Below are 72,089 nucleotides of genomic sequence, written 5' to 3'. Positions count from 1 at the left end.
TTAACAAGTTGTCTCCCTTGCACTGTTCGTACTCAAATGCTGTTAATCTTGCAAAGTTGTTTGCACGATTTTAAATAGAAGCTTTGTTTCGTTTAATTGCAAGATTTTCTAAATATTTAAATATTGAAAATAATCAAATCTTTCCTTGTTTATTCAATCTGCATGATATTTATGTTTCTTCAGTTATTTTATTTCTTGCAGATTTGGGAAATTCCATGATAGCAGTTTTATGCAAAACAAAGTGCAAGAACACAGTGAACCGAATGAATTGATAGTTTGTTTAAAATTCTTCAATATCACGATTTTCCTCTACCGTTCCTGTTTCACCTATTGAACGAACATGCCAGAAGTCAAAATGATCAAACGGGGAACTGTGATCACGAACATCACTGGTGACAGTAAGAGACTTTGAAAAATAACCTTTTTGATCTGGACATTCTCGTGCAAATTGAACTAGATGGTTTGTACTCCAAAACGTGACACTGTTTGTACTCCAAAACGTGACACTGTGACACTGTTTGTACTCCAAAACGTGACACTGTTTGTCCTACAAAAATGACACTGTTTCTCCTACAAAATATGATACTGTTTGTCCTTCAAAATAGAACACTGTTTGTCCTACAAAATATTACACTGTTTTTCCTACAAAAATGACACTGTTTCTCCTACAAAATATGATACTGTTTGTCCTTCAAAATAGAACACTGTTTGTCCTACAAAATATTACACTGTTTTTCCTACAAAAATGACACTGTTTCTCCTACAAAATATGATACTGTTTGTCCTTTCAAAAATAGAACACTGTTTGTCCTCCAAAATATGGCACTGCTTATCCTCCAAAATACGACACTGTTTATCCTCCAAAATACGACAGTTTTTTTTTTGGAGATTTTCTTTGTATGCGTTTTACAAAAATTTAGCTCTAATCAATTCGGCAACCATGAGGCGTGTGTTTTGTCACATGACTTGTTGTATTTCCACGCATATATACATCTTAATCTTTGTGCAGTCCTGAAACACTATCTTATGGATTATAAAAAATAGTTTTGTTTATCCCCTCTTCCACATTGGACATAAGCAACCCTTTTACTCCGCCTTGAGTAGACCTGTCATACAGGGATCCTTATCGTTCAAGCGGATGCCTTCTATACAATTTCTCTTTTTGGTCTTCATTTATTCACAGCTAGGCCTTTCTTATTAACTTCAATTTTCCAGACAATGTTTAAGTTCCTTATTCGTGTGCATGAATTCGCGTAATTCTGCTCTTGAGTTGCTAATCTTTCATGGATGTATGCGAATTTTACTTTACACAAAATCCAATATTGCCCTCTTGGTCAATATCGCGGAGTTCCTTTCTTTACCTTTACAACAGCTCTAAATTACCATTGTGCTTAGTTGATTTGCCTCGTATATTGCTGTAAAATGCAATATTTTTATTTATTGTTTCAATTTGTATTACCTACTGCTTTATCTTACAGCATATATTGCACTTTTTGTCTGTGCAGTTTGACCAATATCTTGCTTTTATTTAAGTTTTGAAGGATTCGAGCCTGTTCTCTTTGGTATTTGTGTCGTAATTTCCTTTATGACCTGTGTTTTTATGATAGAGCTACATGCTTCTTGTAGGATGTTTTGCTGTTATCTTATAATCTAGTGCAAGCATCAGCAGCAATTTAGAACTGCAATGCCAAGTCCGCTCAAGTGTGGAGTGCTGCATGCCAAGTTAAATTCGTCCTTTAATTTAGTTATCATTTTAAGTACATACAATACAAAACAGTAACTCGTACTGTGTGCCTTTCCAAAGAGTCTGGATGGCACCGTTGGCACGCATGCCGTAAGTTTCCGACACCTGCTCTGGTGCCAGATGTTATTACTAATAAGCTTGCATATCAAAAGTTGTTCTTTATTCTTTGCTCTTAATTCTTCATTTAGTCCACGAAAGTCTACCACGGTTGATTTCTAGTTTGCTTTTGTCCCTCTATTCATTTCCATCTTACAAATTCTAGGGCTTTAACTATATGGGTGTCGGGTATTTTGAGCTGTTAGACGTATTCTGATGCAACATCTTGGTTGACTTTTACTGTCTGAATTTCTGAGAATCATTTGTATTTGGAAATGCAACTCATTTGGTCCGCATACCACTTTTAATTCGATGGTGGCATACTCTTTTCTTCCAATAAGAGTTGCACTTGACTTCTATAGCTACCTTTATTCAGACTCTTTGTCATTGTCTTCATTATCTTCTGCTGATAATAATGCTGCTGCTACTGTTGTTTATTATCTCCTTCAGAATTTGTGGTTGAACCATCATCATTCATCATTAACATCATATTCATCACCACCACTTCTTTAGCCGTAAAGATGTGGAAAAGGAATCATCAGATGTTTCCGTTGCAGAATGCGCTTGATAAATATGCATAGTGCAGTGGTGATTACTTATTACTTTGCGACTCTAAAACCATAGCGAGACTCAAGGTCAATCGAAGAAGGTTTTACAAAATCGTTTTACCTCTGGATGTTTTGTTCAGAATTCCTGTTTAGATGAATAGCGTTGGATGATTCCAGTGGTTTAGTGCTAAAAAAGAAGTGAGAGAACGCAATAAAGAAGTGAAGAAACGCATGTTACTCAGGGGACAATGACAGCGCAAAAAACGTAAGGAAACGCGCAAACAAAAGAACACGGTTCCCATAGCACTACACCCATCGCATGATTCAGTAAAATGATCACATATCGGACGAATTCAAGTACCTATTAGGTGCTGTCAAGCGTATAAGGGACATAATACGTTCGTTGTTACGTAATCTACAGCGTTTAATTTAGTGAAGGGATCACTTTTGAAAGTCCTTTGAAACTGGCAGTAATAATTTTTTTTTTTTATCAGACACCGAAGAAGATAAACAAGGCATTTCCCAGAATAAGCATCATCCTGGCCACACGAATCAGGTCAGTTATGTCAAAAGTGTTACAAATCAGAACCGAAACAGGGATTTTCCAAGGAAGAACTTGATGTCAATGAGAATGTTCAAAGAAAGATTTGGAAAGTGAAAAAAGACTCCAGATCAACAGAAAACGTTATCCTGGAGCAAATGAATTGTTACACCCCGTGTGTAAAAAAGACCAGAGTTCAAGACTAAAATGCTTTTTATAAATAATAAAGGTGAGATAGAACATGCTTTTCAATATCGCATAGTGACTTTACATAAAAACAGTGTCCGTCACAACACTGTCAACTTTTGATAATATAGATCAGACTTAATTGTCTAAATGCCAAAAGGCAACGTTATAATACACCATATTATGGTGAAATTAATTATATTATTAAATTACTGTGTATAATAACAGCTAAATTTATTTGACTGTAATGCACTCATTCTGACATAGTAGCTTGATTTCAATATAAAAAAAATTAGTACTAGTGTATTTGAGCAGTGTGGTGGGAGATAGCTGCGGCTTTATAAAGAATTATATAATAATTATAAAGCATTTAAATTCAACAGCAATCATGTAACAAATCTATTGAAAATTTCCAATAACAATTTGATTCAGTTTTTTTATATTCTGAAGTGCCAAAGTTAATATCGGTTATGTACAAATATATAAGTGATGGTTTTAGAATACATAGCCGAAATTCGTTTCTACTTAGATGTTCATAGTTTGCCGCTCTTACAGCTGTCTGCCACTGCTCTGTCTACACTCATATTTATAGACTTCTGTTCACGTAACATGACCTTTGTTTGCAAATCAGTGTTTGTCCTTCTCAGGTTAGCAATGGCGGCATGCAAGTCAACTGTTCAAGCTGCATGGAAAAATCCATTTGAACACAAAATTTAGACAGAATTAAGTTGTCCTGTCAATGTCAGTTGTGTGAATTTTTCTTTTAATCTTATTTATATTTTCTTACCTATGATTAAGTAGAACTGAACGAAACGAACATGTGAATTTTGATACGAATCAATCGAGAGTACAATGTACAGATGATGCAATGAGTTGTAAAACGTTTAGAAATAGACCCTAGCAAATGCATACTATTTTGCACATTAAAGTAAAATAACTTCTACGTAACTATGAACTTATAATAATAAACAGTAACATTAGATCGAACTTATTGTTCAACAAAATTCTGATAAGAGAAATGTGATTTTTCGGCCGGGCACATTGATTCCATGACTATCATGCATCTCCGCTGTTTCGGTAACAAACCTCCACCGGATGGTTGAAGTCACTAATTTATGGACTAACATCATATTTCTGGCTTTGCTATTCCAAAATCATAGAAGGTAATATAATTCATTTCCTAAACTATTCATGAGAAATTAAAGCACGACACACGCATGGTCCAACATGCAAACGAATATGGCACAATAACTGCTAACATGCGAACTTCTTTCCACTTCATGTTGATGTCCCAGGGCTTGTAGAACTGTTGATGGTTTAAATGAATTCCTTGACGAATTCATGAATACTCATGACATTACGAGAACAAGAGCAGGGTTTTATACTCACATATAGTATAAAACACTGAGTACACATTTATAAGAGATGTAGATGGTGAGGTAAACAATGGTGGGTGGGTGGCATACGTTCAAGAATGGAAGAAGTAATTCACACGTGGTAGATGTTTTCAGTGACAGATAAAAATGACATGATCAAATATGCCAAAGTCTCGTCGGTCAAAAATCATCTAACATCTCAACGTTTAACATAAAAAACTCTTCACACATTAAATAGACAATGTTTGTGCATGCAAAACTCCATTCACAAAGCGATTAAGGTATTACAACATAGTGAGATGCCTCATGTTTTTCTGACTTTGTTTCATGTTTTTACATTATAATTATTAGTATTATTATTGGAAAATAATAATAATAATAATAATAATAATAATGATAATAATGATAATAATAATGATGACTTTGTTTAGCGCCAAATGTTAAGAAGCTCTAAGCCCTTTACAACATTAGACAACACCTGTAAGATAAAAATCATATAATGATATGATTACAAATACAAACACCACGAAATTAGAAAACAGAAAAAATATGCTGACGATATTTGAAGTAGGAAACATTATTAGGTCTTTAAGTTTGTTCTTGCAGTCGAAATAAGTGAGTTTTGAGAGCCCTCTTGAAAGGGATCACTGTGTCTTTGTGTCTAAGTTCAGTGAGCAATTCAGTCCACGTTGCTGGGCTCTGGTATGCAAAAGAACGATGTCCACATGACTTTGTTTTCATAGTGGGAATAATGAGTATACGATTGTCAGAAGAGGAGCGTAAGTATCTTGCTGGTGTGTACACATGGGTGAGGTCGGATGGGTATGTTGGACTAGAGACCGATAGTGAAACGTAGCACAGAGAACAAATTTTGTGTTTGATTCTGGATCGAATGGACAGCCAGTGTAGGGTACAGAGCAGCGGGGAGGTATTTTGAACTTTTTGAAGTTTCTGGAGCAGATAATGAGATGAACCAGACATAACTGAGTTACAATAGTCCAGTCTTGAAAGTACTAATGATCGCACAAGTGTTTTAGTGGCATCAGCTGAAAGATATTTGCAAACTGAGCTGATGCGTCTCAGCTCAAGATATGCAGCCTTCCATATGTTCATGACATGTTGGTGCAATGTGAGAGTACTGTCTAGAGTAACACCTAGGATTCGTACTGATTGTATGAATTCAATGTTGGTGTTGCTGATATTTAATGTTTGAGGTAAAGGATGTGAATGAGAAAGTCTTTGTGTTGTGATCAGAATGGCCTCAGTTTTATCATCATTTATCTGCAGCTTGTTACATGTCATCTATGATTTCACATCAGAAATGCACCTCTCTACAGCTTGGATGGTAGCATCAACTTCAGTTGGGTGGCTAGATTTGTATATTTGGATGTCATCAGCGTACCATTGGTGTGACATTGGATGATGATCTATGACACTTGAGAGCGACTGAGTGTATAGAATGAAGAGAACAGGTCCAAAAACAGACCCCTGTGGGACACCACAACATAGATCAACTGGGCTGGAGTGTATTCCATTTACAGATACAATTTGTGTCCTGTTGACCAAGTAGGACTTGAATTACACAGTAAGGCTGTATCATAAATGCCAAATACATGCTGGATATGGTGAAGTAATATAGCATGGTTTATTGTGTCAAAAGCTGCAGACAAATCAAGGAGGGTGAGGACTGTAATCATTCCGCTATCCAACGCATAGAGAATGTCATTAACTACTTTTAGAAGAGTAGTTTCAGTACTGTGGCAAGGGCGATATGCAGATTGTACATTGCTAAAAAGACTATTTGAATTCAGATGAGATGCAAGCTGGGATAGAGCAACCTTTTCTAAGATTTTTGACATGAATGGGAGATTAGAAACTGGGCGGTAGTTCTTTAAATCGTTATGGTCTAGTGTTAGTTTCTCCTACAGAGGCTTTACAATGGCAGTTTTGAAAAATGATGGGAATTCCCCGGATGAGAGAGAGGTATTAATAACATTAGTTAGTGAAGGCAATACTGAAGCAAAGCACTCAAGTAGCATTGATATTGGAATTGGATCACGTTCACATGTCTTTGGTGCACTCTTCATCAGGATTGTACGTACGAAATCCATAGAGACAGCTTCAAATGCTGCTAATGGTTGCCGCTCAAATTCTGTATCCCAACTGTATGGTGACGACGAGTCAGTTGAAATTGTCGTGTCAAGCTTATCTTTAATGGTTTGTACTTTGTCACGGAAGAAATTAACAAACATGTCCGAAAGGTCGACTGGAGAGAAGGTAGTTGAAAGTGGTGTAGATAGTTCCTAATAGGGCTTAGTATTTTGGTTTGTTGAGTTAGATATTACAGAATTAACTGCTAGCCGAATTGTTTGTCACTATTAGAAAAGCTGAAGGTTTGGAGTAAAAACCAATAACTTTTAAGTCGTTAATACACCGTAAAGACAGTTTTATCAAAGACACATGTTATTAAGGACTTTCGGTACTAATGATATGGTTAAATGATAACCAGCCAAGAAATGGGAGTATGGGTTTTGCTGGCCAGGATTACTTGATAAGATTTTAGTAAAAATAATCTTTTAAGAGCATGCAGTAGTTGTAATGACCGCCTAAGAGGATAGAGCGTCCGCCTCGAATGCGAGAGGTGGCGGGTACGAACCCCGGCCGAGTCATACCAAAGGCTTATAAAATTGGTACTAGCAGTTGCCTCGCTTTGTGCTAAACATTAAGAGGTTAGTGATATGACTAAACATTTTTTAATGCTACATTAACAATACAAATCTCTCTCTCTCGCATACACACACATATGTAATAAAACACACATTGTTTTATTGATATAATTTAAGTCCCTTTGTAGACTTGAGTTAGGAAGACAGTTATTGAAATCAGCACCTATCTCGTTGGTGCTGTATTGAAAACACATGGTTCAAATACATGATATTCCCTACACAGAAGCTGTCATCAAGGATTTGTCTATACTGATAAACCTAAGTTTGATCATGAGCATTCAGAAATTTAAAGTTATTTAATTTTTGATATCGAGGTGTCTGCATAGGTTTATTATGGAACTGAATTAGTACATCTTTCAGGTATAGAAAGTAATATAAAATGAACCTGGCACTTCTAAAATAATGGAAAATTTGTATGGTATAGGAAGGTAAAGACGCTCATCAAGACGTGTTGAATTTGAAGACCACCATATACTGTTAACAGAACCATGCAGTTTAAACATCATTACTACTTCAGCATAATCTTCGGGTTTAAAAGCAAATATAAGATCAGGAAATTGAAATTTGGAAACATAGCACTGTGAGAGACTGCTATAGGCGAAACACACCTTCCGTATCAACAACGTAAATATAAAAGCTGGGATGGTTCACGCATTTCAGAGAAACTAAGCAGAGATTATTTACACCAACTGGTGTACAGAGAACAGAAACCCAATTCTTACTTATTTAGAATACTGTAAACATCGTCCCATGCAAGTGAAGAGCAACTAATCTGTCTTCTTTCGAACTCCAGTTTTCAAATAGAGGTTTAATCCGTATATGCAGGTCTGGTATTATTCACCGACAGCATTTGAGAAAACACTGCCTAAGAACTCACGGTACTAATAGTATGGAAAAGTGGGAACCTTTCTGAAAATGTGCGAAGATAAAATAAAGTATATATTGGTTCGGCTGGCCAGGATTGGTTGATGATGAAAATTAGATTTAGATTTTGAAACACTCATGACTAAAATTAGCACCTGACTCTTTGGTAAGGAACTGAAAACACATGTTTCAAACATACGTATATCTAGAAAATGGCGCGGCTCATATGGATTTCTCTGCACAGTTGTCATCCAGGAGGCATCTTTACTGATACATATAGGTTTGATCACGAGCACTCAGAAATGCAAAGTTATTTAATGTTTAATATCATGGTGTTTACATAGGTTTACTATCGGAACTCCAATTAGTACAACGACTCCTTAAACGTGCTGCGGACAAACCACGTATGGATTGTCAAATAAATCACTCTTTGTGGAAAACGACTTAGTACCCCAGTTAAACATAGTGTACCTTTCCATAACATTTAGTAAGATAATGGTCATAAGAATGCCGCCTAAATTATCCTCTATAATGGAAGAGAGCAACCTCGGTCATATACTCTGTTCCTTCAGATAAATATACTCTTTTCCTTCAGATAAATATACTCTATTTCTTCAGATAAATATGCTCTGTTCCTTCAGATAAATATGCTCTGTTCCTTCAGATAAACATAATCTGTTCCTTCAGATAAATATCCTCTGTTCCTTCAGATAAACATAATCTGTTCCTTCAGATAAAATACTCTGTTCCTTCAGATAAACATACTCTATTCCTTCCGATAAATATACTCTATTCCTTCAGATAATTATACTCTGTTCTTTCAGATAAATATACTCTATTCCTTCAGATAAACATAATCTGTTCCTTCAGATAAATATGCTCCGTTCCTTCAGATAAATATACTCTATTCCTTCAGATAAACATAATCTGTTCCTTCAGATAAAATACTATGTTCCTTCAGATAAATATGCTCTATTCCTTCAGATAAATATACTCTGGTCCTTCAGATAAATATGCTCTGTTCCTTCAGATAAACATACTCTGTTCCTTCAGATAAATATGCTCTGTTCCTTCAGATAAATCTACTCTATTCCTTCAGATAAATATGCTCTGTTCCTTCAGATAAATATACTATATTCCTTCAGATAAATATGCTCTGTTCCTTCAGATAAATATACTCTATTCCTTCAGATAAATATGCTCTGTTCTTTCAGATAAATATACTCTATTCCGTCAGATAAACATAATCTGTTCCTTCAGATAAATATGCTCCGTTCCTTCAGATAAATATACTCTATTCCTTCAGATAAACATAATCTGTTCCTTCAGATAAAATACTATGTTCCTTCAGATAAATATGCTCTATTCCTTCAGATAAATATACTCTGGTCCTTCAGATAAATATGCTCTGTCCCTTCAGATAAACATACTCTGTTCCTTCAGATAAATATGCTGTGTTCCTTCAGATAAATCTACTCTATTCCTTCAGATAAATATGCTCTGTTCCTTCAGATAAATATACTCTATTCCTTCAGATAAATATGCTCTGTTCCTTCAGATAAATTTACTCTATTCCTTCAGATAAATATGCTCTGTTCCTTCAGATAAATATACTCTATTCCTTCAGATAAATATGCTCTGTTCCTTCAGATAAATATACTCTATTCCTTCAGATACATATACTCTATTCCTTCAGATAAACATACTCTATTCCTTCAGATAAACATAATCTGTTCCTTCAGATAAATATGCTCTGTTCCTTCAGATAAATATACTCTATTCCTTCAGATAAATATGCTCTGTTCCTTCAGATAAATATACTCTATTCCTTCAGATAAATATGCTCTGTTCCTTCAGATAAATATACTCTATTCCTTCAGATAAATATGCTCTGTTCCTTCAGATAAATATACTCTATTCCTTCAGATAAACATAATCTGTTCCTTCAGATAAATATGCTCTGTTCCTTCAGACACATATGCTCTGTTCCCTCAGATAAACATACTCTGTTCCTTCAGATAAATATGCTCTGTTCCTTCAGATAAATATACTCTATTCCTTCAGATAAATATGCTCTGTTCCTTCAGATAAATTTACTCTATTCCTTCAGATAAATATGCTCTGTTCCTTCAGATAAATATACTCTATTCCTTCAGATAAATATGCTCTGTTCCTTCAGATAAATATACTCTATTCCTTCAGATAAACATAATCTGTTCCTTCAGATAAATATGCTCTGTTCCTTCAGATAAATATACTCTATTCCTTCAGATAAACATAATCTGTTCCTTCAGATAAAATACTCTGTTCCTTCAGATAAATATACTCTATTCCTTCAGATAAATATACTCTATTCCTTCAGATAAATATACTCTATTCCTTCAGATACATATACTCTATTCCTTCAGATGAATATGCTCTATTCCTTCAGATAAACATAATCTGTTCCTTCAGATAAATATACTCTATTCCTTCAGATAAACATAATCTGTTCCTTCAGATAAATATGCTCTGTTCCTTCAGACATATATGCTCTGTTCCCTCAGATAAACATACTCTGTTCCTTCAGATAAATATGCTCTGTTCCTTCAGATAAATATACTCAATTCCTTCAGATAAATATGCTCTGTTCCTTCAGATAAATTTACTCTATTCCTTCAGATAAATATGCTCTGTTCCTTCAGATAAATATACTCTATTCCTTCAGATAAACATAATCTGTTCCTTGAGATAAATATGCTCTGTTCCTTCAGACAAATATGCTCTGTTCCCTCAGATAAACATACTCTGTTCCTTCAGATAAACATAATCTGTTCCTTCAGATAAATATACTCTGTTCCTTCAGATAAATATACTCTATTCCTTCAGATAAACATACTCTATTCCTTCAGATAAATATGCTCTATTCCTTCAGATAAATATGCTCTATTCCTTCAGATAAATATACTCTATTCCTTCAGATAAATATACTCTATTCCTTCAGATAAACATACTCTATTCCTTCAGATAAATATGCTCTATTCCTTCAGATAAACATAATCTGTTCCTTCAGATAAATATACTCTATTCCTTCAGATAAACATACTCTGTTCGTTCAGATAAATTTACTCTATTCCTTCAGATAAATATGCTCTGTTCCTTAAGATAAATATACTCTATTCCTTCACATAAACATAATCTGTTCCTTTAGATAAAATACTCTGTTCCTTCAGAAAAATATGCTCTGTTTCTTCAGATAAATATACTCTGTTCCTTCAGATAAACATACTCTATTCCTTCAGATAAATATACTCTGTTCGTTCAGATAAATATACTCTATTCCTTCAGATAAACATACTCTATTCCTTCAGATAAATATACTCTGTTCCTTCAGATAAATATACTCTGTTCTTTCAGATAAACATACTCTATTCCTTCAGATAAATATACTCTGTTCCTTCAGATAAACATACTCTGTTCCTTCAGATAAATATACTCTGTTCCTTCAGATAAATATACTCTGTTCTTTCAGATAAACATACTCTATTCCTTCAGATAAATATACTCTGTTCCTTCAGATAAACATGCTCTTTTCCTTCAGATAATAATGCTCTATTCCTTCAGATAAACATACTCTGTTTCTTTAAATAAATATACTCTATTCCTTCAGATAAATATGCTATGTTCCTTAAGATAAATATGCTCTATTCCTTCAGATAAACATAATCTGTTCATTCAGATAAAATACTCTGTTCCTTCAGATAAATATACTCTGTTCCTTCGGATGAACACATTTCTGCACTTGTACATTAGATGAGAGTGACGTTTCAATTAACTAAATAAATAATAAACAATACAAATGATACAACCAGGATTGTGTCCTGCACCTATATCGGAGATACTATTTTAGACACGTAGTCAGTGGTACTGTTATATATATATATATATATATATATATATATATATATATATATATATATATATACGCTATTTACAGTTAAAACTTGTTTCAACTTAATGAAATCTTTATGAAAAATAACCTGATCATAATGCGTCAAATTCGTTCACTCCACTATGATTCAGACTCTTTGTTGTTTTCAATATATGTACGGTCAGAGTGATAAATAATTATTACCTTGCTTGATCGAATTACTTTCTGAATATATTCACAGAGGAATATTCTGATTTACGACTCATTTGATAATTTAGCAGACGAAAATACAATAAATAGAGCTGTGTACCAATATAACTAATCAGTTTATTCTTATAGCAATGGTGACATCTAACGTTTTAGATTTTTGTCTGCAAAATGATCTAGTCGATAATTCACATACATTTACATTAGCAAGCAAGTTCAAACATTCATCTGAAGTCATCCTTATTTTTATCCTGATTGCAAAATTAAAACAAAACGCACAAAAATCTAAATCATAGTGAGTTGACCAAAACACTTAACTCAGAAAATGGCGAATAGTCCTTGAAGTGTTAAAACATACAATGCTGCAACTAAGAATTCACTGGAAATTTGGAGATTAAATATCTCCCAAACAATTAGTGATAATTACATGAAACTTTGAGCAGCTCTGTCGATTGTGCTCTTCTGAAATATATTCCTGCGCATTTTTATTTTTATTTTGTTTTGAAAGCAACTACGTTTATAACGCTTTAGTATCGTTCAATGTTTTTATCTTTTGCTTTAAATGGTTTTCAAATTCCAGGACTAAAATCTGATTCGAAACATAACTAGGTTAACGGTTCTTTCTTACACTTCTCAAAATTTGATGAAATCTTTCTGCATACATTCTTTGTAAGTTTCTTAGGCAGTTACGTGTCATAGTATTAAATGCTCTGGCCATAATTTATCTTAGCATTATCAACATAGTTTTTTTTTTTTTGAGGCAGGAAGGAATTGATCACTCGATTTCTCACGAGAATAGAGTGACCATCAGCTAGTGCACAGCAGAAATTCAAAACATCGCTGAACACCCTAATTACCCGGCTTGGATTATACGTATCATTTTAGTTGCAGATGTTGCGTTGGTCATGTGGTCTGTCAAGACCCACTTTTTAACTATGCGGGATTAACCATATAACATACATTTTCCGATCTTTTTGATGTTAACGTCTTCTCCAACTTTTATGAAATTTTCATTACGTACTTAAATGCCCTTTGCAAATCACTGAGATTCTTTTCAAGGATACAAACTCCGATTTAAAAAAAATGGCATTGTTAATTAGCAAACGGAGGATTCTCTTCTTATCCTAGAGGTCAGCATGCACCTTATTCTTTCAACTTACGTGGCATCGGTTCAACCGACCTTATGGAATATGGTACTTTAATTAGGAGGGAAAGGAACACTTGTATCGTTATCTGACGTCGATTCCATTAATTTTAAGATTTTGTCGGCTGCTTTCTTCTTTATTTCTCTTCTGTTAATTAGCATAGCGTGTTTGCATAATTCATCATTTCTTTGATATTTGTGTTCGATAATTACTGCAAAGATTGAAAATTAGTAGGTAACTTATAGAAGACAAAGATATAAACGTATACTCGGTGGTGAACATATGGCAGCGGTGAATTGCTGATTTCTTATTTAAAGGAAAACATGGATGATTGTCCAGTTATAAAGACGCTTAAACTAATAACAATTATGATAATAAAAGTTGCACATAACATGTCTACGCGTAAAACGAACTTATTAATAGTTCCTTTATATGTAGATTACAGCTGATGTCCTTATCCCTTTAGACATTTCTATCCGGATTGTAGTATTTTTGTTCGTCTATCGTTGTCTTAGTTATGTCTAAACCCAAAGCTTCCCAAGTCTTATATTGTGTATACCAGACGACATACTTCTGCTCATTGCATTAGTTCTAATTTTGTTCGTCTGATCAGAAGTTATCAGCATAAGAAAGTTAAATCTTCTTTGTTAAAGATGTCCCAGAATGTGGGTTTTGGATATACACATATACGGTGCATTTAAATTGAGTCGAATAGTGAAAGCTTGATAAAGCTACGACAGTACAAAGAAATGACAATTACATAAGTTCACTTTAATCACAACCTGGTGATCATGATTCATTGTATGCTAGACCGACATAAGGATATGAGACGGAGTCCTTTCTGTTCATACAGATTCAAAAAAGTTAAAGACGTGAACCTGGTTTCCTTCCTAATTGCTTCATATGTTGGTTCACACTTAGATCCCTCGACAGCTTCGAAAGAAAAACCTAACCCTCGCTTGAACATTTCACTTATGTTACCGCAATTTATTCAAATATGTGGCATTTATAAGAGTATCACTTGTCATGCACATCCGCTTAGGCGCCCATCAGTCTATTTGTATGAGAGGGATATTATTTACATTTCTTCTAGGCATGGCGGCAAATGTTTGTAAAAGGACCATTGGATGTTTTCAGCTTAGGCTGCATCACGTGTTCGCTATAACAATGTTTACATTGATTGGTCACCAACTGTAGGGCAACCGTTTGTGCATTCTGCAACAGCACGCTTAATCGTTCAACTTTTTGTCCCACTTTGGCAGATAATAACAAACTTTCTGGTTCTCTTAGAATACCATATCCAATCAAGAATTCTACCACAGATGTCCTTGCTAGAACTAGAGTGAGACATAAAAGGCAGGGGAATGTGCAACATTTCAACACCCGAAAGGATGTCATTTGGTACAGTGCGTCAACATACATGTTTGCTTAACTTTTAAAGGTGGGCACCCTGCAAGCACACGCAAGCCCTAAAAATCTTCCAGGATCACACCCACATTGTCCAGTGCGGTAGATTTGGAGACGGTGTCTCACTTGATCAGCAATTTGTTAAGTGGCTGTTGTTGGGATTTGGCAAAGGTTTTGACCCAGGTCTGAGGAGTTTGCCTACTCGAATGAACAAACTTGAAATCCGCTCTGAGGCAGTCAGGTGTAACCTCAAAGCTACTTCAATATGAAATAGAAGCTGGATATGTTATTAGACCTTTGACCAAAACCCATGCTAGTGATCTATATTGGTCGCGCTTTTGTGTTCAACTTGATTTCTCTGTCAGCTAATGTTGCAGCTATATACCACAATGTTCATTTCACTGCGGAATGCAAACCAGACTTGAAAATATAGTCGCTATTTCTGTTCCAACGCGATGCTATTTCATTCTTTTTAAATGGTACAGTGACCAATCTAAATACATGCAGTTGTATACGGACGTTAAACCAGCTGGTTTATTTCTTTTATAAATGGGAAATGGTTTCAAGGAACTTTACCCCAAATATTATTCCACACGGAAATTATGTATCAATGGGTTTATTCGAACTGTATCTAATCGTAGCTGTATTATAGAAGAAAAAAAAAATACACATGTGGATTAGGAAAAGAAACATTGAGAACGGTGACAATTGTGGTAACAGTGAAAATCATTAACAAACGTAGATCCAAAATACCTCTTATAAGAAATTCGTTGAATACTAATTTGGTGCGCTGCCAAAGATCAGCTCATTATTCAGGCTCAATATATGCATGGTAATGCTAACCTTATAGCAGACGCTCTTACTCGACTTCAGAAAGAAAAAATCCGGCCATAAGCAGACCAATCTCAAGCACTGTGTTACTTGGCTTCCCACTTAATGCTATTTTGAAACACGTATGCAATATATGTAGTCTTATCCGTGTCCAATAATGATAGGTCCGTGTACAGACCTGGCATTGGGTGTTTGTAGACGTTTTGGACGGTTACTAGTATCTTTGCTCGTCCTGATTCTTTGCCTGTGCTTTCAGGGGATCTTCTGATTTATTTTGTCAGGTACTGTCACACCGCACTGCAACTTTGAAGCTCCATTACTGAGCCCTACATTAGATTCTGGTCATATCACACATTCTATTTAAGCTGAAACCAGCCCAGAATAAGTTATACAACTTGGATCAGCCTAATGCAGTCTACTTGAGCTGGGATCTGCCCAGAATACACTCCAATGCTGGGATCAGCATAACACAGACTCTACTTGAGCTGGGATCAGCCTAGATTTCGTTATATGGATGGGATTAGCCTAGTACAGTCTACTTAAGCTGGGATCAGATTAAAGTACACATTAATTCTGCCTCTGCTTGAATGTTCCCATCGTTTTCGTCATGTTTTGTCTAATTTTTGAATTTTCTCATAGTATTCGTCATGTATTATCTCTTCTTTGTATTTTCCCATCCTATTCTTCAAGTATCATCTCAGCTTCTTTTGCCTGTTCATTATACGTATACTTGCCGTTATTGTTTGCAGCTCTATTTCCTCTGGTACATCTATTACTTGTCTGACGTTAACTGTTGGTTTAAATCGATATTTAGGTTTCATCTCCTGCTCCATAAGTAAAAGCGATTTATCTCCTTGTTTCCCCCCCCCCCCACCCACCCACCCCGGAAAATTAATATTTTTTTTCTAAAAAAACTTATGATTAATGTTGTCATCCCAGGAAAACAATAATACTTGTCAAAAATTAAAATATATTGGCATCCTTTTTTTCATCTTTATTAAATAAAACTGAGTATTACTCCAAGTCATAGCATTGTACAAGGCAAAGTGAGGAATGGATGCGAACAAGTTTATAAATTTGAATGCGAATTACTGTCTTTGAGCAAATGAGATATAAATTTAATTAGTTATAAAAATCAGTTAGATACATGTTTATTGTCAGCAAAAGTACGCATAGAAGTTATTTTTCGAGAGATATCGAGAACTAATAGAGCACTCTTACAACTAAACCGCCATTTTAAAATCACTTTAACGAGACTCAAGGTGGCTAAAAAGACATAGAAGTGTTTTTAAAAAACCACAATTGAAATCTGCTTAAAATAGGTCTCACATTCAACCCCCACCCCCCACAAAAATAACAACAGGTAATCTTAAACTGAGACCTTTGACTTAGAAATAGTTTTTCTTTAGTTTGACCCATTGTCAACATTCTTTAATATGCTATTCCGTTTAAAAAATATACAACTACTAAATAGTCTTGAAAAAGTACGTCTTGAAAATGTTTTAAATACGGGGGAAGCATGGGATAAACCATTTGTTCTTATGTATGAAGATTTAATCTTGACCGAACAAACTGAACGGGGGCCCCGAGTGGTCAAGTGGTCTAAAGCGCTCTCCGTTAAGGATCACTGCCATCTCACCTCTGTCTGCATGGGTTCGAGTCTCGGATTCGGCTAATGTGGGTATGTGAGAAAGCTTGCCAGTAGTTTCTCGAGGGTCGGTGGTTTTTTCCGGGGTTTTCCCGGGTTCTTCCTCCACCATTAATACTGGCCGCCATGTATAGCCTATCGTGTGCTGAAAAATGGCGTTAAACCCAACAATTACAACAACAACAACAACAACAACAAACTGAACTATGACATGTTTTCTGTGAACTCTTAACAAAAGAACGAGAAGCATCTGTACAAACACGTGTTTCTGATGGAAAATTAAAAAATACAACTTCGAAGTTATTCCTGGGTTAAAAACAAATAATTGTGTGTCTTGTAAAACAGCATGACTAGAACCACATCACTTCCAGCGGAGGCCTCTTTTATTAGATTTGTATTAGACACATTAAGAGATGTAATGCTTCAAGAACCCTTGGCATAATTGAGTCAAGTACCTATTTGCTTGCCAGAGTATTTCTAATCAAGATAATCCGAAACGGTGCAGTGTGGATTATTTTTCTTAAATGGGGCCTCGTGTTTTCGCCAGTCTGTTTGGTGGCAATTCCGCTATGTGAGGAGAGGGTACTAGCCTTGCACCAGTTCCACTTTTCAGTATAATCCCCCACACCAAGCATATGTTTACCAGTTTCTGTGTTCTAGTACTCTCTTAACTGCCAGTTCAGAGTTGTTTCTATCTGTTATTGAAGACGCAGTTTTGGTATAGTGGGAATGCGCGTTAAACCTGATAGAAAATGGGACGGGGATACGCAATTTTTTTAAAATGGAGCTTGGTTCAAGACTAAGAAGAAAAGAGTTTACTTTGGAAACTAAGTTGTCCTCGGAAAATCAAATTTTTCTAGAATTAGCCAGAGAGTAGTATTTTTTTGTTTGTTTATGAACACAGTGTAGCCAATGTAGAACTTGAGTTGAATTGATGGATTTATAAAAAAAAATTGACCGGCCCAGTAGTCACTATTTTAAACCGAGTTTCACCTTGTTCGTGACGAAGCTGAGGCACATAATCTGCAAATAACTAGTAATGCATTGGACCGCAAAAACCGAGCTAGTTCCAGAAACCATTCACTTTTTCCATAACATGAAAAGAGTTTAGTATGCAAATGGACAGTTTTAAAGACTGTATATTTTTTCATAGTTTATTACTAATTGATAGTTTTACATACTTTTATAAATAAAAAAGAAGAAAAAAATGGAAACAGACTTGTATTGCCACACGAAAACTTTCTCTTATTTCTAAGTTCTTATAAAACGCCAAATTAAACTTTGATCCCATGTGATAAATACTGTTAGAGAAATAACCGTATCGTTCATGAAGTGGTAATGGTTTCGCTGTGGTTAATACTGTTTCAGAAACATTCGAGTCAGTCTTGACGTGGTAATGGCTGAACTATTGTAAACACGTCTCTTTACAAGAGTTGTTGAGTTTATGGGATAAAGTATTCGGTCTTTAAAACAATGTATTTTAGGCCATGATTATTCTTTGTGGGTACTCACCATTAATGAGTGGGAAGGTACATATGGAAAGATGTATGTTTGATTCTATAATGTATTAGAGTCAAGGTCCATCTCCCCCCCCCCCTCTCACACACACACACACACACACAAACACACCATCCGTATTAGACGACCTTCCCATGCAAGAGATACTCGAGTTATAAATGTTTTATGGCGCATGCTTACAAAGTATCTCCAAGTTATCAATCCCAAATTTCTAGCAATTTGCCAACTTGTAAAATCGCTGAAGACGTAATTAGACATAGCGCGTCCCTTATCATACATATCTAAGAGGCGAATGAGTCCTGAAAGCATTAATAAGCCTCATCTATAGATGAGTAAAATATAAAATTTCTAACGTATTTTTTCTGTTACACTGTGGATATTGCTCAGTTAGCAGAAGGCTTGTCGGTTGGTTTTTAACTACACTTTTGAAACATAATTGTCTGTTTCATGCAGACGACATGGAAGTGCTGTGTGCATTCCCCAGGACACACTGAGCCAGCAGACCCCGACTGGATTGGGTGGATACTGAACGCGACCATTGAAGTATAAGCCTGATGCTTTCCCTCGCAAAACGATTCGTGAAAGGTTTTGTAAAGTCCTTGCATGATTTTGATTTCTTTTTCAGTAATCTCTGCATTGTTTTCGTGCCTCAAAGGGAGATTGAGGTCATTGTTAATAAAAAGGCTTGAGTAACTTTGAAAATTTAGTCTGGTTTCTTTAATCGTGCGAGATATGCTTCAATCTGTTGCAGACAATACTGAACAAATTTCGGTTAAAAGTTGAATGAAATTAAATAGGAAAAAGGAATAATCTTCTGATTGGGAAAACAAGTCTATACACGAACATTAGTACCAAAATGAGAACTTCCATAAGAATTTTGTAAGATTGACGTAAAGTAATACATTTCATTCTTAAGAGTTTTTGCAGTAAATAGTTACATAAATCATACTAAAATAATCTGATGTCTTATGTTTGTTTCTATTAAACGCATCTTTATTACCATTTTTCGAAAATAATTTATTTTGAGAATATTTATCATGTGGGAATTATGGTTTGCTACAGTGAAACGTTTGCCAGAGCCAAAGTAAAATATCAAGTTCCTGCGGATTCAAGCTATTGACCACTGCACCAGCAGATAGTTAAATTTAGCAAACCCTGTAAGATTTTTTTTTTGTTGTTGTAAAAGATCATAAATATAATGTCCGAAGCTGAGGTTTCTAATAAGCCTCTTTGACAAATGCATTACGGTTTTCGTCTAATTATTGTTTTAAAATCAGAAAATTGAGATATGGTGGACTATACTTCATATAAGGAGGTGAGTTGTTGAAACTGGTATCGCTCAGTATAAAAGGAAATTTCTTGCCATTAAGTGTACATATATTTCTGGGGTCTCGAAGTATATACTTTTTATTATGAATTGTTGTTGTAAAGAAAGGGGAGATTTTATGATGAAGTCCATTGGATACGAAGTACATCCTATTTTCTACTATTGCTTAGATTCAATCACTTGGTTATTACAAAGGAGACACTTGCTTTAACATATTCATTAAGAAAGCAGTTTCATTGTTTCTTATGAAGTACTTAAGTTACCTTCTTAAAACACATTGACAATTCTTTATTTCTTTAAATCTGGTCTTAACTCGTCATGCGACATGAAAGAAACTTTTCCTCTAATTTAGTGACGGGGCCCATGACATATGGTATATCAACTATTGGTTTGTTTTTCTTCATATCTGACGGTTAGATAAAGATGATGTTTCGGGTCTACTTTGGTTTAAAATGGTCTAGAGTTTTTTTAATTTAATTATTAGATACTGTAAAAATTATAATTATCATTTCGTTCCATTTAGCAAAGTTCATATGTTGGTTGAACCACTTTAAACGATTCAGCTTTAAGCAATCGAAAAGTACCGATTTTGAGGTCTTGAAAATATGATGGTGACTGCACAAGTAAATGCAGAACAAAGAACCTTAAGCAACAAAGGGTATATGTGTGTGTGTGTTAGACACTTCAATATTTCGGCGGACATTTTGGGGGAAAACCTCATCAAGGCCTCGTTTTGAAAAGTGGGCGCTAAGAAAATGCTGTTTTAGCCAAGCGGTGTTGACTCATTAAGCTATCCAAAGGCCAATCCAAGGCTTGGTTGAAAGTGTGTGTGTATGTATGTATGGGGGCGATCAATTTGTTTTATCAGACTATAAAAAAAGCAAAAGGAATTGCCCGCGACCAGGTTGAATGACGCTGGATATCTGTTTAATATTGGGTAATTGCTCTATTTTTCTTTTTCCATTACAATTGTTGAATCGCTAAGTGCGAAAGAGGGTTTTTGGTTTGTTAATTTGTAATCAATACACAAACCCCAAGTGAACCCAGGGTGCTTTAGAATTAACACCAGTTTTGAGGCCCTGGGTGGGCACAGGCAAGTTGCCCCTGGGTTAGTTTTATAAGTTTACAATTACCCATTTAACGATATTTCTTATTTTTTCATAGCATCTCGGGTACCCCTCTCCCCACACACTATAATATCATCTATCGCAGATGTTGACAATACGTCTATTGCATGTTTTGGACTCAAATTCATGAAGTAGTTTTCACTGGTCGATCGAAAGTTTGTACGCTTTAACCACTTCAGCCACCGTCTCAGTTAATAATATACGATGAACTAATTTATATTAGCATACGCGCTTACTGAACAGACAGACATTAAACGTGCATACGTATTCATATCGTATAATTTATTTATCAAGTATTTATATTTAATGTAACAGGTAGATTTCTTTACAGAGTGTGCAATAATCAATTGTTACCTTGTAAAAGCCCAGCGAGTTATAGAGCATAGTTATTTAGCGTATTGAACCCTGTGACTGTTTTGTGGGAAACCCTGTGTGTTATTAATAGCGCATAGGCATTTAAGCGCAAACATGTGACCAGGGCAATGTCTAAATTGTGAGTATAATCGAGATTCCGGCAATTTGCTGTTGCTGTTACTGGATATACTGTAATTTTATTTCTTTTATTAAACAATTTTGAAATAAACATTGCCTTGCAAGGTAGTTCACAAATTATAAACTGTGTTTCAAAATTGTCTCAATAGCACAAGTCTGATAATCGTTCTGCTTTCAGTGACAAGGCTATCGAATTTCTCTTCATCATCGTTGTATTCATTGTCATCACTATCATATTCTGTAAGGCAACTTTTCATCAATGGTCTTCTTGTGCAGTTTGAGGACAGCTGTGATAATCTTCACACAATTTGGAGGAGGCTGGATGGGTAGGTTCCCTCCTGTTTTAAGAATACACCTATAAATACAAGAAAAAAAAGCTATAAATTCATATGAATAAAGATAAATAAAAAATTCACTTGACATTGTTCAGTCAAAATGAGTTACAGTTATACTTAAAAATAGTATAACCTGTAATTCGAATATGCTTGTAATATTTTGTCTCAGAAATAACAACATGTTTATTTACAACTTAGGTAGTTATTTTAAAATTAATCTCCTGACATAAATCTTTAGTAAGATGATTTAGTGGAGTTGTAGGACTCACGGTACTAATGATATGATAAAATGGAGATCAGTCTAGAAAGGGTGATAATAAAATAGAGTATATATGGGTTTGGCAGTCCAGGTTTGGTTTATAAGAAAAGTTAGAATGTAGTAACAGTGTATCCCTAGGGGTGAAATATTCAGAATCAATAGCCCCCTTGGTGTCAGAAATGGGGATAAGGCTGAGTAAAAACAAACTTTGGTATCAAAACCGGAGATCAAATTAAAAGTTGGAGGTTCCCCCGAATCATAATGAAGGTAAAGGGAAACACTGAGTAAATATAAACGTTTAGAGCTAATCATAGCATTAATAAAAAGAAAAAGAGAAAATTCAATGATGTAATTTTAGTGCTTTTACAGATCTGAGTTTTGAAAATGCATTCAGCACAAAATTGAAAGCACATGTTTCAAACACATGTAGATAATAAAATGCCGCAGCTCATATGTCATATGGTTTCCTCTACACAGCAGCTGTCATCAAGGATGTGTCTATACTGATAAATATAGGTTTGCTTATGAGTGCCAACATAATTAAGTTATTGAATTTTTAATATCATGGTGCTTGCATGACTTTAGTATGAGAACTGATTTAGTACTGTGAGTCCTATAGAGAAAATGAGCCTTACAGTGGTTCCACATATGTATGTACAATTAATATTACCATTAATGCACAATTATGGTTCTATTTGTGGATAACAACCAAGATGAATAATTTTTGTAGACTTCTGAGTTACTTCAGTGGGATATTAAAACTCACTTTCAGATATGACAACTGTTGCCATGAAAGGTATAAAGGTGAAGTGTACATTTAATTATGTTGTAATACACGCACATGTATATCCTATCGATATACTGTCAATCACTGAGAAAATGCGCCATAGGCACAATTTGAATCTTATTATTAGGATTATTATTACTAATCGTCAATACAAACACAAACATCTATTTATAAATCAGACGCAGTATTATGCTCAAATCTGGTCTGATGACAAGGATTAGTACAGAAAATGTGGGTGTTCTGAAGGATTTAATTCTGAGTGGAAAGAAGAGGAATTTTACTTACATTCCACACACAAATGCCAAGCTATGTAAATATATTAATTATTAGCCAGTGGTCGAGAATCCGACGTAAGATAGATTACGAGATAATGCCTCGTCCGGTTGATCAACGCTACCGCAAATGTCAACAACAAAAAAGCGGTTATCTTACAAATTACAGTACTCATGCTTGATGTCAACATAAGCGGATTATGATATAACAAGGCACTGTTAAGATGGTTTGTCAATATGGACAACGAAATTGTTTATAAGACAAGAGATAAATTTCAGTGCATTTCATATCAAGCTGGCGGCTTCCTTTCATGGGACCTCTGAATGTCTCCACTCCAAACCAATGGTTGTATATACAAGTTTAAAAAGCCAACGATTTCGCCAATAAAAAAAAATCGCTATATGGTATATTCTGCCGCCAATAAGGAAAATAAAATCGCAGTTTGAGTCATTGGCAAAGCCATAAGCAATTCAAGAATAAGAAATTTACACTTTATTTTTCGTACTTTTAAGAAGAAAAAACCCTTTTATTTCGTGTACGAGAAAAATACATATAACATTTCTGGAGCCACACCACGATCGTTTGGTATTATTCATGAGCAATCTATTCCCAAGATAATAAACTTTACTTTTCTTCGTACTTTTAAGAAAGAAATTTGTTTCTCGTTCGCGAGAAAACTAAATATATAAACAATTTCGGGAGTAAAGCCAATACCGTGTTATATCCGAATTCGTGCTATAATGGAGCGTGCTAAAGCTGGGTCACACTGTATATATATATATATATATATATATATATATATATATATATATATATATATATGTATATATATATAATGATTATATGTTATATACATCTTAATTTCTACTTGACCTTGCCCAAAGTCAAGTTCGTGGTGCACCTGACCAGCAAGATAATATATAACTAATATTTCTCTAAGAGTAATGGTTAAATATTCAGATCATTATATTTGGAGGCAAAAATGCTTGTTTGAATCCGAGTCTAGGACATGGTTTGTTCTGGATGCTGATGCCTCTTCTATTTCAGACGTTGGCTCTGGCAATACCCTACATGCATGCATACATACATACATACATACATACATACATACATACATACATACATGGCTTGCTCTGGATGCTGATGCCTCTTATATTTCAGACGTTGGTTCTGGCAATACCCTACATACATAAATACATGCATACATGCATTCATACATACATAATTTGATTTTGTTTTCATAAACAACATAGTCAAACACTATTAAGTGCTAAACATTATTTTAATTGGACCACCAATATTAGAACAAATTAACTCTTTTTCACAATGCATGTATACCGATGATGATTTATTCAAAGTTTGTTTAGAGCCCGTTAGAGTCCTTTTGTAAAAGTAGTTTAGTATTTCAACTTTTAATCCACCTGAATGTGCAACACACCTTTCCACACACAACATGTATGCACTTAAAGTCAAAGATGACAGATTTCTCTAGTAAGAATTATCAACATGCAAAATAATTTTCAGCGACCAGCGCCCTTTGCTATTTAATTCATCACAAACGTCACTAGTGTTGCAATTATCGCATAGCTTTCGGTGGAAGGAAACGTGAGACTATGCCATTCTACTGGCTGTCATCTAAACACTTTGCAAAGTTCTTGTATCGTCACAGAACTGCGAATCTAATACAGCAGGGTTCTCAAAAATCGTCAGAGGAAAAACTGAGAGAGTCTGTGCACGTATATTGTCTTTATTTTTAGCACGGCTGAAATGTTTTTTAACCATGAAATATTAAACAGGCAAATATGCTGACTAGATTCAGGTCACATTGGCCTGTTCCGCAGAAACTTAGCCAAGCTCTCAGCTTTTCGCAATATCTAAAGCATTTCTTTTCAAGAAACTGTTCAAAGTGTGGATGTCCTCGATCGCCATGTCTTTTCTGCAAGGTTTCTGAAAGACTGTTGAATCTGGAGTTTGGCCGCTATAGCGGGATTAGACATAAAGCTCGTAAGCTTTTCACGCTTTTTATACACTGTTCGGATCTCTTTGCACAATCCCACGAATGCATTTGCAACTTCTGTATAACTTTCACTAGCCGAGGTTTCGTAAAACATACAGTTATATTCTGCACACAGCTGTGAGGCGTCGGTGTCGGGCACCTGCTTACAATATATGAGATCCTCTTTGTTGGCTACTATTGCAATTATCGGTTTCCCTTCTGGTCTCATATTGACTATCCTATTACATAAGTCACGTACAAATTCAACACTCGTCTTGTCCGTTATAGAATACACAAGCAAAAACCCATCTGCCCAAAGAATCTGCTCGGGTCTGACATCCCCTACGTTCGTCTGAAGGAAAATAAAATAAAGATTGTTAAAAGTGTTACACATTAATTAAACTCTAGATGATTTAAAACGAGGCAAGAGAACCAAGGGTATTTAAAATAACAGGTGATCATCTTTGCGTATTCGGTGCCATGTTTAATGCTTTATTAATACATTATTGAAACCCCTGAGCACTGCCAGAGTATCATACAGAGTGGACTTTCTTTTCAAATATTCAAATATGCGTGAAGTATGAAGAATTAAATAGCTTCATAGCCAAACTAATATACGAAATTGAAGATCAATGGCTATGTATGCGAAAGAATGGACTATTTAAATTCTAAGAATAGCACCATTTTGTTTTATGCTCTTAGGTGTACCGTATATAAAATTAAGTTTGTCATGATCTGTTTAATAACCATACAATGTTATTTAACAAATTCTGACTTGTGTAACTCACAACATAGTCTGACTTGTGTAACTCACAAAATAGTCTAACTTGTGTAACTCATAACATAGTTTGACCTGAGTAACTCACAAAACAATCGTAATTGTGCAACTCATAACATACATTGATTTGTGTAACTCATAACATAGTCTGACTTGTGCAGCTCATAACATACATTGATTTGTGTAACCTGTAACATTGTATGACTTGTGTAACTCATAACATACATTGATTTGTGCAACTCATAACATAGTCTGACTTGTGCAGCTCATAACATACATTGATTTGTGTAACCTATAACATTGTATGACTTGTGTAACTCATAACATACATTGATTTGTGTAACTCATAACATAGTCTGACTTGTGCAGCTCATAACATAGTCTGACTTGTGTAACTCATAACATAGTCTGACTTGTGTAACTCATAACAAAGTCTGACTTGTGCAGCTCATAACATACATTGATTTGTGTAACTCATAACATACATTGATTTGTGTAACTCATAACATTGTCTGACTTGTGTAACTCATAACATAGTCTGACTTGTGCAGCTCATACCATTGTCTGACTTGTGCAGCTCATAACATACATTGATTTGTGTAACCTATAACATTGTCTGACTTGTGTAACTCATAACATGGCCTGTCTTGAGACTTACGTTGAATAACACTGGCGTTAATGTAACGTGCGTTCATGTTTGTTGCTCATTTCGTCGGATAATTTTCAATCAAAGCTTTAGAAAGTAAATTATGTTTAAATACTTACTATCACCTACCATACTATTACTTTGCTCGTCATGCAGCTGTTTCAGGAACTATGCTGTTTATCTAATAACGAAAGCTGTTTTGCACATTCAATTCATTATCCGATAAAAGGTTAAAGAATTTTGGGTTGGACGAAGTCATGTCATGTCATGCTGTTCTTGTGTTGATTTTCTTGCTCTCTAACATTGTATATTGATTAGGATTTGTCATTGCATCATATTTAAAAACATAGGAGCTTTGCCCTTACACATAATAAACAAGATAATTAATACAGCTATACCACCAGTAAGAAATAATAGGTTGTTGTTGTTGTTGTAGGGTTTAATGCCATTTTTCAGCACAGGATAGGCTATACATGGCGGCTAGTATTAATGGTGGAGGAAGAACCCGGGAAAACCCCAGAAAGAACCACCGACCCACGAGAAGTTACCGCAAATAATAGGTAAAAATGTTTGCACTTTGATAATTTCTTTCATGTAGTATGCCGTGCAGCGAAGTGTGATGTTTTAAGGGCATTTTGATCATTTGTCAAAGATTCATATTTGGCTTTTTAGAATTGATTGACGGTCAACCAAGTTAATCTCTCCATGAAATATGTTTGTAAAGTAACCCTATCAAGTAATTTGCACACATTGTTTTCATTTTACTTTGTTAATCTTTCATTTAAATTAACAAGAAAATTGGGACTGCTAAATACATATGGTTTAAATATATAAACTAAATTGGTAAGTCGACTTACTTTAAGCAGTGAAATAGAAAATTAAATCTTATTGCTTAAGTGAATGGGATGGATTTCACTATATTTTTAACGACATAATCAAGGTTTGCAAAACTTGCAACTATTGTCAACCTTGTAAACTATCACACTGCAGAAATCGGTCTAATAGAATAGAAACCATGAAAACAGGTATTGGTGCAATTAATACACGAATCAATTGGAAAAACAAAGATACTAAAATATATGACTTTTTTAGATTAATTCAAATACAATAAATAACACCTTTTCTTCATGAAAACAAAACAGTAGCTCAAATACAGGGTTGAACGGGTACCTACTTCTTCACTTGATTTCTAATGCAGATTCTTCAGTTATCAAACGTCCGATGGTGGTAGTAATTATGATAAAGAAAGATATCATTAAATCACGTGTGTATTTTTAAGTTACCAAAGTCAGATCACCAGGGCAAATTATTTAACTGGCTAGACACAACATGCATGATAATTCGTGAAAACAGGTCCGACTTTATTCAGGTGCCATCCAGAAAAGATTAACAGAGTACAAATAAAAACTTGAATCACTTAAGATGTCTAACTTCATGAATGAGTAGACTGTGCCAGACCTCATTAATGACAGAACTTTAAGTAATATTTCCCTGCAAGACTTTGTTCCATGGTAAGAAGCTGCTAATAAAACAAGAATATTATAACAAATTGTTTTATCCACAAATGTATCTACAACACAATAAGAAGTATACATTTAATTTGTAAGCATCTGTTCAATAATGTTTACTTCCTTGTGATGATAATCTCAACTTGAATGTAAAACCTTCAGTGAAACATCTGGTACTAGTTTATGCAATTTAATCATCTCTCAGTTCATTTCGTAAACTGTCTAATTGTCGAATGGATTAACACCGCTAATTAACCATGTAACAGTGGAGATTAAAATATCTGACAAAGAATTGCACACTTTATCAGACCTTTCATTTCACGTCTAACGATTTCTTTCTCATTCTTCTCTTCTAACAGTTAGTGTTTTATCAGTTACCTTTTTGTGTGTTAAATTTAAAATATCTATGTTCAATTCTCTTTGTACTCTTCCGTTTCTATAGAAATGGAGTTATTGCTATATTTGTCTTCGATAGAGCCCAGTTGTATTTCAAAATAGACTCTATCCATGTATCTAACGAATAAATAATACAAGTTTAAACATGTATCGTGGTCTTCACAATTTTGATTATATATATCTGAAGTTAATGCATGTAAAGACGATGTAAGAGATGTACAAAGTACAAATTGATGACACTGTAACTATTGCTAAAGCTTTTATTGATTTTGGTTTTTGTCAATTTGATGCTGCAAAACAATCTGTAATACGAAATTAAATGAAATTGAATTAGAGGAACCATTATGATACAATAAAGGTGAAATATACATCAAAGCCCTAGAAAGAGTCGATGGTGTAATTGAAAGGAAGACAACCCAAAAATGGTGTTACCACATTCTTAGAACACATTGCAGAAATAGAAAACCCAGAATATCTAGTTTAATTTTAAAAACAAAACAAACAAAAGGTAAAATTTAATTCTGAAGATTTGACATGACAGAAGATTTTCAAGATATGTTAAATATACGTCGTAATACTGGAAAAGCGACAGTGACACAGGCTAAAACCATCAAGAAAGTTACCTTGCACAAAGCCAGCCAGTAAACGTTCCTGAGGGAAAAGAAATAAGCAAATATTTATTAATTAGCCATTTGATCAACAGTTAAGAGAAGCTGAAACCAAATGTAATCCGGCACGGAAAAGTATATTATTCACATATCAAGATAATTCGGAGTTATGCATCTGCTGTGAAGGTTATCATCTTGAAGATATAATCTGAAATCCGATTTTGAAATCAATGAAAAATAAAAATGGAAGAAAAATACACCCTAAAAGAAAGGGGCTCAGACAAAAAGCTGCATTGCAAGAGCAGTTGAGAGTGTTGAAAGTAATTGGAACAATTATCGGGTATCAAATACAGACTGAGAGATATGTTAAAGAAGATATAAAAAAATCAAATCAAGTTAAAAAAAATAGTACTATAGGTGAAGGACAAAACAATTATTGAAAACAAATTGTCCAAGAATAGCAACTTCTCTTCTGTTTATAACACAGTTTTCTATAACTATAACACATTTCGCAAAAGTATTAGTAAGAGTTGGCGGTGGAGGCTAAGGACGGTTTAATCGATGTGTATAGTAGTCACTGGATTTATGTGAATTGTTGCTGTATTATACCCATCTCCATAACCATGTAATTATGTATCAAAAGTACACCTTCCTCACTGGCGACAGGTGAGATACTGATATGATTACATTGCGTTGACTGTTCAAAGGACACCTGTAACCAGGTACCAGCTTGCGACTACCGATTACCGGTAATTACAATCACATCATTACGGGGACACGTATCGAGACCAGACTGCCTCTCGCCGAGCTATCGATAAATTCTGTTGGGGATTGTCAGTATAGTATGCACGCGCTAGATTCAGGAAGGTGATCAGATTGGCATCTCCCATTTCATATAATCTCTCTAAGCTTATTACGTTCCGTCAATAAGAGAGAAAGTAGGCAGTGTTTGCTCCCAGGCGTTTGGAAAGATCAAGAAATGTTCTCAACCTGGCCATTAGGGACATCCCTCTCGCTTCACTCCCCTTACCATCAGGTTTCAGATAGACATGGGATGGCAGAGTCCTGCATCCTACGAGCGAGAGTAGGGCGCAGACATGCTGTTACTAGTGTGTAACTCTAATGTGTTCGGATTTGGGTCCCATGCCATCACTTTCAAAAGAACAGATACATGATCTCCAGTTTGGAGATACTATCTAGGGTTATATAAAGCCCATATTTATATGTCTCACTCGTGCGGCGTTTGATGGGGAGCTTTCTCAAAGGTTATGTTAGGTCCAGGAGTTAGATCAGCAGATTCAGAGGTTGCCAGATACCCCCTCCCCTCTTTTCTACGCTAGGACGTCTGGTTTCTGTGGCTAGCTACAGGGTGCAGTCTCATCGCTGTCTCTTTAAACCCGCTTTCCCTTCAGTCTTAACGCTGGGTATTTCCACATGGACACAGGATCGTCGTCCAGTTAATACGCTTTAGGCTTTGTACATCAAGGCTAGATTGCTTGTCACCATATCCTTGATTGTTGATCTTTTCTTGACAGCCCATTCAGCCTTATGAATGAAGAATCTATGTTTCCAGCCGCACTACAGAGTTGATTTCGATCAGTTGCCAAAACATATATCCATGCAGCAAGTAGAGAAAACTACTAAAATGTTATGTCTGAATGTCCATCTATTGCATTTTTCGTGTAGAACTACCGTTTTCTTCAGTAATGGTTTGTTATATAAAAAAGCCTGCATCTTTTCTTATTTATTAAAATATATCATAAATAGACATTATAATTTACTGCAAAAATGTTTAAAGATATTTGAAGTGTAGCCTTTTCATTTCTAATAAAATTCTTTCCAAGTTTGAGGAATCTTTCTTAACACTGTCATATAATCCAAATTTCAATTTGTACCTATTTGTTATTCATCATATGAGTAGAAGTGAAAATAAATCAATGATACGTTGGATGTTCATGCCAATCGTTTATAGAAAACGTGTGTGACCCAAACATAGTTGAATTATACCATACTGGTTATAATAAAATCTTTCAATTGTATCAGTCTTCAACTTTCTAGTATATTCTTGCTATGCTTTTAATACATTTTTCCAGAACTTGTTGGTAAGATTTTGAGGCAATAAATGGTTAATATGTAATCCAAAAGTAAATAGTTTAAATTCAATACACAATAAAAGTTGTCGTTTATCATTGTATTTAATGGCTGTTTTCAAGTATGATATCTTAAATGCTTTGTTAAAATTTTTAATGGTAACCATCTTCAGATCTCCATGTTTATAATCTTGAGAAATCAATTGTCTTTTAATACAATCTGGCCTTGGATTGAAAATGAATTAACAAAACAGCAGTTTCGCATATATTTGGATATGACCGAGGAAATGGGATCCAAGTGCCTTTCCCAATGATACACCCAGGCAGCCATCCAACGATGGCCTTGGCTGGTATTGAATTCGCTACCATTTGATTACGAGTTCGATGATCTTCCTTCTGAGCTGCCGAAGCTCCAGTGCTGAAGAAACCTATACTTTACAACAGGTTATTTTTCGCAGCCGATAATTGTGTCTCACGATTTTCAGCAGTTTATAATATCGGAATTTCTTTCTGGGAATCTTTTCTTTTGTTTCATTCTTTCATCGTTCTATTTTTCTTCCATCTTTCTTTTTTCTCTTTCACGCTCTACTTCTTTGAGATATATTACTGGCAGCAAGTTTTATCACCATTGTCCTAAGTTACATTTTGAAGTATTTTATCAATTACATATTTGTCTAAATTTGATGTACATTATCCATCAAAAATATTGACATAGATTAAAACTAAAGATAAATATTGCATGCTTATAGTTTAACTGCCGATTGTTTATTGGCAAGGTTCCAAGCATTTACAAAAATTGAGCAATTTGTACTCTGAAGGGAGGTAAATGGTGTTTTGAACATCTTTGACATACAGAGAGGTATTGTTGTGATTAAAGCGTACCCAAGTGCACTAATGAGCGCTTTAAAGCCAAGTCCTGTTGTAAACGGATAAAACATGGTAATAAAATCATATACAACAGCTGTGCAATGTTGTTTCGGTTTTAATTGTAGATTTTATCGCTTTCTTTGGGCGGTGGAAAACGTATTGGTAAATCAGAATCACTTTAATTGTACTGGCTGATATACCAAAGAATCACTCAGCGTAATAAGAATGTGAAGATACAAAGGTATCAGTTGGACACTTCAAAGAGATAATGAAAAAGTCGCGAAGGATACGGATGGAGTTTATATAAAATGCTGCCATAACTACCATACTTCTTGACTACTTTAAATCTTCCATTCTAATAATATTGTCCTACTGTTAAGACAAATGTACGAGTTTATAAGATAAATTAGCTCAGACCCTCTATTAGATGATTTCAGAGAAATACTTTGTCTTCATGATCATTTTCCAAAAAATATTTTACGTAATCCTCTATTGTAGAATATAAAGCACACATATTGTCATAATTTTCAAAGACGTCGTAAATGATTGTAACGGAGTTTATACTGTCGTGCTTCTTATTTGCTATTGGTATATGCAACTAACAAGTTGTGCTGATATTAATTCTAACCTGTTTTCGTTTAGAAGTTTTTTCGTGAGAAGATTCAAAACTTGCATTGCCACGAGAAAGCATAAAAGAAGCGACTCATTCTCCATCCATGTATTAACTTAAAGGATATTCAAGGATATTCTGATTTTTAAAAATAGACTGGTTCATATTACTGTATCTCCATCTGATTAAAAAACAGACCATAACAAACAAAATAACGCATTGGCGACATTCAGCGTAAATAAACCAGCCCTGTTTCAATATTGTAAGGCTTTCCCTCTTCTAAAGAACAGAATGTAGCTATAATTTGACATTTCCTTTACTAATTTCATTTCAGAGAGCATTATGTTTTGAAAGCCATAACAAGGTAGATGACCACGTTCGGCGCATCGACACTAATGCTATGATAAAATCAGTCAGCAGTGTTTTTCAGTGCTTAACGGGCGGAATGGATTAATAAAATTAATATCAACAATATGGATTAACTAAAATAAATAAAAGCGTCATACAAATATTTTCAGCCTTTAAATGAAACAGAAATTGTAATGTCTCGTCCTCGATAGCAAAGCGTATCATTAATGACGCTATCAGAATTCAACTTTTTGTATAATCTCTTAAATAACAGTGGGGCTCTATTTAACCATGAATTAGATGCTATTCCCGCAACAATTTTAGATTTATTATATATATATTTATATAAACACAATTAGCAAAGCACATGTTTAGGATGGTATTCACCTAAAATTTTAATTGGCGTTTTAAAATTGTAACTGGTTTGAAATGATTCATCGTTGGATACATGCCATAATATTAAAGTTATGTTGTCATGCATGGTCACAAGCGACGTATTATTTAAGTAGATACGATTACAGCTTATGTGTGATGTTTTCCGTGCATATAAGAAAGAAGTTGGCTAGTAATAATTACAGGATAAAATAACATCATCTTGCAAGAGAAACTGTCGCCGTTTATATATCACTGTTGCCGTACGGGTCCTACTGGAACTTCTGGATATAAACAGATATTACTGGAACTTCTGGATATAAACAGATACTACTGGAACTTCTGGATATAAGCAGATAATATTGGAACTTCTGGATATAAACAGTGAGATCGCATTGGGCTGTAGATTTATAGCGGACATGGAATTTTTGTTAAAGAGAGGATAAACATATGATTTCATGGTTTTAAAAGTTTCTTCTTGGATAGATCATTCATAAGATGTTTATAAATGTTGCATGATGGGTCATTTTGTGAAGGAACATTGTGTAATAGAACATTTTGTAATGTAATATTGTGTAATGGAACATTGTGTGATTGGGCAATGTGTGACGTAATATTGTGTGATGGTACATTATGCGGCGGAACAATGAGTGATGGGACATTTTGTTATGAAATATTGTGTGATGACACATTGTACGATGGAACATTGTGTAATGGGATATTGTGTGATGTAATATTATGTGATGGCATATTGTGCGATGGAACATTGTGTGATTGGACAATTTATGATGTAATATTGTGCAATGAAACATTGTGTGAATGAAAATTGTGTGATGTCACATTGTGCGGTGGAACATTGAGTGATAGGACATTTTGTGATGTAATATTGTGTGATGGGACATTTTGTGATGGAACATTGCCTGATGGGACATTTTGTGATGTAACATTTTGTGATGTAACATTGCGTAATGGGATGTTTTGTGATATAATATTGTGTGATGACATGTTGTGTGATGGCACATTGTGTGATGGGACATTTTGTGATGGTACATTTTGTGACGTAGTACTGTGTGATGGGACATTGTGTGATGGGACCTTTTGTAATGTAATATTGTATGATGGGACATTGTGCGATGGAACATGTGTGATTCAAGGAAAGGTTTATTCTTAGATATGAGATATTGAAGAATACATCTTTCTCTCGTGCATACGTTTAGTATAGACGTTCTGTCTTCATTTCTTTATAGGTTACTTAGATTGTAAGCAAGAAAAATTAAATAATAAGTCTTATTCCGGATTTTGGAATGAAGCCTCCCACATTTGCTTACGTAAAAATGGTTTTGCTAACGTCTACATATTTGAAGAGATGACTGCATAGTGCTATTGCAGTTGATTAGTATTAACAACTGAAAGCACATATCTCCACGTTTGATCGAGTCACTGACTTCTGCACAATGACATTAGAATATACTTTTCGAAGTATTGTTGCAAATTGGATTTATGCTGTTTGCAGCTACGTTTCCGTTGGTACCTAAGTTAGATTTTAGCGATTATAAGTTTGATTGTAGTTTATCGGTGTTGGTAAGATATTTCCCACACCGTGTACTATGAGTTGGTAAGATATTTCCCACACCGAGTACTATGAGTTGGTAAGATATTTCCCACACCGAGTACTATGAGTTGGTAAGATATTTCCCACACCGAGTACTATGAGTTGGTAAGATATTTCCCACACCGAGTACTATGAGTTGGTAAGATATTTCCCACACCGAGTACTATGAGTTGGTAAGATATTTCCCACGCCGAGTACTATGAGTTGGTAAGATATTTCCCACACCGAGTACTATAAGTTGGTAAGCTATTTCTCACACCGAATACTGTGAGTTGGTAAGATATTTCCCACACCGAGTACTATGAGTTGGTAAGCTATTTCTCACACCGAATACTGTGAGTTGGTAAGATATTTCCCACACCGAGTACTATGAGTTGGTAAGCTATTTCTCACACCGAATACTGTGAGTTGGTAAGATATTTCCCACACCGAGTACTATGAGTTGGTAAGCTATTTCTCACACCGATTACTGTGAGTTGATAAGATATTACTCACACCGAGTACTATGAGTTACTAATATATTTCTCACACAGAGTATTATGAGCAGACATCATCGTGTATGGTATTCACAAGACTTGATGGTAGCATGGATTGGTTTTCTAAAATGTACTCTTCCTAATTCCTTAACATAAAAAGGATTCTTGGCATATTCTCAAGTATACGTGTATCGTAATTTGAGATAGGAATAATTCTGTGTATTAGGTATTTTGGTCATCTCACTTGATACCAGGGACGAAATGCCAATCTACAGCTTATAAATGCGTTATGATAAATCATACAAATGTTAAGGGAGCCCCGAGTGGCCGAGATGTCTAAAGCGCTCACCGTTACGGATCACTGCCATCTCACCTCTGTCTGCGTGGGTTCAAGTCTCGGATAGGGATATGTGAGAAAGCTTGCCAGTAGCTTCTCGAGGGTCGGTGGTTCTTTCCGGGGATTTCCCGGGTTCTTCCTCCACCATTAATACAGGCCGAAATGTATAGCCTATCGTGTGCTGAAAAATTGCGTTAAACCCTACAACAACAACAACAACAACAACAAATGTTAAGCGAGTAAAACATTGGAAGTGTGAAATTAGAGTCGTGTTAATGTTTTGTCACTTGAACTGAGGAAAACACTGACATCAAATCCAGCCTCACATAAGAACCGAACTATTTGTACTGTGGTGCGATGCTCTTAGACCCTTTGCTTGTCGTAACATCATTCTGTTTTCGCTGATGGGTACATGGAGGAGGGAGATGAATAGATGCACACACATGGATTAAAGGGAAAATGAATGACAGAAATAAGTGCATATGTAGGTAATTGATTCGAAACAATCGGTTTTCTTTTTAGACATTTTGTATGGGTTTTTTTTCATTTAACATATGCAAATAGATACGTCTGTCTCTCCAATAATTAAATACGGTATTCTATACGAGAAACGGAGAAAATCTTGAAACAGCTGAATACGTAGGTAAAATTCAATTTGCTGTTAATTTCATCTCATTTGGTTAATCAATCCATTTATTACATTTACACTAAAACTGATATCTAGTTTCACGTAGTAAGGTGTTTTATTTCTCTATACTTAGCACTGTATTGCCTTTCATCTTTACCTCTTCAACACGATAACACACACACACACACACACACACACACACACACACACACACACATATATATATATATATATATATATATATATATATATATATATATATATATATATATATATATATATATATATATATATATATATATATATATATATATATATATATATATATATATATATTTGACTAAAGAAACCAGAGAGCTGTATTCAGATTTGACAGATTATGTTGTCTTTTGTTTATTACCTTTTAACGAGAATGTTAAAGTTAAAGTGACATATGCTTTGTAAACTTAGCTTTGTACGACGAAAGAGCCAAATGTTTCACGCAGTGAAACAATATGTCATCGAAGTTCATGAGTATTAGCCTATATAAACGCTCGTGAAAATTTGAACTTCAATTAAAACAGTTATATCGATGAGTTCCTGTATGTGAAACGTTGCACCGATAGTACAGTTAAGCGCATACAACATTCTTAAAATACCCGACAAAAATGGTGATGAAACCTTGCACGACAGCTCTTTGGTGTTACTTTTATGTATACTTTAAAGAATTTGACGCCAAGCTAAGGCGGTGAATGGTATTTATGTTCTCTTTCCATGCAAACATTATAATTTGGGGAGAATATGCTCTGCAAGTTTGAGAAATTTCCAGTTGGGAATCATTGTACTTGCTCAAACTGAGGAAATGCAGAGTAACTTAATGTAAATGATTTGGCCATGAATGCGAGTGAGTACATTATCCATGCATATTTTGGCGCATGTCCTCCTTTAAAAGTATCAAGTGCTACTTCTGCATATTATAGGAGAGGTCTGGAGATATGCACACGGTTTTTCTAAGTTTCTAAGTTTATTCGCCCTGGAGGATGACTAATACGAGGACCACGATTGTAATACTTATTTCATCGAGAAGAGCATGTTTATTTTACTAGACACAAAATAGAATTCATTAAGTTATCAGAGAAGAATTAAATGTTCATGAAATACAGAGAAGATGCCGGTGCAGTTCATTCAGCAAAATCATGTAAAGCAAGGCTCTAGTATCTGGAACCGCCGTCTTGACATTTTTGTAATGCTAGCTTTGTCTTGTATATGTCTTTTGGACAGTGGTTTTTGTTAGTAACTATATAAATCAACTTACAGGGCCAGATTGACAGCTTTTGTACATTGTTGACGCTGAGAGCCTGAATAATTGATTCTAACATATCCTTCTAATTAATTGATGCATTGCTTTTTGTGTATATTTTTTTAGAAGGAATGTTTTGTGGCGTTACTAGTCGTCTTTCAGAACTATTATCCTAAACTAGTGTGCGTTGTTAGTGTAATTTATTGTTCCTAGAGATGCTGTATAGCGTTATGGGTAAGGTTAAAAGCGTTCAAGCTGTATTTTTTAATCACTTTAAGCAAGAGGTTTACTATGGCACAACGTGCGAGTCAAATGCTCGCAAAGGGAATATGTTTTGGCACATAGCAGCCTATTTCATTATCAGACGGAATGGATTAACAGCACTTCACATGTACTATAGCTTTTCTTTGGCACACATTGTGCTCGGGAATGAACAAGGGCTATCAGAAAGTGAGCATGTATGTATGTATGTATGGATGGATGGATGGATGGATGGATGTATGTATGTATGCATGCATGCATGTATGTATGTATGTATGTATGTATGTATGTATGTATGTATGTATGTATGTATGTATGTATGTATGTATGTATGTGTGTGCGTGTGTGTATGTATGTACGTGTGTGTATGTATGTATATATGTATGTATGTATGTATGTATGTATGTATGTATGTGTGTGTGTGTAGGTAGATAGGTATACATGTATGCAAGCATGCATATATATATATATATATATATATATATATATATATATATATATATATATATATATATATATATGTGTGTGTGTGTGTGTGTGTGTGTGTGTGTGTGCGTGTGTGTGTGTGTATGTATGTATGTATGTATGTATGTATGTATGTATGTATGTCTTTGTATAATTAATTCCAACGTAAAAACTAATTTCAGTTAATACTCAACGGAGTTACATTAATTCCTTATAGTTATAGCACACAGAAATATATAACTAAGCAGATGCTAGGTTTATCCCAAAACGATTCTGATAAAGATTGCTGCTAAAAGTAATACTTAGTACAATCAGTGTAGGATGAGAAGGTATAAAATAGGTACTTTTTTACTATTCGAACCGTGCAGTCTCCATACTTCATCAATCCTCACGAAAATAATATTTTGAACTTTAAAAGGAATCCTGATACAAAATGTATTGACCCTAGGCCTGTTAAATGGCAGTTTTAAAGTGCGAAAAGAACTTCTCACTAAAGGAAAAATTGAGTGCTAAAAGAATTCGTATTTTCTTTATTCTTTATCAAATTCAACATTTCTTTTTAAATGAAAGATAATGATAAAACACATCGTCCAAAATGTGCTGTAATTTCGACTACATTTCCAATTGAAATCACATTCGTCTTACTGCACTGAATTGACCCAGTAGACCGAGTCCATCATAAGCAGAAAAGCAGAACTGAGTTGGAGCAATATATAAACAAAAATACACCATCCATTCCAAAAGAACTGCAAAGATTTGTGAGGCTCATTCATTCAAAATATGACTCTAAATTTCAATTTTAAATAGACCAAAGAGAGAATATTTTTTCAAACTAATGTCGAGCGCACAATGAAGTTCAAAGGTCTCTAGCAGTGCTGTTTGCGTATTAAAATTGTTACTGTGATGAATCTGTGTATTTAGTTTGAAATACAGCATAAATTCAATTACTATGTTTCTTGTGGTGTATTCACTTACTATTAAGGTAGGAAAACGAAAAGAGCATATAATAAAATGGTTACTGCATTTATATGGGAAAATAAGAATACGGTTTTTCGAAATAATAATGCACTCCCAGTGTCGTGCTGAATTACTAAGAAAAAACTCGTTCAATTTTCACATACAAATGCAATAATGTATCAATATACAAGTTCTTTTAGCACGTACTTCTCCTTTTCGCAAGTCATTTGACATACCACAATACGTACTGACTGATCGTAGGACTCAAGTGTGTGTGTGTGCAATTTAGATTTTTAACGTAGCTTTAACAATTTTTGAGTCATTTCGAACCCGCGACCTCCCGTATCCGAGGCGGCGCTCTAAATTCTAGGCCACCGGATGGGTGTAAGACCCAAGTTTCATGAAAATTCATGTTGTAAACGCATTTGTCTCTGCCGTTGTAATTATGTTTCGTTTAAAAAGGATTTTTTTGACTTTGATAAATAAGTGAAAAAAAAATACTAGTTATTTTCGTATTTATATCTTCTTTTCGCAAGTCAATTTACATACCGCAAGTACGTACTGACAAAGTAGCGTGCGCGCGCGCGGCCTCGTAGTTGCTCAGACATCGCAATCGACCAAGATCTAAAGATTTTGCTCAAGTCACCGTAATGCTTGCACAATGCAGCGCGCATAGAGCGCACATCTACTATTCGTTTAAACTTTAGAGGGAACGTTGGTACTGGCTGGTCGTGGGAAGAAAATTTCATTGAAAAATTCATGTTGTAAATAAATTAGTTAACATGTTTTATGATATCTTTCATTAAAAAAGAATTATTGAATTTGATAAAGAAATAAAGAAGAGTTCTTCTCGCCCTTATTTCTTCGTTTAGCGAAAAGAAGTTATTTTCGCACTTTAGGACTACCGCTGTTAAATATATTTCGCCAACACCTTGTTGATATTTAATTCGATATACAAATAGCCCAACCTAGATTGAACATCGTTTAATATGTTTTCCTCTGAATAAACATGTGTGCAGAAAAGAATATCAAGTGTATCAGCAAAAAAGATAGAATGCAGTACGCATGAACGTACTGGCAGTTTTACTCTGCAGTTTCAGAATGAAATTTAATATCAAACACAGCAAGCGATGATAAACTGTAAATAAATCTATTAAATATCTCAATGAACCCATTTTCTGTTTTGTTTACATGTAAAATGCAAAACTTCGGCTACATAAACAAACACCCTACACGCCCAACCATCTCTTGAATGTATTATGTCACGTGCTTTAAAATTCCACTTGTCCAGCCGTGTCTAGAATTTGCAGGCACATGTGATTTAAGAATCTACCTGCCCAACCGGGTATATAATGTGTAGGGTTATGTGATTTAAGAACTTACCTGCCCAGCCGTGTCTAGAATGTGTAGGGTCATGTGCTTTCCTTCTATGACTGCATTATGAGTGTACAGAACATCTGAAAAACCATTGAAAATAGAATCTGATATTAAAGATCAGGAAAAGTTTTACATTCTGTGTGAAAAAAAGCAAATTTATCAGTGATTAATATTCAGCTTTCTAATAAAGTTACAGATCAACGATGTTGGAAATTAAACCGATAAGTTGTTTGCCAAACCCCTTATCTTAAAATACAGTCAAAAATACTTAAGAAAAATCACGGTCAAACTTACTTGCCGAAACACTCAGCCATCAATAGTTTCCTCTTAAATTTTGCAAAAATTACGATGCACATTAAAACCAGAAATGTCATTTTCATTCCTACCAAGATTACATTGTTTTGAATACTCAAGAGAAATGGCATCAGATGCCATAATTTTATATCAATTATTAAAATTCACTCTTAGCTCTCTTTCAATTAAAATAAATTTAACAAAGTGAGAAGGTAGTTTATTTCGAACATAAGAATCGAGAGACCATTTAGTTTCATATGTCTTAATAGATATTTTTGTCTCATATCTTTAAAAAAATCGAAGCCGCTCATATTGTCGAACAAAATGCAATCTTGCTACATAGACTGAAATTCCCGAAGAAAACAAACTAATAAAGAAAGATAGAGCCGACAGATCGATTAGATGCAGAGATTCATAGGAGCAGAAAGACAGACGATGTACACTCACCAACACCTGACTCATAATCGCCAATAAATCGTTTCGTGAGATAACGTACAGTCAGGGCTGAAAATAAAAGCAACCAATAAAACTTGTGTCAAGTCTTCACTTCGGTTAATCATTTTTCTAATTCCTGGTAACCAATTTTAGTCCGTTTTTTACATTTCCCTTCTCTATTTCGAGATAGTACAAGGAGAAGCAGATCTTCAAGTCTGAGAAATGAAATCTTCCCACCATACATCTATCAACCAAGATGGATGGATTGATTTAAGTATGTACCTGTCTATGTATAAATGTATGTACGAGCATCCATCCCCATAAGTTGTATACCCTATTACAAATAAGCGAAAGTTATTCGAGGAATTATTAAAGAAATTATTTAGATAAACAGACCAATTTCAAAACGTTTAACCTGGATAATTTATTTTTGGCAAACATGACGCTCGTTGAAATTTCAATACTTGTTTTATGCCCTCTTTTATATATGACTGCCGGACAAGGCTTTGAATGCCAAGCAATGAAGAGTTCAAAATATAGTTTTCTGCAAATTAAGTGGATGGATGCTCGTACATACATTTATACACAGACATGTATATACATACATACATACATACATACATCTTTCGCAAATTTTGCTCGTTATTTATGCATATTTCTGCGTTGACGCATATGACTGACGAACTAACTGTTTTGGCCATTCAAAAACCTGGACTATTTGCCCCTTTGTTTCGAAAATGCTATGTTCGATCATTATAAATGAAGATAGCATTTTGATTTAGAAAAAATGTATTTTTGTTAGACGAAATATAGAGTTCAAATGTATATTGCTGTAGAAATAATATCTCTTGGCAAAACGTTTCGACGCAAAATTTTCCATTTGTACAACTGATGCTTAAGACATTAGTATGTTTGAGAATAGAAAACATTGTGAAATGATCGCAATTTCCTTTCATAGCCAGAGGTATTGATCGTATTTTATAATTTAAACTTAATTAATGTATATTTCTGAATCCATATACTATTTAATTCTTCATTTTTTGAAGGAAGCAATTGAACGAGTATCATAACACATAGGAGTTTCAGGAAATTAAAATTACAGGTCGTTCCGGTAGCCCCGTGTTGGTTAATACCGGGTGTAAAACTGGGCAAAGAACAATACTGCGTATATATCTGTTCAAAACTTTCAGTCTGGCACTGAACAATATAATTGTCCCGGTCAAGCTTGTGAAAACATCTGATTTGAAACTGAACGTCGTACTATTAAATACGACTGTGTGGCTAGGTAAGATCTTCTGCTACAATAGTACTCTTTAGAAGGTAGTACTGGAACCATTTCTTTGTTAAAAGTCAGGGAGAAAATTCTTCACATCCAGTAAGGCAAATGATACTCCATGACAGTAAATGTCTCATTCATGAAACACAATAGAATAGAGGAATCATGCATATTCTTTTTGTATGCAAACGTATATCAAATCAACACGGTTAAGTCTGAACCCAGTGGGTCAAAGTCTTCCCCGAATGATCTGGGACACAGCCAAATGTGGGAATTGATAAATAAGACACCCACATTTGTGTTTCTGTGTGTCAGTTGGTCGTGAGTTCAAAGTTGCCGTAGCATACCAAGTTTGTATTTTTATTTTCAAACTTTCTTTTAAACTCGTTCATCCAATTTTAAAAAAAATACTTACAAAATTATTCCTGTTTTAGGACGGGCAATTAATCGAGTTGTTTATAACATGAGATGATCAATTAAGGTAAGTTTTTGAAATTAAAAAAACAGAAGGAAATACAGATCACAAGAAGCACCTGCGATGCCAATGCTTTACTTTATTATAGTTGAAGTCACAAAAACGTACGCATCAAAACCTATATGCCTTTGTTCTGAACCTTTAAAATGATATTTTGGAGCCAAATCGACGCAAAAATATATGTCAACATTAGACTAAAACAGATGAAAAATATTTTAACAGTGAAAGTGCATGTACAAAGACAACATTAAATACAGAACTATTTCATGTAGATTCTAAATTAGTTCCCGATATTATACACTAATTTAACGGACCGCATTAGATAAATTAGGATTACAATAATTTAAAGAACCACAGCAGATAAATTAGCATTACACTAATTTAATGGACCACATTAGATAAATTAGCATTGCATTAATTTAACTGACACATTCGATAAATTAGCATTACACTAATTTAACGGACCACATTAGATAAATTGGTATTACACTAATTAAATGGACCACGTTCGATAAATTAGGATTACACTAATTTAACGGTCCACATTCGATAAATTAGGATTACACTAATGTAACGAACCACAACATATAAATCAGAATTTCACTAATTTAACGGACCACATCAGAAAAATTAGCATTACACTAATTTAACGGACCACATTAGATAAATTAGAGTTAAACAAATTTAACTTATCACATTTGATAAATTAGGATTACACTAATTTAACGGAACACATTATATAAATTAGAGTTACACAAATTTAACTTATCACATTTGATAAATTAGGATTACACTAATTTAACGGAACACATTAGATAAATCAGGATTACACTAATTTAACGGACCACATTAGATAAATCAGGATTACACTAATTTAACGGACCACATTAGATAAATTAGGATTACACTAATTTAACGGACCACATTAGATAAATCAGGATTACACTAATTTAACGGAACACATTATATAAATGAGGATTACACTAATTTAACGGAACACATTATATAAATGAGGATTACACTAATTTAACGGAACACATTATATAAATGAGGATTACACTAATTTAACGGAACACATTATATAAATTAGGATTACACTAATTTAACGGAACACATTATATAAATTAGGATTACACTAATTTAACGGAACACATTATATAAATTAGGATTACACTAATTTAACGGAACACATTATCTAAATTAGGATTACACTAATTTAACGGAACACATTATATAAATGAGGATTACACTAATTTAACGGAACACATTATATAAATTAGGATTACACTAATTTAACGGAACACATTATATAAATTAGGATTACACTAATTTAACGGAACACATTATATAAATTAGGATTACACTAATTTAACGGAACACATTATATAAATTAGGATTACACTAATTTAACGGAACACATTAGATAAATTAGGATTACACTAATTTAACGGAACACATTATATAAATTGGAATTAGACTAATTTAACGGACCACATTAGATAAATTAGGATTACACTAATTTAACGGAACACATTATATAAATTAGGATTACACTAATTTAACGGAACACATTATATAAATCAGGATTACACTAATTTAACGGAACACATTATATAAATTAGGATTACACTAATTTAACGGAACACATTATATAAATTAGGATTACACTAATTTAACGGAACACATTATATAAATTAGGATTACACTAATTTAACGGACCACATTAGATAAATTAGGATTACACTAATTTAACGGAACACATTATATAAATTAGGATTACACTAATTTAACGGAACACATTATATAAATTAGGATTACACTAATTTAACGGACCACATTAGATAAATCAGGATTACACTAATTTAACGGACCACATTAGATAAATTAGGATTACACTAATTTAACGGATCACTTTAGATAAATTAGGATTACACAAATTAGATTACCATTTATATGAATTTCAAAGAATTCTGATTTTGTATTCATAATGTAAGATCAAATAATTTTATTTAAATAGGTTTCAAATTTTGCATTCAAAGTGTATGAAATATTTGCTGAAAAACAACTTTACTCTGAGTGCGAATTTGACGGCATAAGTGAGGACAATGTATGCCAAAATTGTTTCGAAGCTGGTTGAAGACGTCGAAAGGAAGAAACATGTTTTAAAACTTATTTGCATACATTTGTTAAAGTAAGCTATTTGTTCCTATATCAATATTGTTCTTTGCACGTTGTGGTTAACATAAAGATTGTTCTTTGTACGTTGCGGTTAACAGAAAGATTGTTCTTAGTATGTTGCGGTTAAAAGAAAGATTGTTCTTTGTACGTTGCGGTTAACAGAAAGATTAGAATACTGAAGTCTTTCTTGCATAGTAGATGCTGGGGAAAATAATTAGCTAAGCTAAGTTTGAGCATTGTTTAAACTTTTGGCTACCGAAAAGCCAGATATATTTTTAATATCTTAAAATTATAAATATGTATTCAAAATGGAAGAGGTGAATGTAGAAAATAAAAAACAGTCAGTACGCCGAAGTCAAAATAAAATAATAATTGTTCTCTGATGAGAAAGCTTTAGTAATATTGGGTAACATTTTCAGAAGGTTCTGTAACAATGATCATGTTAAAAATTGTGCGATGGTCATATACATCATTAAACAATCTACTTCATCTCAACAAACTTGAGGCCTGGCCTTGCGGCTAGGCAACTAAAGTGTTACTCTGCCCTTGCGGCTAGGCACATAACGTTATATATGAGATGTCAGTATCCTTTTTATATCCCTCTACTATCGTTGGATGGTTTCGGAAGCTTAAAATATAAAATTTCTCAAATTGTACATCATTGTACCTAATTTAAACTTTTGAGGGATACAGATTAAACTGCGTATTATTAATAAAACATGTTATCTAGGTAAAATCTGCAGATGTATTTAATATTAAAATATGTTACTAAATGTTAAGCAATACTTACCCAAGGATTTCATATTTTAATTTATATAAAAATATATAATCACTATGTACTTAAGAAATATTTTGAAACGTAGTGCCTATGGTTATTGTGTTAAATTGAAAGGAAATATAATACTGGAAAATTATATCTTGGCATTAATTTCGGCACTTTCTAATGAAAACAATTTTACGACTATCTAAATTACCGATGAAAGGACAGAACAGGCTTTTAATTATTTCAACCTTGTGTTACGACTCTATAGTCTTAACCTAAATAACAGAATGAAGCGAAAATCCCCCCCCCCCCAAATAATAAACGTTATATCACAGATCCAAACGTATAGAGTGGTACGAGTAAAAAAATAAAAAAATCTTGAAAGTGTTGATGTGTCAATAGTCAGGATGTATCACAATGAGATTATCCGTAATGTCTTTGAATGAATTCACAATATTCTCAAAATAGTGTTAATTTAGCGGACAAGCAATTAATTAATTCCAATGAATGATTTAAATAACGATTTCAACACAATGTATATCTGAACACAGCTAAAATTGATTCCACTAGACTGATATTAAAACAAAGTGAGTAATTTTGTTTACCAGAACCTAATATAGAAGTATAAGACACAATGCGTGCGTAGGTCATACTTTCGCTTCCAGAACTTTGTAAGTTCAGAAGGCAATACCCACCTGATTACAAATATTATGTTCAAGTACAAACCCACAACCATATACAAATGAACAAAAGTAAACTATCTTGATATTTGTTTACGAATAGCTAGTAGCTTAAATTACAACCTACAAGCATGGATAAAAGTTAATCTCTCTCTCTCTCTCTGTCTCTCTCTCTCTCTGTCTCTCTCTCTCTCTCTCTCTCTCTCTCTCTCTCTCTCTCTCTCTCTCTATATATATATATATATATATATATATATATATATATATATATATATATATATATATACTTTCCAGAGGAATCAATTCCTAAAAATACTCTGACTAGTGAAATCCTTTCCAATATTGACTTGGGTCCGATAAATAATGGCACTTATTATAATATGATCAATGTTTCAGTATTACTGGTAGTTTCTGGTTTTGTGAAATTAGTTACTAACGATAAAGTCCAACAGATGGCGCAAATAAAGTTTATATGTTGCTATATCCATCTCTTTATATAGCCATATAAAATTAAGATTAATTGTGCAACTCATAATAGCATAACACGTCATCTTATGGAGTACTCTTTCTGACCTCTCGAAATCGTTTTACCTTTCAAAATTTCCTTGTAAGTTATATGGAACAAAACAAAAGTGCCAAGTGCACCTACATCGTATTAAATGTAGATAGAAACAAATTAACGGCAGTGAAAATGATTTAGTTAAACGGCTCGAACTCTATGATTGTATAGGAAATAAATACAAACTCGCAAAGCGTTGAAATTTAATAGGTATTACCATGTCAACATTTTCAGTTGGTATGATAATATCAATATCTAGATTAAGTATGAATGTCTTAGGAATAGCTACAGGAAGGAATAGTATTTACATTAGCTTGTAAACTATTCAGTGCAACATCATTTAAATTGTTCGCAAAAGCTTTCAAGGAGAAATTCATTTTAAGCAATGTTTGAAGACCACGTTGGAATTTTAACATGTCATTAGTAAATTTAACGGCATTAACGACATGATATGCAAAACAACCAATGGACAGTATTGACGACACGATATGCAAAACAACCAATGGACAGTATTGACGACACGATATGCAAAGGAATTAGAGTTCGTTCTGCACATCGCGAATGATATCCACCTCTGTGACTCAGTGAATGTTCAGGTTAGCGTCACTATATGTAGCTAAAGGTAACTAATTCGTTTCGCGTACGAAGTATTTCAACACTACTAAATTAGACATATAGCGTAACAAATCTCATTAACCAAACGGTTAAGATGGTGGTCTGTTTAGACCAAATTTTCATTGCCGCCAAAACCTGTGGAAGAGTCGATTTGTTTATTAAATAGTGGTCGATTTTCCTATTCGGCTTTAATTGGTCATAATATAGTTGCCTCCCTTTGATTTTTCCCCCTTAAAAATGGACTCTTCCACATACACAGACCAGTCTGTTTCAGCAATTATGGAATGAATGGTATTTCCCTGCATTACGGCATGAATTAGGTTTAAACCAGAAGTGAACGAAACGAAATCTGTTATTTTAGCTAGATTTTGAGACACCGACGTGAAAACTCAATGAGAAACAGACGCAAAAAGAGCTCTAATGACAATCCGAAATCAACCATCAAGAGGTTTGCTTAGTCAGCAACCGGTACAACAAATAGGGATCAGATCACTAATTACTTTTTCATCGAACTTAATAGTAAAATGCAAACATAATGTGGGTATTATACTGGCATACAAACCACACATCCTTCCATTCATTAGATGTATAGAATTTCTTTCCCAGTCTTGAAAAGCAGGTGCTCCGAGGGATTTGTTTCTTTTATCCTTGTGATGTTAGACAAGTCAACCTTTTGGTCAGCAGCAAATAAGATACCCTCGCACTTAGAGTTCATACGTTACTTTGCCAGAAGGAAATTAAATTAGGATATCAACATAAAAGTAAATGATATGTTGCCAATTATGATGCATACGTTGCAGTTTATGAAACAAATAGTAAAAACATTTTAAAATCCATTTACTAGACAATGCGTGCATCTCAAATATTTATTACTCTGTTTTCTTTCCTGCAACAAAAGACTTGTTCCCTGACTGTCAAACAATTAGTTGTACGATACCGACACAAAAAATGTATTTATAAATGTGAAACGTCGAATTTTTAATTGCAGTGAACTTTAAAGTTGAATTGAAGACATGACGCTTCTAAGTCGGAATTTAAGTATTACAATTTTATCGCACTTAAGCCAGAAAAGTCTTTGTAAAGGATCACTTTGACCTTTCTTCGTTCATTTCCCCCACCCGTGTCAGTGTAAACTTCAAAGGGACAGCATTCCAACTCATTTGAAACCTATGTCAAATTAACATTGTTTCAAAGGGAAATTGTTATGCACCGTCGTTCATAAAGTCTGAGCTGTCTAAATCTGATAACGGGAATTATTTCTTTGGGGAAATAATTAGGTACAACTGCTACGATTGGGCAGAATAAATTAAGGCGTACACTTTAGAAGCAATCAGAATTTAAAGTGACGACCTTAGTCGAAATTCTTTTGTCTGAAATTTCCTAAAAGAGGAAGAGTAGTCTTGACACCGTGGAGGCCTAAAGAGAAAAGTGCTTTCTTGCCTCGTTAAACAAGAAGGGGACCAGCTGGCCGTCTTGTACAAACAAGACAGGTTTTGGTGCTAAGACGCACAAGTTTTGAAAGAAAACAACAATAAGGTATGCAATGTTAGTTTCACGTAATATTCTATTATTTGATTGTTTGTTTTATGCAAATGTGTTTGCTATGTGTTCCATATTATGCATCGTTTATTCAATTTCATGGAAATGTGTTGGAGCTAGAGTTGTTATGCAATTTATTTTTATTCAATTACATGGAAAGTGTTGATGCTAGAATTGTTATGCAATTTACCTTTTAATTTTACAGTTATTAGTTCATTGGTAGACTTGATTGCATGCGAACCAAATGTTCATATGGATTTCATAGGGTTATATGAGATAACTTCCTTTGTTTGTTAGGACGATAAGACTGTCGTGAGTTAACGATAATTACCTAACTATATTTGAGCTTCTAATGTTTGAATAATCTCATAGGTTAAGGATTGCTGTGAGTTACAATTTGTTAAATTTCATGCAATAGTAATCGAACATGTAGTAGTATATGTAAAAGAATATGGTGATATTCGATAGACGCTCGCGTGGTAATTTAAGACCTGTCGCTATTAAGTCGGAATTTACGCAGTGTGTAGATGGCCAACATGCTCTGAGTAACGTGAGGGAATTTTATGTACCTCTAGAGAGTGGGGTATACAGAAATGTAGGGGTAATTTTGTCCTTTAAGGAACAGCTTTCTGGGAGAGAGACGAGACATTTTGAAGACAGAAGTCTGAGGGAAAACAAAAGGACGAGGTCAGAATAACAGGATCAGGAAGTCCATGAAGGGAAAAAGCATATAGCTTAGGGAGACGACGAACTAGGCAGACGTTGATGCACGGTCAAGGAAGGAAGGTGATGAAAATCGGCCGTGGACATTGCGCTCTTTTTACCTCTCGTTATGGTGATGAAATAAATCCGAATTGGATACTACTGTTAAATTCTATTGACATAATCTAACTTGAATTGGAATTGCCGGTTTTAATTTGTTCTGATTAAATTTGTTATTTTCTTGTCAAAAGGGAACTCGTATTTCTTTATTTCTTCCCAGTATTCTCGCTCAGTTCTCTGTTGAAATTATATTCTTATTTCACTCCTGCTGGGCTATATTATCGAGGGAAGTCATCCTCTAGATAACGCCAGCCAAATCCAAATTAACCACCCCTCTTGCTAAGAGGGCGACGTTACAATAAACAAATGCAAAATATAGAGCTACAAGACAAAAAAGGAATTGGGAAAAAAGCCACTGTCTGAAAGGGATTCATGAAACAAGTATCAGAGGTACATTTGTAACAACAAAATATACAATCGACGTTGAACAGAAACTCTTGACTGTTTCAATTGTTTCGTATACAAATAGAAACCAATATTACAGTCGAAGACTGACTTAACAGAGATGACCAACATTCTATGGAATTCGAAAGAAAAATGTTTATGAATGGCAGCATGATTAAATCTATATAGAAAAAAATCAATTTATTTGCTACAAATGTAAAAGATGTTACATTTACTGAACTTTATTATAAGTTACATGTTGAGGTTGACCAATCAAAAAACAGATATTGAATAAGATATCGATCAAGAGCTGATTAATAATACAGGCGTGGTACAAGGTTGTATCGACAACTCATACCAAATAAATAAAAACTGAGAAAAGGTTTATTCATTGCTAAACAATACCTGTATAACACAGACAGCGTAGGTTTTGTAAATAGTGCCCGAAAAATGAAAAAAAAAATGTTTGTTTTAAAAAAGCAAAACAAATTAAGAGAACATAAACAAAACAAAACTAAAAGCAAAAGAAACTTGCAATAGGTGATATAACTGATACAGTTACAACCAGACTAAATGAAAACACAAAGACATTTAAAACTGAATGAGCACAAAAATTTGTTCAATAGAAACAAATCCCAGAATGTACATTTATATCAATCCTTGCATTATTATAAAACAGGAGTATACATACCTCAATATTATAGAAGTGTATAAAGATTTAATATATTACAGAATAGTAATGTGTATGGCCTTTAAAGAAGGCTAGCTATTTATGCATAGAGCAATCTTTATTTATTTTGATGATGTACGCCTTATACTCTAATGATGTAAAATGAATTCGTTTACTAACTTCTAATGGCATAAATCCTATACTCGAATGATGTAAATAAATTCATTCGTTGTAATTAAATAATTAACCCTCGGACATTTCGACTTTGAAATTATTTTTAATCAGAAATAATCTTAATCTCCTGCAGAGTTGTGTTCATTTTTATCAGTTGTGTATGAATACAGTTTTGACCTTTAACAACACAACTCTCGAATACTTTAACAATTTAATTTATCTTTGAAAAGCCCACGAACTGTCCGATTCATTAACGCTAAAGCAAATATGTCCTTTGAAGGGTCACTGTCGTTATAAAATTTAGTAATCTTCATGAAGAAAATGTCTTCATTTCAACATATACAATGAATCAGCCATCAACCGTCTGATTATATCACCACATTGATGTTTACGATGTTTGTAGCAACACGCGAACGTTATCCATCTAGATAACTCTAACACTGTATATTTTGATTTTGTTAATTTTATTTTAGCATATTTATATAAAATTTAAATTCTGAATCGCTAATTTTTTAAAGTATATTTCTTTGGCATGACATTTATATACAGTCATGAAATATGCATATTTACCAGATGTGTAAATAGTAAAATGCAGTTATGATAGAGTGGATTAATTATAGTTTGGCAATTAAACTCATACATTTTCATGGAATGTATCCACAGTATAAGACTATTTTCCCTGCAGTCGATTTGAAACTGACATATTCTAGAACATTGTGTCGCAGAATAAAGAAATTATCCCATCCAGTACTTTACTGTCGATTCATTTTTGGACGACTTTTACTTACATCCTCTATTAATGTATATACTTATGCTTCCAATTTGATTTACAGAGATGCATGTAGATCACTTCAAATAGCAACCTTTTTCCGTTCCGAATAAGTTATCTTAGCAATGCTCTATTGATATGAAAAGATAGCGAAATATTTGAGACTGAAGTTTGTCTAGATAAGCCGTCAGTAATGTGTTTTCTTTGTTGAAGACTGACAATTAACAATACCCCCATGCATTCATAGAAAGAAACAATTAGCACGGAATAAGAACTGACCGGGTCATGTTCACGCAGCGAAGTTATCTTCAAGAAAATAACATGCCGCGCCGCAACTTTATCGAAAGGTTCTCTAGTATTGGAGGAATGGGCATGTCAGACATAGAATGGTAAATATGTTGTTTTTTCTTTAGTTGCAATGCTGAGTTATGAGTACGCCAAAAAATGTTCTGCTATAAGGGAGCCAATCTTTAATGTTAAAGTCTAAATTTCTTTGAACGATTAAGCTCTCAATGAAATGATTCCTAAAATGGAATGAATTCAGCGGCATAAATATTAAATATTATAAAGGACAATAGTAAATAGTCATTTCATGGCTATGCATGCCAATACACAGTCACATAAGTCACTAGTCTACAGTCATTTCATGGCTATGCATGCCAATACACAGTCACAGAAGTCACTAGTCTACAGTCATTTCATGGCTATGCATGCCAATACACTGTCGCAGAGATCACTAGTGTTTATTGAAGCCGATACACTGTCACGAGGTCACAAGTAGCTGTGCATGCCAATACACTATCATAGAAATCACTAGCAGCTATTCATACCAATACACTGTCAAAGAGGTCACTGTAGCGATTCATGTCAATACACTGTCACAGAGGTCACTAGTAGCAATGCATGTCAATATACATTCACAGAGATCACTAGTAGATATGCATGCCAATACACTGTCACATAGGTCACTAGAGGCAATGCATGCCAATACACTGTCACAGAGGTCACTAGTCTACAGTTGTTTTGTGAATATGCATGTCAATATACTACTATAGCTGAAAATAGAACAATACTAAACGTTTAATAGCTATGAATGAAATAGACCAAACTGTTCGCTTTAGTGTGCTGTGGATATCCATATGTTCAATTTGACAAGGTGAATTTGAACACGTAAAGGCCCAATTTTTGATTATACATCAGTATATCGGCCACACTATCAAAAAATATGTGTGATGTGCAGAACTCCGTATGTGTGGTCAGTCAGACAGATTTGGCACTATGTCTATTTGTGTTACATCTGTTTTCTTACTCAATTTCTGCTGTTCTCTTGATGTGCCATTTTGTGCTAAGTCTCAACCATGGCTCAGAGGTCTTGCGTGTGAATTTATGTTTATTCCTAATAGATATTTATGGCAATGAGATAGTTTAATACAAACCTGTGTTAATTCCAAGTTACCCAATGATCTGTATAATTGAAAAACTGAACTGCATAGCTTTTGCAAAAAACAACAACCACAAAAATAACTGTAGATGGGTAAGTGAAAATAAATGCGAACTTTTATCATGCTGTTAACAAGATTCCTAGATCGGATTTTTTCCTGTTTTAAGATTTCGCAAATCGCTAGATTGGAAGGACAAAATGGAACTGTTTAAGTCTGTATGCACATGTCAGAGCAAGTTGATGAGTTTTATGAGTAATTTGGTGATTTCGTATGTTACACTAGAGACCAATTCCATATTTATCTGTACTTGATCAGGCAAAGTGAGGTCAAATGCAATATGATTCATAGAACAAGAAACGTTGCAAAAGTATCAAAACATCCTTTATGAAAATGAACTTTGTGATATTCGTCCTTAACTGAAACTTGATAATACTGTTCTATATTGGAACATAGATTTCACCTCGTTTCCAAAGAACCTACAAATTAATATACCCTCAATTGGTCAAATTGGTGTTTATGAAAACATGATATGTTCTGAAATCAGAGAACTAACAGTAAAGTTAGCTTTAAAGCGCCAACATCTATTATTAGCTTCCTGTTTCAGGGGCGTTTTTTTCTAATGCAAAGTTTACTTCATAAAAACGATTTGAGGAAAATAGCTAATTCTCGTCAAAGTTAGTATACAATAAATAGGAAATCCATTCATGCATATTATAATACCGTGTTCTGCAAAACTATCTATATATTATTCAGTTTCCCACATGTTGTAAAAAATGAAAGAGCCGTGAATGGTAGTTCTTATAAACTCGAGGATTCAAAATGGTAAATGTTCTGTCTGCATATATATATTATCATCAAAACAATACCACGTTATTGGCATAGGTTTTTATTCGTGATAGCACTGATTGACAATTCTTGCTTGAGAGGGATCATCCAAAAGGTTTACCAGACATGATTTCATCACTATTTATATATCTTGCGGTCTTATCTGTATTCAGTATGTACTGGTTAATTTGTCTGGCAATGTTGTACATATTTACTTCAGGAACAAGTTTGGAAAACAAGGTCCGTGTGGTACTTATATTGACTTTTTTCCCCAAAACAGTAGTTATTTTTGTTTTTAATCTGTTACTTCGCTTCGTAAGACCAACATAAATTCACCGATTTTATATAATTCGTTCGATTCAGTTTTCAGATGGATCAAATGTCACAGTATTTTATCAATTAATACGTGCATTCATGCCGTATATCACGCAGAGTAAAATAAGAAATTAACAGTGACTTTGTAACTTCCTGTTTACAACTAAGAGTCCAAATGATTTGGCATAATATAAAAGAGAGGAATGTGTTTATGTGTGTAGAATACCGTATATTTTCTGGTGTGGTAATAATGATATCTAAATAGAACGATCTGGATTATATAAAAAAAAACAAAAGTCAGTAAATAAAAAGTAAATGGGCAAACAGACAAATATCCAAATAAATCTAATAAATTAAACGTTTAAAATTGACGATTCGGATGTCATATTTGTGATACTTACAAAAACCAAACCAAAATCACACTCCAATGACTTCGAAGCAAATTCAAATGTTTTTAGAGAATGATGGTGACATGTCCTTGGCTTCTTTTGCATAGTCTTTGTGGGGCCCCGAGTGGCCGAGTGGAAATCAACTCCGCAAAGCAATTTTTTGGTTTGCTTGGGGCTCCGCTCATCGCTTGCTGCCTTGGTACCGCGCATGATGCCTTGGGCCCCGTACATTCTAGGGCCTGGCCTGGTGGCTGGTCAGCGAAAATGGAGAAAACGTCATGTATGATGAGTGTACATAATGTACAATCCATTACCATGACAACACAAAATCAGATTCTTATTGGTACTTGGTGCAAATTGCCAGATTTATCTGCATTATACTTTGATAGTAGCTTGTCATAAAACTAATAAAGTAAATAATTAGTATTGTTGGAACAGTCTTGATAGCAATCTTGTTTTAGACTACCAATGGTTCATTTATTTCCAGTATTAACGTAACGTTCGTTGGGATGGCGAAAATCATATAAAATAAAAAAATGAATCAACTCCATACAGTTTGATCATGGCATATCTAAACATTAACATTTCTTTAAAACAATTGTATGATATTTTGGGTAGAGAGATAACGACTGTATAGCAAGGATAGGGATAACACTAGTCCATTAGGAGGTCTGATGGAATATTGATATATAAAAGTTCTGAAGCTCAATTCAAGCAGAAACATAAACAAGAATTTCAAAGCTTTAAATACTTAGTTATGAGATGATCACAAATAGAGAAACATATCTTATATGGGCTTATATAAGATGACCAAACTTTTCAAAACGTCTTTGTAAAGACTGACAATAAGGTATATATGTCATTCCAAAATATTGTCATTACAGTTGATTTAAACGATGCTTACTTTCGTGCCTGTTGAAATAGAAAATACTGCCTGATGTGTGATATTTTTATATGTACTATGTGTTGAAAACCCAAACAAGTTTCACGTAAACTATACACTATATATAACAAATGTGTGTCCTGTTAATATACCAAATGATTTTAGTTGATGGTTGACAGTGGCATTAATGATTTGCACCCTGCAAGTCTTACCAATTTTAAGGGGAGGGGGTCCCGAGTGGCCGAGCGGTCTAAAGCGCTCACCGTTACGGATCACTGCCATCTTACCTCTCTCTGCGTAGGTTGGAGTCTCGGGTTCGGCCAATGTGGGTATGCGAGAAAGCTTGTCAGTAGCTTCTCGTGGAGGATGGTTCTTTTCGGAGTTTCCTGTGTTCTTACTCCACCATGTATACTGACCGCCATGTATAGCCTATTTTGCGCTGAAAAATGGCGTTAAACCCTACAACAACAACAACACCAACAACAACAGCCAATTTTAAGAGTCATATTAACAGTTTTAAACACACAGAAAAACTTACAGATGCTTAAAAGACTTTGTGAGGGCTAAGTCGATCCGGAACTCAGAAAAGCCATATTATTATCACTTATATTTTCAATAACATTGATGATATATAATGGCCACAAATATTACAAGGCAATGTCGTGGATAATTACCTCTGTTTAACGGCAATATTTAGTTGGAAAAATAGCGCATCCGGCATAAACAGTGATCTTAGAAAGGTGATAAACCATAAAACACACTTTGATAATTGCGATTTAAAAAAAAATCAATTAAATTGTATTTTTGGAAAGAAATGACGAGCAAACTAAGTCACATGAATGTTGGTCCATTGCCCGATCATTTAATTATATGTAATGCTGATGGAGAAATTATTTTACAAGAAGACGAATCTATTATCTCTAATAAAAAAAAGTATGCGTCACGTTCAGCAACATTTTTAACTGTTGCTAGCAACACTGGAAATAAAAACTAATATAAAAAGTACCATACACAGCATTGTATTTAGGCCCTCGCCCTCAGCAGGAAACGATATTGTTACTCAGATTTAGACTGATAAATATTTAAAAGAATTGGACTTAAGAAAGCAAAAGGTCTTCGTAATATATCTTGAAAATTACAACATTACAGTAAGCCACTGTAACCTTTCGATGAACCGTGTAAATATTACCACAGGAAACTAATAATTTCCTGATCAGTTAATTCTGGATAAAGATCCAGTGGAATAAGCTATCGATCGGTCAGTATTCACAGCCCCAGTTCCAAAATATTCCAAAACAGCTATCTGGAAACAACTATCAAACTACTTCAGCGACTTCTTTCATCCCTATCTTGCAGCTTTTCATTGCGGATGTAGATGTTATTCCACCCTCGTTACAATGTAGAAGAATAGCGCAAATCTGTAGATAATAAAAAGTGTATCCGAACTATCTTACTGTATCCTTCCGAAGCATTGAAGTATCTTCCACAGGAGCTCATTATTAAAAACGGCATAGCTTATGGTCTGAGAGTCGGGACTGTAAAATTAGTTGAAAGCTATTTACAAAAACCGTATGTAGAGTGTCAAATATTAACCAAGACACGTGTCTTTCCTAATATTAGCAACGGGATATCAGAAGGCTTAAATGTCAACACTATAATTTTCAACATGTGCTATTAAAGATTAATGATACATTTAAATTTGTATAGAAAGCAAAGTTCCTTAACTGTGCCGGTGATAACACACTTTCCTATTCATATGAAAATTATGAGATATATAAAATGGCGCTTGAAATGACAGCATGCAACTTATCAACTTGTTTTTATGTCTAAAATACAATAAATCCCTACTAAAGCCAATGCATTAACGATTGAGCAGCATACTACTCCCGAAAAATCCAGTTTTTCACGTAGATGGTACACCGATAAAAACTGAGCAATCTATGAAAATATTTGGTGTCGAATATATTACTTTCTAAATTGTCATTAAACAGTTGCAAAAAGTCCTCAATGCAAACTAATCCTGTTAAACTTTCATGTAAAGCTATGAAGGACGAAATGCTATAATGCATCGTGCATTTAATATTCCAAACTTCAGGGTTTGAAAATATAAAACATCTAAATATTCTGTCAGACACAAAATGGACTCGATATATCAAGATTCCCGACAACAATGTATAGTGTAAAGTTTTAGCTATGCAGCAGCCAAGCTGTGGAATTCCATAAAAGATGAAACCGGGCTTGCCAGACGTTAAAATAAATTATAAAGAATAATCACTATTTAGTAACGCGAATGCTACAAAAGCAACTGAATGCTTTTGAAGCCAATCATAGTGCTGAGTATGAAACCATGAGCTTGATGTAATCATACTTAGTGCCGAATATGACGCAACAAGCATGATGGCATCGTAGCTAATGGTTGGTATGATACGGACTACTTAAATGGACATCACATCCGATACATTTATTAATTAACTATGGCTTTGGCTTTGTATGACACCAGAACATGTTATAAATGTTAATGTATTCGTAATAGCATTGTCTCCAATCCCAAGGATTGAAATAGTCAAAACTGGCATGCTAAAATCATGCAGTCGTCAAAATGTAGTCATTATCAAAGTTATGAAAAGTTGCTAAATTTTGAAAGTTTTTTTTTCCATAGGATTACACATTTTTGTGCTCGTAAAGCTCTTTCGTGAATTAGATATTCTAGTCATAAACGTTTTAAGAAAGATCATTGATGTTATTATATTCAGTGATCTGGAATTAACACGTGCAAAGGTTCAAAACAAATGAACATAGATCAACATTAGATATTTAATAATAAACGCAAAAGATAAAATTCTACTTGAGTCATAACCAAGCAGTATTATAATGAAAGCAAAATGTCTTTCAGTCATTCAAAAAGGAAACACGTTTATAGAAACGATTAAATTTAAACAAAATGTATCATTTTAAGTGTAAATGTAAGACTGTTTTACTGACATTTTTATTTTCGCTGTCCTACTTGGACTGAAACCAAGCCAAAGTAAATAAACAGTAGTACAACCAGTATATTATGACGGAGCGACGTTGCGTAAGTAACCAATCATTTTCGAGGGTGAAAGATCATGTCTGAAACATCTGAAGACGAGTTAGTCATCTGAATAAAAGTAAGGCTATTTGTCGGATGTTCTTAATTATGTTTGAGTCTGACACCCACACAAAAAACCTCTTTGTGCAAACAAGACCAGTGCTAGATTTCTGTCTCACATACATGTTTTATTTAAGAGCGCATGGTATAAAGAAAGAAGGAATGGATGTAGAGAAATAGGGAAACAAATTCGAGCAATATACGAAAATATCATGAAAGACGGTTGTTTTTGAAATAGCAGAGGACCGAAATTAAACAAAATGTCTCTACATTCTGACGTTAACTAAGGAGTACACTGTGAATTAGATTGTTTATCTATTGAAAAGGAAACCGTTCTTATATCTTTCTTATCAAAAGAACTGTCTGTCAAAGATTTTTAACGATACAATGGCAGCTTACAATAAGGTGTTCATGTTCAGACAGAGATTTTGACTGAATTTGTTTACGATGTATGAATGTAACCACCTTCTCTTCATCTCTTTAATCTGTAACAAGATATTCTTAACAGCTGAAAAGGCGATTAATGTAGCAATATTGGTACCTGAAAATGTATACATATATATACAATTTTGGGGAAGTAATTGGGTAAAAAAAAAAAACAAAGACAAATCAGTATACAAGACGGTTAATATGGCATCTATTTCTAGTTTCACTCTCCTAGTGTTCATCATTGCTTGTTAATTCATACGCACGCAAGGTCAATAAGTGTTTATGTATAATTTAATGTAAATATAGATCGACAGTAAATTTTCATTCTACCTTTAAGTCATTTTACGTCATTTGCAGTTAAATAGGACAGAGTTACAAAATGTGCGTAATGCGAATTTTGATCTCTTATCAGTTTCTTTATGAAGAACATTCTTCTTTTCTGTCTTCTCAAATTAGTTTCACCTGATATAGTTATACTTTAACTGTATTCATGATTTGAAATAAGCATGGTGCGTTATCTTTGCATTCGGTTATGATAATATTGTGAATTTTGGACGAAATTGACAAACACAATCAATCACCTACCAGTTTTGCCAACGCCTTTCCATCCCATCATGATAATATTGATTCCTCGTCCACCATTGTAAGAGTGTTTCGGTTCAACTCCAGACTTCGGGCTCCTTCTTCCACACTTTGCATCCGCTTGATAATCAAAAGAATGGAACATTATCTAAGTTTACAGTAATTCTAACAAATATGTTGTGACAGCAAATCCTTTCTGTCAGCATGTGTTTGCACCATATATTTCGACTATACCATATCTTTTGACCGTATTATATCGTTTAACATACTTTGACTGTTCGATATCATTTGATTTGAACATCAAAATGTTTCCTTTCCCATCACATAGATCGAAGTTTGAAAATTGTTTATTCATCTATCTTCTCATCACCCACTCATCATTAAGATGCACAGCCGTTGAGAAAAATGGATCCCTTTCTCATGCTTATTTCAGTACTATTCCTCATTGGAATTAGTTTTACATTCTCTGCTCATTTTCGTTGTAATGAATTATGTCGAAAACATTTTACACCATTAACGTGATCATATATCTACGGCGTTATATATATATGCTGTGGTTGCAACATCCGTCTTGATGAAAACACTGCCAACCATACAACTGTAGCGCCTCGCTCAGCAGTACAAACTGCCAGAAGCAGCTTAGGTCCTACCTATAAGAATGATACAACTGCCATTTATTACCGCTTGTCTAGTTGGTAATAGAAATCAACACACAAGGCTTGTAAATATAGAATCTACTTCAGCCACCACCATCCCCGAAGCAGGAGGCCTTGCAAGGCAACGAAATGGCATTTAATTTAAGTAATTATTTCGTTGTTGGGGTTTTGCGCCAGCTTAAATTGCTCCAGGGCGTTCTGACACCTTAATCCGTGCTGCAAACAAACATTCGTTTCGCATTGTTCTTATCTTGATCCTCTATTAGCAGTTTCAGTATCCTGAAACAGGATTTATTTACAATTTCCACGGTATAAAATGATTTATTTATGGCATATTTTAATCTAAGCATACGTGTCATTGTAAAAGCCCAACAGCTAAAAAAAATCACCAAAGTTTTCAATATACCAAAACTTTAAATGCACTCAGACATGAACGAAATTATCAAAATGTTTATTTGTAAGCTGACAACGTTCCGTAAAACATCTGAACAAGTAAAGCGCCCAGACTGTTTCGTGGAAAATTGAATTTCAATAATGAATGACTCTTTCTACATTTAGTGGGTGGATGGACAAATAAACATCACTATTGTTTTGTTTTGTTGTTGTTGTTGTTGTAAGGTTTAACGCCACTTTTCAGCACACGATAGGCTATACATGGCGGCCAGTATTAATAGTGGAGGAAGAAACCGGGAAATCCCCGGAAAGAACCACCGACCCGCGAGAAGCTACTAGCAAGCTTTCTCACATACCCACATTGGCCGATTCCGAGACTTGAACCCACGCAGACAGAGGTGAGATGGCAGTGATCAGTAACGGAGAGCGCTTTAGACCACTCGGCCACTCGGGGCCCCTTATTGTATTGTTTGAAAGAGTCTAATTTCGAAAGAAATAATTAATCAACAAGTTCAGAAAACCTGAGATCTACGATATTTGATGCCTGAAAACACACAGTAGTACTTAGCTTCAGCTAAACCTGGTACTGAGATGGGACAGACTAGATGCCGGCACTTATATATTCCTTATATGTCAAGTTTGAATTAATTATGGGGAGCATCACCGATCATGTTTACGATACTGCAATAAGACTCACAGTAGCAATTCAAAATGCCATGGTAAACCTATGAAAAATTCCAAAACATGCAATTTCAATGCTCATAATCAAACCTATATTTTCCAGTATAGACACATCCTTGATGCAGTTTCTGTGTGGGGAAATCTATGTGTCCCGGAGCATTGTTTTATTTCAACATGTTTCTGCAACATGTGTTTTCAATTACGCACCTCAATAAGCAGGTGCTAAATTCAGTAATGTGTGTTTCAAAATCCAGTCTGTAAAAAGACTAAAATTCCGACAAGACCATAGTCTTTTTTTCTTTTATAGTTACAAATAGGCAAAGATCTCAAAAGATTCTTTTATACAAATTTTACTTTTCATTATCGACCAATCATGGCCCTCAAATTTCATATGTATGTTCTGATTTATGTGAACCTATTTTTAGACTGGTTCCCACTTTCCACATAGAGTACAGCGAGTCATATAGGCCATTAAGTTGCAAGTGCTTCCATGTTTACCCTTCCTGACCACAAAGCTTCACTACACTTTACCGCCATTAAGGTACTGATTAATTTTCGGTACCAATTATATATGTGCCTGACCTACGAAATAAATTAATAAAAGAAGGGACGTTGCCAAGACCTCCGTATTCATTTATTACTATTAATAAACTTTCATCATTGTATAGAAAAAGGTCTTCATTTTATTGATAAATTAATTAATGTAATCATTAATTTGATACATTATTTACTTAATTGATTCAATTTTGTGTTTGCTTATATTTTCATTTATGTATCTACTTATGTGATATATTCACAAACACGCGAACGAAAGCATTCGTCAGCGAAAGTTAATGTATACAATTATGACTTATTCTAGATAGCAGGATTGAGAAAGTAAAATTGTGTTTTTTATAACAAAATCACACGTAGAGAATTTGACAAAATTAATTGAATAACTCCAAATTTACAAGTATGATATGAATAATAGGAAATAAATTACTGCATCGGGCTAAAAAAAAAACGAATTAATAATGCAAAAATTGAAGGGAAAGTCGAATTATAACAACAATGCAACTTCTGGATACCCAGTCCACCAAATATTGTTTCACAGCGATCCACTCTTCTCAAAATTACGTTTGCAACAAAATGATATTGGAAGCAAACGTATACAAATTTAGTTTCGACAACACTAATCTCTGTTCAATGGCGCAATGTCACGTAATACGACTATGATCGTGACATTTAAACTCATAATAGAATGGACTCCAGAGAAACAGAAATGAATTTCAATCACGTACTTTTTACCATTTTGTGTTCAGATAACTTAGATATTTCCACCTTAAATAACTTTATAAACTGCAATTATTTCACATTTATTGCTCATGATACATTATTATATCCAAGATTGTATGATTAGGGCTGCAGTATGGATCATAAAAAAGTATATATTTTCCAACAGAAATGTACTAACTTTTGTATTATATACTCATTGTTTTCCACACAAGGCTAAACAATAGAAAGGACACTACAAGAAACAGAGCAATTGAATTTCTGATATATTCCAAAAGTTAATACACCAGCGTAATTAAACCAATACACATTAACCTAGTACGGCCCATCAACCTTTGAACTTGGTAGCGTATCGCGCGCTCAGTCATTCGTTTAAAAAGTAATCTCATTTTGATGTACTTAAAACTTCAGGGTCATATTGTGAATGACTGCGCCTTGAAGCAACCTTTTTGGTCTGTCTAGAATGTGGGGAATTTGTTTTTCTGCTGATCCATCTAAATTATGCATTTCTATTTGTGATGGACTGAAGTTATTAGTCGGGTCAACGTGTGTAAGTAGGGATTGTCCTTGATGTAATCACACGTGTTTCTGTTCTGACATTGATAGTTTTTAATCTTAAGATGGCCAAATATGAAATTCTTTTAACTGAAACACTCAAAAAGACACAGGATTAAATATTTTTTGTTAGAGAATACTAAATTAATTTAGTTTTGGAGTGCAGTAAATTGTCCTTTAGAGCATGATTTGTGTCGGAAATGTAGTCCATACTTACAATACTGATCAACTTATGGAACCCATGTACATCTGATTAGCAGAAATAACTAAATATTACTGAGGAAATTCAAAAGGTAAGTATATATGTTGCCAATATTATTACCAGATATACATGGCATATTTGTTTTGCCATGTCACTTACATGCTCTTTGTTGCATGGACCCTTGCTATTTACACGACCTGTATGACTTGTAGTATAAATCCAAACATTTTCTCAAAAAAAAGTACGACGGGGAAAATTAAAAAGCTGCCTGGCTTATTGGCTCAGAAATGTTTGTCTTTCTGCCAAAACCCGCCCTTTTCAGCTGCATTCTTTTTTCAAATTTAATGCTTTGACTGACTTGTAAAATGGGCAATCTCTGAGGGAGGCGGGATATCCCTTGTCTAATATTTTTCTAATGATATTTGTTCAGCCCATGGAAAGCACGGCATATTCTGTTTTTCTTTGGTGTTGGATTGTATTCTTTCAAACTGGGTGGTATAGTCTATTTAATCTACCTGTAATTAGGTTGGTTCCCATTTTCATCCCCATTTATTGATGGTCAATCTCAGATCGACAGAGGGATAGAAAGATGTCATTCTGGCTTCCTTTTCCGGAGGTGTCACTATGGGCGATGAAGGTGTTTGCTCACATCGCTGGGGTGCAGAGATTTACTGGTTCGAACTGCAAAAGGAAGTCAGAAATCTGAAGCCCCAGTGGCGTAGCAATTTTATTATTAAATTCAACATAATACTAACTATATGCATTTATTCATGTCAGGTGGAACATTCACTATACAGAATTACACATAATATTATTTAAATTATTCAAAGCTTACCAACTTCATAGTTTCTAACAAAATTGTCCTTTTGAGCTTGACGTAAGTAATTAAATCTCAAATGAACCAAAGACAAAATATTCTTAAAATTTGTAGTGTAAAAATTCTAAATTTCTTACTAATTCTGAAATCATTTGTCGTACGGACTTTTTTAAAATTATATATTGGGGTCTTACATATGGAAATATCATGTTTGATAGCTTCGAATGTGTTCCATTTTATTAAATTACTACTGAGCATGAATTTGGAAGCAAGTCGTTTTAACAATAATTCAAGATTTCAGTTACAATACATGTGAATTCATATTAGGTTCAGACAATCCATATACATAATTCATAATTTATACTATACAATAAAAGAATAACAAAATACAGCATATTACAAAAGAAATCTGAATTACTTTCTATATTGTCTTCAAAGAACAATTAAATGCATCCAGGTCCTAATAAAAGACTTAAAGTATAATAATGTATATTATTCTTACCTCCAGAAGGAAGTCAGAATTCTGAAGCACCTAGCAACTTAATCGAACTCTTTACGCTGTGCGTTTATATCCAGTTTTGTGGACGGCATAAAACGCACACCTCTGTCCCATTAAGTTCAAAGTTTGTTACATAAGCCTTCCATTCTCACATAGTATCTGTCCGTGAAATAGCACCTCACGTGACTTGAGAAAGCACGACCTTCATAACATTAATGAGTTTTCGGCCCAGTATGATATGAATGCAGCTGCTGATGTATGTATTTTTCCTAAACTCAAATGTTGGTTAATTAGTGTGTCATATAGGAAGAATCACTAGTAATATGTCTATAATGTGAAACACTGTAGTATTCAGGTACTACACATTCTGATTTTATTTAGAATAATAAAAATTTCATTTTATACAAATTTCCTGAAAATTCTATTGTTGTTGTTGTTGTTGTTGTAGGGTTTGACGCCATTTTTCAGCACACGATAGGCTATACATGGCGGCCAGTATTAATGGTGGAGGAAGAACCCGGGAAAACCCGGAAAGAACCACCGACCCACGAGAAGCTACTGGCAAGCTTTCTCACATATCCACATTAGCCGAATCCGAGACTCGAACCCACGCAGACAGAGGTGGGATGGCAGTGATCCGTAACGAAGAGTGCTTTAGATCACTCGGCCACTTGGGGCCCCGAAAATTCTATTGTAGCAGTACCTTTGTGATGAGCGAGGCTGCTCAAAGGTTTGACCCAGAGACGATGCTTTATATACAATTAAAACTTGAATAGATATACGTTTTATACTTCGCACCTTTAAGTAACTTATCTATTTTGCTTGTGACAGTTTGCTTGTAACATTTGCATGCATCATAATTCACTTTGACAATGGTAACATCAACAAACACTCATCAAGGAAAACAAGGTGATGCAAATCCACTTGCACAATGAATGAGTAATTTACAATTTTCCTGTAGTGTAGGTGTGATTTGTAACCAAACACCTGAAATACATCCTATTTTATGTATGAGTATGTTTTAAAATGTAAATTTACACTAAAATATGACTTTGTCACCTCGTCATTTTATAAACAACTCTTTGGTATCGATTAAATGCATGGTTTACAAAGTTTCAAGTTACTTACTGCAAAGAAGAATAGGCATGGTCAGCCTTTTAAACACTGAGCAGGTTTATTTAAATTGTGTCTTTTTCTTACAATAGTTGAAATTAAAGATATCAAGGACCACCAATAATATATAACGTCCATTTTGTGTCCTCGGATTATTAAAGTAATGGAGAATACAAGATATGTATTGTTTGTAATTCTTGAACATTATACTCTTCGAAATCTATATACCAAATGGTGCATAACGTGTAATGCTTGAAATGGTGTTTTTCGCTTTGAAGAAAAATGGTGTGTTGAAAGTTTAGCACAACTAAATAAGAAGCCTATTAGCTCGTCAGGAACCATTCAACAGAAAACATGGATATCTTTATATTTGTTGGGTCACGCCTGTATAAATTGTACAGTGTATTTACGATAAACAATGCATATTGCAATCCCTAGAAAACATCTGACGCATAAACAATAGAGGGTATTTAAATTATAATTAAGAGACTTAACAATAACAAATATCATTTAATTTAATAAGATGCGCAACGGTTAACGTCAGCTTCTGAGCAATATGTGTAAGGTATACATTCGAAAACAGATTCCTCAGGTATCTACACGATACATTCATTTATCTGATACGTAAATCATTATACTTAATCATCGTTCATATGAATTCCTTTATGGAAAGAATTTATACATCAACACGATGAATTCATAACTACTAGCAAGTCATTACCAATAACTTAAAACTACTATTACAGCATAAACCAAAACTAGGCGAATAAGATCGAGTTTATTACATGTCGCTACATGAAAAGTGATAACATTATTTTTGAATATTTGGCAAATATATTCATTTAGGACTTTTGCAGATGTTGGTATCTAAGAAGATACAACGTCATATCTTTCTTGTACTAATATTGTAGCTTTTATCTCCAGCAATAAATACAATACTTCTAGGTCAGTTATCCTTAATTGTTAGCAGAAATCATAGTGACACGCATGCGCACACATATAAATATAACATAAATTTAATTCTGGAAACGTAAGATCCAGTATGACCGATGGCATGCTACACAGCCATACATGTAACAAAGTCTTTCCAGCGTAATGCAAAATACTGAAGACACATTATGTAACGTTTGTTACTAAGGAGAAATAGGTCTCATATTGCAAACACAATACTAATTGAGAAAATGCTGTTATTGGAGATAACACGGATGAAGTTTGTCCTATTATTGGTTATAGGATTTCCGTAATACCGTAGTCTTTGTTCTTCATTAAGGTCAGAAGATTTCCATAATAGTTTTCGTTCAGCGCGCATTTTTAAATGTAACTAGATCATTGAGTGAGGACATAAAACCAATATTATGCGTCAGGCATTCTAAATACTTGGCCTAGGCAGTATAACATGGCCTTGACATTCTAAATACTAGGCATATATATGCATATACAGTATAACATGGTCTTGACAGTCTAAATACATCTCCAAGGCAGTATAGCATGGTCTTATTGATAGTCTAAATATCATGGCTAGGAAGTATAACATGGTCTTGGAATTCTAAATACTTGGCTTAGTCAGTATAGCATGGTCATGGCATTCTAAATACGTGGCTTAGTATAGCATGGTCTTGACATTCTAAATACTTGGCTTAGTCAGTATAGCACGGTCATGGAAATCTAAATACTTGGCTTAGTCAGTATAGCATGGTCATGGCATTCTAAATACTTGGCCTAGTCAGTATAGCATGGTCATGGCATTCTAAGTACTTGGCTTAGTCAGTATAGCATGGTCATGGAAATCTAAATGCTTGGCTTAGTATAGCATGATCATGGCATTCTAAATACTTGGCTTAGTCAGTATAGCATGATCATGGCATTCTAAATACTTGGCTTAGCCAGTATAGCATGGTCATGTCATTCTAAATGCTTGGCTTAGTCAGTATAGCATGGTCATGGCATTCTAAATACTTGGCTTAGTCAGTATAGCATGGTCGTGGCATTCTAAATGCATGACCTTACTCTATCAAGTTCTCAGATATGCTTTCAATTACTGAAGTTGATTGCATGTGGTTCTGCTTAGTCGTTTTCTTGTTCTTCTTCAAGAGAAGATATTAAAGGACCTTTTAAAAGAAATCATGTACATCACGTCTTCAAGGACGACAGCTTTGGAAGGTCAATACGTTTAAGTTCTCCATATCTCTTCCTGTAAGCCCCACTCGGAATACTGCGTGTAATTGACACTACATGAAAACCCTTAACAAGGACCACATTCTATTTAGAAGACACGGGGACGTTAATAAACATTGCCAAGTAATTACTTAATTACTTTGTTGACAGCAAGTTCATGTATAAACTGTTCATAATTTAAATCATACTCTATCTGATGCCTTGAATTCAAACAGGACTGTTCCAAACTATCTGCATCGAGTGTATTTATTCACTATATTATGCGAGATTTTTATGATTATGTATCAAACCTGACATTGGTGGAACCAATCATAGTATCTCTTGTATAGCTGACCGATACAAAATTGTTTGACTAATATTAGAACGGGCTTTTGGCGACCAAAAATATGTTTGGTAGAGCAAGCGGGGTCACAGAGAGGCCAGTTTAGGTTTGTTGGGAACAGAAGCAATATTATAAAATCGCATGATTAATTAAATCAGTTCTCTTGTCTCTGCATCGTAAAGACTGACACGGACAATCGTATAGGCTGGCAATATAAATACATCTCCGACGCAAAACATTAATCGATATACACGTGACAACTTAGTGAATAGGAGGAGCGAAACTCTAGCACCGAACATAATTTTGTCTCTTCTTCTTCGTTGAAATTACTATGGAGCAACACGTTTAAGTCCTTGTCCGTTCCACTGAGTATTTAGGATGACGACAGTACCTTACTATGCTGCGAGTCTATGCTCTTAAAATAAGTAGCAGAAAAGAAAGAGTGCAAGACAATAACCTTTTTAAAATTTAACAAATAATTTATTTCCCTAGAATACAAAGTAAAAATGAGAAAAAAGAACTTATGTATTGCGAATTAAATCCCAAAAAATCCAAGAATTACAGACACAAGTCCTCGTAATTTAAAGTCCAGAATATAATTCAGTACAAGTCCCGGAGAAATTCAAAGCTAAAGGCGAAGACGTGCCTGTTGTAGCTTTTAGAGTCCTGATGTATCAACAGTCTGTTGTTTAATTAAAGTAATATGATTCCAGGTTTAAAGTCAGTATAAATTCTGGTGAATGTCTTTATGCAAGAATTTTATCAGAACACTTTCTTATTTCCAGAGAAAATAATCACTTTAATTCAATAATTTGAGCAAAAAGATTCCAGCCCCAAACTACTGGTCACGACATATAATATACAACTTGAAAGTATTAGGTGTTAAAGTACCAATGATCAACTCCTCAGAATCACAAGATAATATAGTTACATACATAACCTCAGGTCACAATTAGCATTTTCTAATTAAAAAAGCATTACCTAATGGAAAATAACCTTTTTGAATGATCCTGATGTTTACAAAATCAAACCCATAACCTGACTGAAACTCAGGAAATTCGAAAACTTAGACCCAGATAAACATATTTACTTCTTCTATTAAGAAAGATCCTGATATGAATCTCATACATCTAGATAATAATTTAGCTATGTATTAGTTGCTTAAAATGAATAAATGAAAAAGTCAACTTGGGTCAAGCAGAGATAAACTCAATTTTGGACAAGGTCAAGTTCAACATACAATGTTGCATTACAATAGCATGTAATGAAATAAAATCAAATAAAACTGACTAATAAGGAAAGCAAATTAAATATACATAAAACAACGAAGCAAACATGTAAAGCCTTATCCGTTCCACCGAGCATTTAGGATGACGACAGTACTTTACTATCAAACAAAGTATTTAAAGCCTTAATCCGTTCCACCGAACGTTTAGGATGACGACTGTACTTTAGTATCAAGCAAAACATGTAAGGCCTTGTCAGTAACATCGAACATTTAGGATTACGACAGCACATTAATATAAAGCAAAACATGTAAGGCCTTGTCAGTAACATCGAACATTTAGGATTACGACAGCACATTACTATAAAGCAAAACATGTAAGGCCTTGTCAGTAACATCGAACATTTAGGATTACGACAGCACATTACTATAAAGCAAAACATTTAAGGCCTTGTCAGTAACATCGAACATTTAGGATTACGACAGCACATTACTATAAAGCAAAACATGTAAGGCCTTGTCAGTAACATCGAACATTTAGGATTACGACAGCACATTACTATAAAGCAAAACATTTAAGGCCTTGTCAGTAACATCGAACATTTAGGATTACGACAGCACATTACTATAAAGCAAAACATTTAAGGCCTTGTCAGTAACATCGAACATTTAGGATTACGACAGCACATTACTATAAAGCAAAACATTTAAGGCCTTGTCAGTAACATCGAACATTTAGGATTACGACAGCACATTACTATAAAGCAAAACATGTAAGGCCTTGTCAGTAACATCGAGCATTTAGGATTACAACAGCACATTATTATAAAGCAAAACATGTAAGGCCTTGTCAGTAACATCGAGCATTTAGGATTACAACAGCACATTATTATAAAGCAAAACATGTAAGGCCTTGTCAGTAACATCGAGCATTTAGGATTACAACAGCACATTATTATAAAGCAAAACATGTAAGGCCTTGTCAGTAACATCGAGCATTTAGGATGACGACATTACTTATCTATGAAGCAAAACATTTAAAGCCTTGTCAGTTCCACCAAATGTTTAGGATGACGTCAGACCTTTACTGTGAAGTAAAATATTTTAAAGCCTTGTCAGTCCCACAGAGCATGTAAGATGACGACAGTACTTAAGAATGAAGCAAAATGTTTAAAGCCTTGTCAGTTCCATTGAGCACTAGGGATAATGTCAGTACTTAAAAACACGTGATATGATAAATGCAATTTTGATACCTTTCTCTGAACTAGTATAAACCTAATATTGATTGGCAAGTTTACCTAGTATAAAGAGAGTCTGCATTGGAGCGAATACTTATCTATAAGTCTTCATTCACAATCTAATCTTGTTTTAATATAGATGTCAATTTTTTTCCAACCTGGAATCCCAATATTTACGTCTGCAACTAAATAGCGAAGAGGAAATATTTTTAATAGTCGATCCGAAAAGAAGTAGCGATCATGTCATGGATAAAAATACTTGTTTTTATTTTTGTTTTGTTTTCTTCGTCTGATGTGTACACGTACAACCACTGCCATGATTCTGTATTGGCATGTTAGGTTTTATAGCTGTTCA

General features: G+C 34.3%; 1 protein-coding gene across 2 annotated transcripts; it reads right to left on the bottom strand.

Moving 5' to 3' along the window:
- Nucleotides 1-21,462: 21,462 nt before the first annotated feature.
- Nucleotides 21,463-61,313, bottom strand: LOC149796482 (ras-like protein family member 11B). Of its 2 annotated transcripts, none has more exons than XM_089961193.1 (4): nucleotides 60,590-61,313; nucleotides 41,700-41,756; nucleotides 40,965-41,038; nucleotides 21,463-22,048 (listed from the first exon to the last, which is right to left on the bottom strand). In XM_089961193.1, the coding sequence occupies exons 1-4, from the start codon at nucleotides 60,729-60,731 to the stop codon at nucleotides 22,037-22,039; spliced, it is 285 nt and encodes a 94-aa protein (XP_089817319.1). In that variant the 5' UTR covers nucleotides 60,732-61,313; the 3' UTR covers nucleotides 21,463-22,036. The 2 variants fall into 2 exon arrangements, with proteins under 2 accessions (XP_089817319.1, XP_089817318.1); XM_089961192.1 differs by lacking the exon at nucleotides 21,463-22,048 and adding an exon at nucleotides 24,611-25,695 and having other exon boundaries at nucleotides 60,590-61,286.
- Between the last annotated feature and the right edge of the window lie 10,776 nt (nucleotides 61,314-72,089).

Source organism: Sinohyriopsis cumingii, chromosome 6, assembly GCF_028554795.1.
Source record: "Sinohyriopsis cumingii isolate HCF-2022 chromosome 6, ASM2855479v2, whole genome shotgun sequence".
NCBI lineage: Eukaryota > Metazoa > Mollusca > Bivalvia > Unionida > Unionidae > Sinohyriopsis > Sinohyriopsis cumingii.
Note: the sequence above shows the minus strand (reverse complement) of the source record. Positions and strands in the feature narration are given on the sequence as shown.

Coding starts and splice junctions, on each gene's coding strand:
- LOC149796482 (XM_089961192.1), bottom strand. CDS start 60,731: ATGTTCCATTCTTTTGATTATCAAGCGGATGCAAAGTGTGGAAGAAGG. Junction 41,039..41,699: donor CGATTATGAGTCAGGTGTTG/GTGAGTGTACAT, acceptor ATGGTTTTTCAG/ATGTTCTGTACACTCATAAT. Junction 25,696..40,964: donor TTCTAGACACGGCTGGGCAG/GTAAGTTCTTAA, acceptor ATTTTCCTTCAG/ACGAACGTAGGGGATGTCAG.